Raw genomic sequence first — 72,089 nt, 5'->3', positions numbered from 1 at the left:
GTCAAGTGAGGTGTCATTTGAAACCTGAGACACACAGTAACTAGATCCAAGATAGTGCCGTCTGTATACGTTTCTGCAGGTTGTAATGGGGGAAATCACAGAAGACCATTGGAAGACGGGCACATCGCTCAGATCACTGAGAGACGTGATTGGTGAGTTGCCTCAATGTTGCATCAATTTTAAAAATGGTTCTTTGTCTGCTGTTGCCGTTTATTATGCCTCCTGTTGTGATTGTATCTTAAAATGCCTTGCATCAATTGATTCATGAGAATCTTAGCTTTCTAACGGCGTGTAACATGAGTATAAATGTGAACGTAGCGTTTGTGTCAATAGAAGGGAAAGTTCAGGGAAAAAACTACCCAGCAATCCATATTAGTCCAGTCTCACTGCTACTAGCCTGTTCAATGTTCAATTGTAGAAGCCAATGATGTTCATTCTTACTGAGCGGTAGCAGTAGCAGCATTGGTCATGTATGGGGCTCATTATTATTATTAACATTATTATAAACAACCTGATGATCCTACAGTTTATTTTTTTGTGTATTGATTATTGCATACAAATAAAACAAACACATTTTTTCCAGCACATTCTATTATTGGAAGCTTTTTTCTGAGCCTCAATTCAAAAAACCCTGTTACTCTCAACAGCAGTGAACAGTCTCATTTTATGTGCGTGGGACATGAACTGTAAATCAACGCTCCTTTGAATAAATCCGCCAAACAAAATAAAAGCTGAACATTGTGTCGTGCATGTCTAAATCTGTGTATTAATAGTGTAGTGTGTACTGCTCGCCCGGTCAGAGTATGTAATGCTTTAGTCACTGTGCAGGAGTTTCACATGAGAAAAATTCTGTTGCGGTATAATAAATGAAAATTTTACAGTTGCGTGTCTAAGTCCTTTTTATTGCATTATTATTAAAACACTTACAGCTAACATGATGCTCAGTTTTTAAGGCATTTGCTGCTCTGTTAACATAATTTTTAACATGTAGGTAGTCTGAGACCTCTATAGACAACCCGTTCTCTCTCCCAACGCGCTAAATGACGTAGCATAAAGAGTGAGAAAAGTCTGCATTTAGAGGAAGGCAGGCGGTTGGATGGGTCACAGGATTTTCATCCAGCACACTGGAGGTTGTGTCCCGTGTGAAAGTTTAAGCGAAGATTTATTTCTTTTGTAAGCAAACAACCATAACATATGTAAGATAAGGTATGTAAATAAGGTACGCAGACAACGTACACAAGCAACTTCTAGTAATGTCTGCATTTTAAGAAAAGCCATGACCTTTTCCTGAACCAGAATGTGTTGAACTGGTCCATCAGGGGCAGTCATACAGTGTATTTTTTATTTCTTGCAGATGGGAAACAGTTTGATTCACTTGTTGTTTCTCTCTGTCCTCAGACTTCACAGCAACACAGATGAGCTGCTTGCCCTGTACGTAGACTACGGTAAGAGACAGTAATTCAAATGCCTGCATCATGTATGATAAACACACACCACACACACACACCATGTCTGTGAGCTGTAAGAATATTTGCAAGCCTCGAGGCCCCTGTAGGAAAATGAGATCACGGTTGCAAAGGAAATGAGAGATGAGTTCACAGGGTCTGGTTATTGCAAATGTTTGCCCCAGCAATGAAAATAATGAAAATTAAGATGCTAAATAAATTCAACAGCTGACACAGCATGCCTAATATTGCACGCTCTAGGACCATTGTATATGTTACACGAGAGATTTCATCTGATTAACAGTTATCAAAACACAAAAACGCATTTCTCTGCCATGATTCGTTCCGTTGTTTGTCTCCGACAGGAAATGACCTGTTTCTTGCTAAGCGTGTGAATTTATTTAAGGATGAAATTACAATTCCCAGTTTGATGAACCACAAAATGGAAATCCATTAATTCGAACTGCATTTTTGCTTTTTTTTCCCTCATCTTTATCCTAAATTGGAAATTGCAACAAAATCAATGAGTCATTTCCTAACATTAAAGTCAATCTGAAATGTTCATTCTCTTCACTTTGTGAGCAATTCTGAACTATAATGATGCTCCAGCTGGTGTGAACCAGTTTGGGACATATTTCTGGAAACAGTCTGTGTGAGGACTCATCCCACGGCAGCAGACGCCTTTTCCTCTTTCCTCCAACACATATCATTGGTCATTTAGACCCTTTACAACATTTAGCAGCCTTTCCTAAGTTTCAGTTGAGCCTCAGCAGTTGGTGCGTTACCCTGTGACTGGAATCACAAAACAGGGTGGCGTTGGAGAATCCTGATTTGGGGTAATATTACGATACCAGAAAGAAAGGGAAAAAAACCTTAATGATTCTATTTTATTATAGTTTTGACCAGATAAGTATTCAAGTAAAAAAAAACAGAACAAGAACCAAGAATATAAATATGCACTTCTTTAGCAGAAATAGCAGAAATTTGCATTTCATTTGCTGTGCGTGATTTAGATTCATCCAGAATTCGTATGAAGCATTTAACTTCCTTCCAAAACTTTGCATTTAAAGACTCCTGTCATTAAGCATCACACAGGCCATTCACACTGCAGATGTGGGCGTTCTCAGCAGCCCCGTGATTCACTTTGCGTTATGCAACAGCAGCTCAGTCATGGCAAGAGTATCCTGTCTGTCCTCAAGGTCTGATGTACACTAATGTTTGTCTTCCCCAGGTGATTCAGACGTCTTTTAAGCAATCAAAACAAAATGCCATGTCCTTTACGCAAGAGCACTTTTCTTCCTCTTTTCTTTTAATCTGCGACTCCAAATTGTCCTTTGTCCACTCAGACTCAGTCACCACGTTGGTGCTCTGCATGATTGCCATTTAGGTGACGTGTGTCATCAGGAGCGATGGAAGAAACTGACGATAAGGAGGACGCATTCTGAAGCTCAAGTGTTGTTGGTGGAGATGATAGACGAGGCACTTAATAGAATGAATTGCAGCTCAGTACACTACCTCTCTGAAACTGTTCACATTTCAAGGTTTGGGAGATGCTGAAGTGAAAATCCGATGAAATTCACTGACAATGTGTTTATGCAGTCTCGTAATGACAGCTGCCCGATTAACGTACAAGTTGGATGTACAACTGTGTTTCATTCAGGTTTTTGCAAAGGATAAAATCTGTTTCAGTCAAATCTCCTGACTAAATCCTAAAGATTATATCTGGGTTTGAATAGTGATGTAATATGAGAACAAATCTAGCCTGAGCTTGCATAAATTGCTCTTTACTAATGCTGCCTTGTCACTCAGTATCTTGTGAGATTTTGCTCTTTTACGGTGCATTTTTTAATGTTTTCATGCCGTGAAGCTGAATCAGCCTCCTGAATTTTAATTAATCGTAACAAAAGCTCCCACGAGCTTCCACAGGGGCCACAGACGTCCACTGCGTAAAACTACTAACTTGTGGTGGTTGTTACTGAACAGCATCTGACGCAGACATGGCTGATTTGCTTGTGAACACAGAACAACTCTGCAAACATGGCGCAGACAGCTGCAAGTGAGCCAGCCTATCCTGGACGGTGTCGCACTCCAAAAGGCCTGCCTGCACGATGAGACGCTACAAAGCAACACAATGAATGTTATATTCTACACATGAGCTTTTTACCGAAAGGAACATGTTGAATAATTTGATTGTGTAACGCCTACAACGTCCCTGCATGAGGGATTCACAGGAAATGATGCTGCATCTAATCCAGAGACACTGTTTATCATTTTTTCTAATTGATGCTGGCCTCACTGTTTATTGTTCATTCTCCTGCAGCCGTTTTAGAGCTTTTCTATATTGCTGCTAATGAAAACCAAATATTTACTTGTGCTGCAAGTTCACATTGAAAAAATTCAACCGGTAACAAACTTCTCTCACTGTGTCGTGCTGCTCTGTGGGAAAGTACTTCCCAAGTGCAGCATTGAAATCAGATCGCAGTTGCAATTATTCCAAGTGGGTTTGTTTGACTTCGATGTGCTGTGATATTAAACAGCACCTGCTGTCACAATGGTCGCCTAATAACCCAGAAGTGAAATCTAAATGAGTATCACTTTAAAGGGATACTCCTATTAAAGTCTAGGTTTGAACATAAAAACTTTAAAGGGCTTTAAAGTTTGGAGCTCACTCCTTTACAGAGGATGCCATTTAGGATTCACATTATTCATAACTGATTCCAATGTTGACCCAGTTTGACTGAGAAAAACAGTAGCTAAATATTCATCAAATTGGCTCAAAACCTTCATCAGCATAATGCACCTCCACTGTCCTTCAGTATGCTCAGCATGTTCCACACCCACTCAGATGCCCTCCAATCTAGCAATATGTCCAATAGACTGTATAATATTACATGTTTTGCATGTCTAAGAGAGCAATGCAGCCACTTGGTTTGAGGGGAAATTATGCAGCAAGACAAGAAGAAACACATTTTTAGTACAAACTTCTTTACTGGGAGGTGTAACATTATTTTTCTGTCCGCTAGCAGTCAGAAACACAATGCAGCCTCAGTTCAGAATGCATGCGTTTGATCATACAGTGTATACAGATGGAGAGATTGCGTGCACGCACATGAGAACCAATACATGCAAAGGCCTATTCATTGAGGCGCACAGAAACACCATGAAATGTTGCTCCGTCATAAGATGGACTCCAGCTGTGCTTGGTAATAGTTATGCACAGCAACAATCAGTAGGTGTGTTGCTCTTTGTGCTCCCATCTGATTACAACGATCTTTTGTGTAGCATTCTATATGTGAGGCACTTGACAATAATTCCCACACTGTGCAGGTCCATACGGCTCCTTTGCCCTGCAGAAATGTGTCCTTCAGCCAGTCGAGACGTCTGCCACTCTGCCAAACACACACAAGCATTGTCGCTAAGCCACTACTGACGTAGGTAAGTACCATATAATTTGTGCTTTCAGCAGTCAGATGTTTATAAACTAATTTCACATGGAGGATCAGCACTGTTGTTGCATTTTAAGCAGTTTGCGTAATGTCTTTGCATAATCGGGACAAAGTGTTTGTTTCTGTGTGGGGTTCACAGTGTCTCTCGGCTACAAAGATATGTGTGCGTGTGTGTTTGTATTGTGCATTTTGTAATGTGTGCTAGAGAAAGAGAGGAGAGCGGTAGCAGGAGGAAGCGAGATGCTTCAGTGATGTCATTGGCTGGTAAAAAGTGTGTGAGTGAGCGAGGTAGTCAGTCAGTCGGTGAGAAAGTTGGTGAACGCACAAGTCACTGAGCGAGTGAGTACAAAATCCAGCAAGTCACCAAGTGACTGAACACATGTGAGCAAAAGTTGGAAAGTGAGTGAATGAGTTAGGAAGTCAACAAGCGAATGCATGAGTGAGAGAGTGGCTGAGTCAGTGAGTGAGGGAGGCTTTTACGAGTCGAGCGCCGACTCGCGGAGTGGACGCGGCCGATGCAAGAGGCCCGGCGAGGGAAGTGAAGGCACGATCTAACAGTCGAGAAGGGAAATTCAAGTGTGTTTATTTTGGTATGTGCTTGTGTCAGAGGCAGAGGCTGTGCTAGCTCTGCCAGCAAAGACGGATCGAACGCTCCGGACTCGCCGTGACTCATTGTGTCCCTCAGACTGGCAGCCAGAATTAAAGGCCTCTTTGCGACCGGCCTCCGTCAGTGCTACCGAGGCGTGCCATTGACAGACTCATGAAATTACTGTGATTAAATTAGAAAAGCGCGTTAATCTCCTTCCCTGGGCGGGCTGAAGAGAGTCCCCCACTGAGGGGTGACGCATGTTTCCTGGTGACAAAGTAGGAAAAGACTGGGAAGTAGAAGCCTGTTCTTCTCTCACATTCAGTCCTAATGGGAGAATATATTCCATGGTGTGTCACTGTAACAAGGTGTCACCTTATTTAATAAGGGGCTGTCTGTGTTAAATGTCAGGATTTCCTTAAGCTAGTGTCATCTTTTAACAAGGACTGAAGTCCATCTAATCAGAGTTCAACCAATCTTCCTTAAAAATGTCTGTTGTCTTTCTGTTCATGTTTGATGGAAATGACGCACGCAGGCATCTTTTCTCCTCATGTGACGGTTAATGATCCCACATGAGACTGGATGTGTGCAGGAGTCATGCCTTTGTCATTTCCCATCATCTGTTGCTGCAATCACGTGGCCGCCATCAGCTGTATCGATCCCCTCTGTTTACACACGGAGCTCAATCGCAGCTCGCCTCATTTGCGCCGTGAGGACGGGAGTGAGGGCGGCGGCCAGGAGAGAGCGTGCGGAGGGAAAGATGGAAAGAGGTCAGGAGGGGGGAGGAAGCAGAAAGGGGAGATTATGGGATGAATTAGCCCAGGCTTTTTGGAATGAGAGGGAGGATGGAGGGAACAGATGATGAGGAGGGGAGTCTGAGTGCTTCAAATGGATTAGGTCATAGGTGGTCCCACTACGTCTAAAGCCAAACTTGAATCACTTGCACTTGACCCCTCTTTTTTGTCTGGAATCAAAATCACAAGGCGTCTTTTAAGACATGCGGTAACTGGTTTTAACTGCCACTGAGACAGCAAAATAAGTTCAACACCCCACTGACATTGAATGTTATCACCTTGATTGACATGGCAAACACTTGCAAACAGTTGGCTTCTTCTACACACTGGCACTACATCAGATATTCTGTCTCCTTTTAGCTGTGCTTCTGGTCTCCACCAAGTCTTGTCTCTTTCACCAGATTTTTCCCTTCCTTTTGAATAAAGGCAGAACACCAGCGAATAGATAAATACAGTAAATACTCAGAGAAGGGAGCCAAAGAAGCAGTAACATTGTACAATATTCTGTCTAACAAAGAGAAATGAGCCGTGAGATGGCTAACACATAACTAAAGTGAGCAAAATCTAATCTAATTTACCCTACAATAACTATGATGCACAAAATGTTTGGTTGGGTTTATGGTGACATTCACCGTAAAGAGCGGTAGCGAAAATCTTTAATGAACTCTTTAGACTTTTATTATTATTTATGCATGAAGAGTGGCTGCGGAGGCTGACGTGCACATGCGCATGTGCTGTCTGCTTTGATTACCGTCCTTGTTAAAGGTCTTTTTTTTTCAATGGTCCATTCAGTAACTCTTTTGTCGTCTTTCTTGTCCGTTCATGCAGTTGTCATGAAGCTGTCACATGCGTATGTGCTCTCCGTCTGCAGTTTTATTGGAAGAGGTTCGAGAAAAAAATGATTAAACGAGCAGCACGTGCATCCACCTCCTGTCCGAAAAACAACAACATCCGTTACTACACATTGTAAGCTTGATCTGCTTAACCCAGTGACGTCCTTCCTCTTGGGTTACAAGAAACTCCTTAATACATGTACGCTATCAGTACATCTTGTTTGGCAAATATTACCCAGTCAGACATTACTGTAAGTTACTCATATGTGGGATCAGCTTGTTCTTGCATAAGTTAATCGGTGTAAATGAGATTGATCTTATTGATTTGACAGCCTGTGGTTGTAACAAATCAGTGGACGAGCTGGACAGTACCACATAGTGATGAGTTTGAGGATTTCACATTGTCGCCTGTGCTAATTCAGTTGAGCTGACGAAAGCAATAGGCAGGCGATACATAAACAAGGGGATGATCTCCATTGTTTCCTTTGATAAATTTGCTTTGCTTATCAGTTTCCTGTGCTGTGTTATCTGACTCCTCACTGTTGAGCTCTGTTGCACTGAAATGGCTAGCCAAGCATGATGGCAGTGGGAAAAGAGACGAGAGCTCGGATCAGTGTTCAGAACTGGTTGCAGATGGAAGGAAGGATGGATGATTGAAAGGGCTGGTGAATGGATGGATGATTGTTTACCGGGTAAATGGAGGGAGGGATAGGTGGATAGGTAGCTAAAAAATAGATTTATGATACTAAATTTTCATCATGAATGCAAAGACTGACTTCACCTTTAGTACACAGGTGCATTCTTTGCAGAGTGGGTATGTAGTCATGGTTATTTCTGTTCTAGGGGCAGAAATAACTTAAGAGCCAAAGAACTGCAATTTAATTTTGGGTATTAGACTGCAGCCTGTTGAAAAAGAAATATGTGGTGCAAAGGAGGAAGACCTCATAATATTATCACAGCTGTACTTGTTGCACATGCAGACACAGTTAGCATCTAGCTGATGCACATAGTGGAGCATTTGACAGCTAAAGAGCCAGATATTTCCTGTAGGGGTTGGTGGAGAGCAAGCCAGAATCATGACAGGCTTCAAATGAATGAATGTTGCTCTGTGGGCTGCCTGCTGGATGTGTGATTGAGCAGCACTGCTAACACACTGCTAGGAAGTTAAAAGGCGATTGTACGTCAATGTTGTATTCACAGCTTGTTTCCCCTGCCCCCAAGTGCCGAAAGAAATCAATTATTGCAGGTTTAGAAATGAAAAGTAAGTGAAGTACAGCTTGTTCGTCTTCTGTTCCGGTCAGAGATGTCTTCTGGATTAATATCGTCGTTCCCCTGTGTGCTGCTGGCTGTACAGTGGCTTTGTTCTTTGTAGGTGAACTCTTGACTACAATGTGACAGACCAACTCAAATTCATTCACGAAAGAAGACCAGCAGACACTCGTACAGGCAAATGAATGGGCCTAGAGAGCACACTGGACCTAATGGATCCTGTGATCATGAACGCTTCAGTCACGTCATCAGACTTTTGTGGTCTCGCCTCCTCTTTTAAAATGAATCCGTCACTTATTTTCTGGTCCTCTTTATCCACATTGTGAACTCAAATGATCATCAGTCAGAAGTAATTAAAGATAAATTCGTGTCTCATTTCATTCGTGGCACATTAGATGTATCACATGTTGAAAAACTGCAGGACGGGTGAGCTGATCAACTGTTCCAGTCCAGTCCAGTACACAACTGGTCTGCAGGTACACACGCGTGACAGAAATCAGACATGCAGAGCTTCCAGCCACTGTAGAACGAGCCTTTGCATATGAGGCAACAGCTGAATTGGTTCTGATTGACTCTGACTTATGGATGCCAGCCACCATCAAACTCGACAGAAGAAGGCGACAGCCTCTGTCGGCGGTCATTGATACAAATTTCTCGTCTACATGCATTTCTTGTCTGCATGCTTCGTCCAAAGGGTAAATACAAAGAATCCAGATTGTTACTCCAACATCAACAAGGTGGTGAAATTGTCTCTTACACCGCCTTTGAGCAGTGCAGTACATGAGAGGGGATGTAGTTTCATTTTCTTCTGTATAGCCGCACGTTAGTCCTCCTCATGCCCGCAAGCTCGGCCCCTCACAACATCCCTGTTTATAGCACTGGTTCCCAACCTTGTGTTTACTCACTAATCCTCTTCACGGCTTGTGCTCCGCTGATAAGATGCAAGCAGTTCTGACAAAGAATATGATATGTTCCCGGACAGTTGGTCTAAAATCAATAAATCAATTTGACTTTGATGTTGCAACAATATTATCTCTGAATTTAAAGCAGTATTAATTGATTTTTTTTAGCCTCTTGGCGGAAGCAGAGCAAGCTGCAAACACCGCACTGATATCCTTTTAAAGTTGATTTGGCTAATGTGTCAGCAGAGAGTTGCCTATTTAGACATCCAGCAGCTACAGAGCAACAGTAGCATTTGTGTTTCTGGCCACCTGATGAATGCAGATATAATGTCCACTCTCCTTTTTTGCTCTGTTTTGGTCTCCACCAAGCTCGAAATATCCAGCCGCTAAATGGCCCACTATGTTCACCAGCTAGCTGTTAGCTTTCTCTGCGTGCTGTTTCGTGCGCTTACAGTTTATTCAGGCTCTTTCAGGAACACCTGCATGCCGCAGCTGCAAAGTTGTGCGCAACGAAAGCAAAACAGTGAGCTGAAATAAGCGAAAAGCTGTGGGGAACTCCAGCATTGGGTAATTATTGTCTCAGGGTCTTCCACTTTGAGCTGCATCCTTCAACTCACACACAGACCCGTAGTTACTATGAAAATATTGATAAATGCAGCTGTAAAGAGCCTGTCGGAGCATGCAAATGCATGTCATAGCTGAAAGTACAGTGGAATGAATCACTTGTACCATGAGTGAAGTGCACAATAATTCCACACAACTCTTCTTATCATGATCGATATATATGATATATATGGGTGCATTAAATGCATTGCAACATTAAACTAAGCAAACTAAGTATAACGTTCAGTATGTCAGATGTTTTTTAAAGTCAGATTGTTTGACATGTTCTCACTGTTGACCCGGCATAACACAGCATGAAAATATCCGATTATAATATCGGCTGTGAGGGGCTCAACGCGTGTGAGAGCGCCTGTCAGCATGTGTACCGTATGAGTCTGGTGACCGGTTACCTTTCACTTCTCTCTCTCATTTGTGTTCATCACACAGCATGTGTGCTTTTGAATAACGTCACGCATATTTGTTATTTGTCTCTGATGATTCAGTGCTCTCGCTGGGGACAGAGGGATTGTGGGAAAGCAAACGCAGGGCCTTCCGCCGCTTGTTTTTTCCCTCTGCCTCTGCCCGGCTCTGGTAAACAGGAGAGGAAGCTGGAGGAAATGATGCTGCCGAGCACCTGTTTTTATGGACAGTATTTACCTGCGTGCATGTGTGCTTGTGTGTGTTGATTTTTCTACACCGAGGGCCGACTTGCCTCATAAGAGCAGAAAGAGATCGCTTGTCGTGTGCACCTTTTTTTCTTTTATTTTATTCTTTTGTTTTATTCAATTAATTCTGCTCCAATCAAAGGTTTATTCAGACCTACAATGAAGAAAATATATAAGAAGCATCTGTGACATCCTTCATCCATCTCTGAATCCTGGAGTTGACTGCTAACTGCTGTATTTGCTAGTTATTGGAGGCAGAGAGAATAGGTGGTTTAAATGTATAACCCATTACTTTGCTACTGTGTCAGAAAGGAAGAACATTTGTTTACAGTGCAGCCAAACAAATGCACCTTGTTTTACGAAAGAAGTCAGTCAGTAATTGGCCTTTGTCAGCCATGTCATGATAAACCATAATCTGAGTGCAAGTTTTCCACACAACAGCTGTGAACACTTGGCAACTGTTGTATTTACCAGACACTTTTTGTGAACCTCTGTGACAAACACATGGGTTTTTCCATAGCCTCTTCACAATAAAAGCCCCCATTTTGCCATTTGGATGCTTTTAAAGCAAAGCAGTAGAATTTGTTTGCATGAAGAGCAACTTCATACAGCTCTGAAACAGCTGCAGGAAAGTGAACTGTGAACAGTGAGACTGACATCACTGACTTAAAACAGAAAGGAAAAAATACATGCATCCTTTCTGGAAACCATAGATAAGCCAAAATCTGAAGGATTCTAACTACTGACTCAGGTCTTGAGAAACACCAAGCAGCCAAATACACAAGAGACCAAAACAAAGTATTAGTCGTTCCTCTGCACATTTCTACGATTAATCAGAAACAGTATATTGATTTAGGAGCATGAGGACAGACTGATAGCACTTATCCTTGTGTGTGTTAAAGGAAATCACTACTCTCCAAGCTGACAGCCCTCCAGTCTCAAAGCAACTTCATGAGTTTTTCAGTGCAGAGAAAGGTGCACATGAGAGATCAACACTTCTTCTTCTGATCTGTCTCGTCCTCCCCTCCGCTTATTTAATCCTCCTTTGTCTTTTTCAGCAATATGATGGATGTTGTATTGATCGCCCAGGTGTCATTTCTTCAGTCTTGACCTATCACACGACCTCTATCACCCCAGTGCTGCTTGTACAGAGAAGTCACATGTCAGGAGCATGTGCAGAACAGGAACTATGCAGCTGTAAAGCTGGGCATACACTGTACGAGTCTGATGGTCTGAGTGCTCACACTGCACAGCCCGTCGCACCCTGTTCCCAGTCTGGCTATTGACAATTGTCAATAAAGATAATCTGTGTGATTCTGTGCATCACACAGGCATGTATGCTGTCGCCACAGCTCGACCAACCTGGCCTCCATATGTTGTGTCCGCACGCATTGTGTTGCTGTGGCGATTTCAGATGCTCTGTTTGCCACCTCGGGCAGGCACAGCGAGAAAGAAGGCACTGATCTTTGGGAATCGATTCGAAGCAAACGTCCGAAGGCCAGTCAGGAGGAGTTGATCGTTCCTCATTCGCGCGACAAACGACGCCGACGAAGCTGAAGTTCGACATGACTCTAAAATGAGTCGTGCAGCTCAAAAATCGGATGAAAACAGGCTCAAATCGTACAGTGTATGCCCAGCTTAAAGGAGTCTCTGTCGTTGATCATGTTTGTTTGGAAGCACAAACACATAAAACAGCAGAACTACAGAACTACATTGAAACATGCATCTTGTTCGTCTATGTGTGTGAGAGAGAAAGAGAGCAAGATTGGCTCGGCTTGGGCTTGATGGTCTTAGTTTCTTGTCATTCCTACAATAATCTTCACATAGAAACAGCATCAAAAATGCAGGTACTCGTTTGTAGAGTGTGAGTGATGCATACAGCTCCTGCTGCTGCATGATCCACATCACCTACTTTGTCAAATGTCACAGTTATGATGGTCTTTCTTTTACCTGTCTCTTACCGGTACAGTAGTTATTATGTCCAGTGGAGATGTAGAGATGGAGGAAAGAGCCAAGAGTTGAATTTAAAGCTTGACACCACTTTCATATTGATTTGCTAGCTGTGTAGTTGCAGGAGCCGGTTAGTTTAGCTCAGCATAAAGACTGGAAGCAGGGGGAAAATAACTAGCTTGGCAAAGCCTGACCACTGGCAGCTTTGATGCTCATTATTATATTTCATCTTGTTAGTTTAATCCTTACAGATGCTGAAGTGTGAGAACCACATGATGAGGTTTTATTCTGGGTTTGAAGATGGACCAGTTGCCAGGCAGGCAGGCAGCAGGGACTGCATTAAGTCACTTCTCCCAGCCAAGAACTAGTCATACATAAGCTCTGGTAAAACAGCAGACTGTCATTTTTTGCACTTTGCTGGTTGTGCTGATTTAACAAACTCCTGTGTCTCCTCTTTATGCTAAGATAGGCAAACCGGCTGTTGCCCCCAGCTTTTAGTGTTTGTTTATTATTGAGACATGAGAGCAGTATTCAAGTAAATTTTCCAAAATGTGAAACTATCCCTTGAAGTATTATATGAAATGGTCCACTGAAATATTTTACCTTCTTTTACTCACCCAGAACTCAGTGGGTGAAAGACAAGGATCTGACACAGCAGATCAGTTATGCTAAAATTACAGAGAGATGTAAAATATAATGACCAAAAAGGCGACTTTAAATGTGCAATAACTGTTTTTTTTAAAGGGCAGCGGCAACACGCTCTCTCAAAACAACTTTTAATCTGGTGCAGCCAGCTTCATTCATTTGGAAATGTGGTTTTGCCACCTGGCAAATGTAAGTCCAATATTCACTCTGTTCTAGCTCTGTTTTGGTCTCCACCAGCTCCTGAGGGAAATACAGTGTCTGTATCTTTAGCTGTATAGAGGAAGTTTATTCAACAGCCAGTTGCTCTCTGTGTCTGTCTGAACAATGGATCACAAATAGTTTCGTGATCCATTGTCAAGGTAACAGGTATGTAAGTTATATTTATACTCTCTGCAGTGACTATTTCCTCCTATATCCTTCACATTTTCACAATATCTGTTTGCTCTTAGCATGTACTGTAATCTTAATGACCGTCGTTACAGTGACCCTGAGAGCTTGTGGGTTTTACACAACCCTGGCAGGTTCAAACAGACCAGACAGGTCAAGGGTGAAGAGGCAGGCAATTGGCCGTGGCATTATCTACCCCACCCTGAAAAATAGTGTAAGCAATAGAAACTAATTTCTAAACTCATTTAGAGAACAGCCCATGTCAATACAAAGAGCCTGAACACAATAATAGCTGAAAAAAAAACAGTCTCTTCACAAACTTTGAGTGACTCTGGTGAGTTTTTTGTGGGAAACAATGAGGATTATGCAAAGGATAAAACATGGCTTTTTGTTGTATTATTTATTTATTTCTGTTTCAGTGTATATTACTCATGCAGTTTGCATCTGGGGGTGGCAGGAGTTTAAGCAGCAGGAGAAAGTGAAGAAGATGTAGTAGAACTGAAGGAGCACGAAGGAAGGAAGTATGGAGGAGAGAGTCTCAATTACTGCCATAATCTTCACCTGCTGGCTGCATGTCATGCCTGCTTTATTCGACATGATGAAGTTCTCAGCTCAGACACCTTGCAGGATGATGAACGGACAGTATACTCAGTCAGGGAGCTGCGAGGCTTTAGGCGCTCGCTCTGTTTCTCCCTCCACATGGGGTGTCTTCTACTTAACTGATTGACTCCAAACAAACCGCAGGGGGTGGAGGATGAGAGGGGAGGAGAGGAGAGGACGACTAAAAGGAAGCAAGAGAATGGATGGAAAACAGAAAAACAAGACAGGGAAGGACTAGAGGAGAAAAAATAATACAGGAAATGAGAATGGTGAAAGAGGAAAAAGCTGGTATGATGGAGGAAAAGGATGAACACATCAAAATAGACGAGTGGAAATAGGAATGAAGAGGGAAGGTAAACAGAAGAAGAAGAGAACAGAGAAAAAAGAGTGTTCTACTGAGATGGAAGTAAATAGAAAATTGAGAACAGTAAAAAGAATGAGAAATGAGGCTGGAAAAAAAACAACAGAGAACAGAGAGAACAAAGGAGTCAAGGACAGAAAAGTAGGGAACAGGAAGAAAAAGAGGAGAAGAGAAAATGAAGGAGGAGAAGACAAGACTAAATAAAGAAAGGAGTGAGGATGGAAAGGAAGAGAACAGGAAGAACAAACGAAACGGGATGAGGAAAGAGGAGAAAATAGAAAAGAGGGGCAAAGAAACAAGGAGGGAGAGAGAACAGAAACTGTACAAATAGATGCAGAAAAGACAGGGAGATATTTTTAGATGTTTGTTTTTTAGCTTGTCATGGATGAAAATACAAAAAAAAACCTCACAGTTCTTGCAGTATTTATTTACACTACACCACAGATTGAGCATTTAGTTTTGATTTTATGCTCACAAATTTAACGACTGAAAAGATGTATCTTAAATATAATAAATATATAATTCAAGTCTTTCCAGCCAGCAGGTGTCGCTGTAGAGCAACAGACTATTAATTTAGAGCAAAGAAGAAAAGTAACGCAGGAAGAAATGGAGCCCTGCAGGTTTTCACGGGTAGCAGCTGGTCCAAAAATTAAAGAATCAGGTCTTTTCTGAGCGACAATAGGGACTGCTTGTGTGAGGTGCCAATCGCATACTTAAATCCAGCGCAGGGAAGTTATGAACTACATTTCCCAGAATGCACTGAAAGGGGTTACGGGTCATTAGGACATGTGTGTTTCTCCACAGCAACTGCACCTTTCTGCCCCCGAAGACTAACAACCTTTGCACTCAACATTGTGCATATTTCGTCATCTCCCGCACACATAGATACGTGTCTGACAGCGGTCACTGCATGTGTATGAGCGACAGCGACACAGCCGCTGCTCACAACAATAATCCTGCGGGAAATCAGCATCCTGCGCTGCTGGACTGCTGCGGAGGACTCAACAACGTCGATTACTCCAAGGTAAAACCGAAACTGTTGAATACGAAGCGCTTCTGCGTGTGTAGCTTTGACATGAGTCGGCGTAACTGCTCAGCGAAAGTCCCGGTTTGACCGAACGGACGCGTGGGCTTCGTAGCTGCGCTGCTGACGGCCGAGAAACATCCGGCGGAGTCGCCTCTTCAAAATAAAAGCATAGTTTCCTGCAAGCCCACAGCACACAAACGTTGACTCCACGCAAACTTTGAACTTGGTTAAACTACCATTGGTTTTGTAGCTTGTAAAGAGAGAGAGAGAGAGAAAACATAGCATGTGCCACCTATTTTTCAAACCATTTCCTGCTTATTCTCATGTCTTTAAACTGTATATCTGATGATGTCATGTTTTTTGACACTAAGACTGATCATTGAGAGCCACCTCTCCTGGCCTGCAGCATCACAATGTGTCAGTTACGCAGTTCATTTTCCAGTGATTGCATTCTGTTTTGTTGTTTCCCTGCTTTTTTGGAATTGCGTCGTACGTGTGGCTGTAACCTTTGTGGCCACAGCACTGTGATATAAAACACGTAACAGACTCAAAACAAACTCAGGGCATTGGCCTAAAAGGCCTGCTTTGTTGCTCTTTATCTCTGGTGCCAACAGGCATGAGCTTGAAAACCACACAGAGCGCCCCAGTGTGTGACAGAGGAGGAATGAGTCCATGCTGATCCACCTCACATCAGCTATTCAGATACATTTTTATGCAATGTACCATGCTTGACTTTTAGAAAGCCCAAGTTTTTTTGTTCACAATGAAAATATTGTATGACAGCCTGTTACTGTGATTTGATACAGCAGTACAAGAGCTGTTGTATCATGCAGTAATTGGTCAATCCAGACATTTAGTCAAGAACATGGTCAAATCATAGTAAATGTTACTTAGGAGCAACGTGTAGTCTGTGTTTTGAAGATTAAAAATTATTTTGAAAAATCAAAATGATTAAGAACACGCAGCAGCTCTCTATCCTTCAACATCCAACTAAAATGTGTCTGTAAGCCACATGGGAAATAATAACAATAATAATTGTACAAAAGGCTTCTCCAGACCAGTTGAGTAAGTCTGAGTCCAGACTCAGGTCTTACAGCCTGTATGCAATCTGTAGGTGTAGGTGCATTTCCATCCACATTTTTCATGTATATTTTCTATCTGTGCACAAAAGGAAAATGCACAACCAAAAACATCCACTTGTTCTTCAAATTGATGAAACAAACATAAACGATATATTTCCATAATTTTTTCTGAATGGTTTTCCACAGTTTTAAGGTTTGACTCTTAATTACGTTATCTCATTGCGTCCTCGTCTTCTGCAAATGTTTAATGGCTTATTAATAAATAATTAATATGCATTTTCTTTTGCAGGCTTTCTGAATATTCATTTCGAATTTGTGCAAAATTTGGATGGAAACCTGACTAGTTTCCATTCCTGTGCAGACCTCTGATGATATTTAACACCTTTTTAGAACTAGTAATGGAAGACGGTATTAAAAGCCACATATAACCATTCAGCTGTCAATTAAATTCACTTTTTAAAGTGCCATAAATTGTCGGCTGTTTCTTTCAGATGGACTTGACTCCAATGGAAGAACTCCTGAAACACATCAACTTTCGTGACTCCAGCTTTTGTATTGCTGTGATCGCCATCATTTTCAACCCTTTCTTCTGGAATTTGGTAAGAACTGCTGTCGATCATATGTATTGTAGCTACTAAGACATCTTGAATAGCCACATGTATACTTAATCCAAAACTTTGTCAGCTCTTGTTCTCTGATTGGGTTTTGATTGGATACAAGCAAATTTAAGTATACTGTTTGAAACTGTATAGGCAGCTGAGCATGTCCTCACCCTTTTCTTGCCAGCTTGGGGGCTCATTTGTCACCAGACTTCTGTGAGTTTCTTGAGACAGTCTAACTGTGCAGTATTTTCAATTCAATTTCATTTTTTTTGGCTGGAACAAACAATAGCAAAACTCTGACTATTGTTCATGGCTGTGAGTAATCAGCAGTTATCACAACAAGCTCATCAGTGAATCAATGTTTGTGTTTATCAACTGACAGCATGCATTCTTGGCAGTGGTGCTTTGGCCTTGGCCAAGTGCCCACAGCTGATTCATTGATGATCCTGCGATACCGAATTGGACATTGTGTGCGACTCAGCTGGATAGCCAGACTGGGCAGAAATTCAATTGCTTCTCTTAAAACAGAAATTGAGCAACAAAGGCCAAAATGAGCTAAAATCCGAATCAGTATTGTTAATATTAATGTGGGTCCTCCAGTCTGTCAGTCAGTTGTACCATCATGGCTAATCCCAGAACCGGAAGATGATCTGTGTATACTCAATAGAAACAAAGGAAAGAAATCAGGAGATATAGATGAGGAAGTTAAGTCTCATCTGCAACAAGAACTGAGTTTGTATCCACATTTATACAGATGGATCAAAGGATCCTGAGGGTGGGACAATGAATTAAGAATTAAAAACGGACATAGAATTTCGGCTCAAATGCCAGTGTTCACAGCAGAGATGCTGGCAATATTATTGGCACTGTGGTGGGTAGAGAACAATAAACCAACCATCTTGGTCATGTGAAGTGATTCATCAGCTTTAATTAAGACAAGAGAAATCAAGTCCAAGTCCAGACCCGATGTACTGAAAGAGATTTATCGAACAGAAGAGGACAGAATTCACAAAGCAGTATATGAGGTGACTTTTATTTGTGTACCAGAACACGTGGAGGGAAAACGAGGAAGCAGATTACTTGGCTAAGAACAGCACTCATGAGGATAAGGTAAAAATTGCCCGACACTATGGACTGTCAGAATACACTTCAATCATAAGCAAGTCAGTCAAAGAAATGTGGCAGAATATGAAAAAGAAAGGAAGGGGAAGTCTTACTGGACAGTACTGAAAACAGAAAAGATTCAGTCATACAGTCCAAGTTACGTCTTCCTTAGTGATGTGGTGTGCTGAGTGAATCATGCCAGCACTTCAGTCCAATTATTCTTGGAGCTTTACATAATATAGCAATTAAGATGAAGTAGCTGCGTAAGAAAAATCCTCTCTACCTGTGTTTCTCGCCCACTTTCTTTATGCAGTACTTCTGTCGTACATGGCCGGAGTTTGAGATTGATTGTAATGTAGTTGGTCATAATTAAGAGTGTACAATTTAAAGTGTTTTAAGCACTAACGAGACAAAGAAAAATAGTGAATTAAATAACAAAATGTAAAAATTAACATGAGGTTTAACAGATATACTACAATTTAGCAATTCTCATGTGCTCTATCAGTGTCCTTTTACTTATGAAGTTAACTACATGTTATAATGACTGGATTTCAAAAGGCTGGAGGACTATTGGCCAAAATTGGTGTAATTTACTCGCTGCTTCTGGAATTATTCTCACTGCTTCAAAGGTGGATGTTTCATTTCCAGAATGCCATTTAACCAACCTTTACTCGTGTGACCAGTGACTCATCTACTGTCACACTGGTACAGCCCAGCAGGATGCATCCTCATCGCACAGTTGCTCTCTCCTTACAAAAAGAGAAGCCAATTATTTACACTTAAGTCAATGCTGCTGAGGTGCTCTCGGCCCTGCACATGATTCCAAATCACCCTTTTTGTGCATGTTGCTTTTGGCTGTAAGTGGCTGTAATGGGGGTTGTTCTGGCGAACAGCATTAGGACTGATGGAACTTACTTAGAGAATAAAATATCTTTTCATCCCGTCTGTTTAAGCTACAGTGTTGTGTTTCTACAAGGTGGGAATGTTGGGCATAGTATTTCATTTGATTTGATATACCTACCATATTTTAAAAGGTAAAGAAATAGAAACACATATGTGATGGATGCCTGTATGCTAGAAATAAACGGCGTTCCATTCCATCTATTGCTGATGTTTCTGATCACGTGTCTGTCGCCTGGGCTCAGAGAGCTGCTGATGGGATTTTGAGAAGACGTGTATCTCATTTGAGAGCTAACTTGCACCTTTGTGTCTGTGCACCTAGTCCAAAAAACATGTTCATTTATGCCGACGACACTTCGATGAAACGTAGTGGTAAAGTATGCTTCATTCGCTTGTTTCACGGGACATCTATGTGCTGCAGTGCTACGCTGGTGCCTTGCTGCTCAAAGTGTTAAGGTTGAGCTGAGTTTGATGAGCACAAGAAGTTTTGACTTGAATCGAATAATCACCTTTGCCCCTTTAGCTGCTAAATGTTTCTTGTTTATCAGAGCTTTTCTACCAAAAACAGCTGCCTGCTGAGTCTGGGAATAATGCTGATGAAAGGGATGAGACTGAACCAAAATAGCAAAGCTGCAGAGCCTTAAAATACCAAAGCAGTCGGCTAAGAACTGCAAAAACGCTCTGCAGACTCAGGTAATAATTCTGTTTGGGCTTGTCACTATAAACGACACCTTTCACACAGTCCTTTGACACGTTGTTCATAAAGGAATAAAAACCAGCAAACTGATTTTTGGTCTCTGGGGAGCGACAAGCTGCAAGTTGGTACGCTTTTAAGTTGCTATAATAAACCTGTTAGCAAACAGTTGCTCATGTCGGCATCCAGCATAAGCAAAGCGACATTAGCATTCATTTGGAGTCATTTGTTTTGTGCATGCAAGTCAGATATTCACTCTCCTTTTTTGCTCTGTTTTGGTCGCCACCGACTCCTGAGGGAAATACCTGGCTCTGCAGCTAAAAGCAGAAGCTAGTGGCTACCTGCTGGCTGGTAGTGCACAGAGAGTTTATCAGTGCTTTTTACGAAAACCGTCTGCCTGCTGAAACAAAATATTCAAGTTGTGGGCTTTAAAAACAAAACAATAAGATAAAATGCAATCTGAAAAATAATGATCAGATTAATCAGTAATGAAAATAACCGCTACTTGCAGAAATCAACACTTTTACACCGGAGGGACAGTGTATCCCAGAAACCTGAGAATCACTGAGCTGTGTCTGGTGAGGATCGTGCTTTATTTAAAACGCTCCTGTCGACACACATTCAGACTTCCTCAAGGCTGCCTAGATGGCTCTTTGAATGAGGAAGTGTAATGTCTTTCTCCACCTTTTTCCACCTGTGCTCCCGTCCCTTCACAGATCATCTGGCGAGTGAAGAGGAAGCTTCATTTCTTTTGCAGGTAGCAGTGTGGGGTGCACGTGGCCCTGTTAGTCATGTACTTGTGATAAAAGATGGGTTGATAAGAACGTGGAAGCTCCCGAGAGTCTGAATGAGAGTTGCTTCGCGGTATGAAACAACCCAGCAGTCTCACCCAGTAATTAAGTTGTGGTATAACATGTATGCAGCCCTGCTAAGAGGCAGCCTGTGTGTTAGGTCATGTTGTGTTTTTGGGTGGTTTTAGTACACTCTAAAAGATAAGTACTTTTTTCTGGTGCTCATTCACAGGGAGCTTCGAGGTCAGGGTCAGACTGAAGTGGTGGAAATTTGATGACTTGCTTCCATCAGTCTTTCCCAACCTTTTTTGGCCTGAGACTCAGATTTGACCCCAAATAATTTCTTTGCACTTGCATTCTTTTCTAATGACTAATAGGATTTTTTGAGATTAGTTAGTAAGAAATCTGCAAGCGCCCACGATGCTGCTTGAGGGTCTGAAAGCACAATATGTTGTCACTGATGCTCACTTGAACTCACCTTCTTCTTGAAGTCAGAGGGAGTAGTCGCGAGCGCACGTCTCAACTTATCTGTCAAGTCTGTCCTGAGACTTTGACAGCTCAAACTAAATGCTTGCAAAGGGAACCATACATTTTCTGGTCAGCTGCCAGATCCGTGGTGGTCACATCACAGCTGAATGGGTCAACCACCCAGTCAAACCCATCTCACCTCCTTCCAGTACAGTACAACTTTGCTATTTACCAAGTTGTGTCAGAGTGCAGTCTTGTGAAGGTAAAGACTGGTGCATCATGCTGTAATTCAGTTTCTTTTTAGCAAGTTTTTCTTTTGAAAAAATCTAACTTAATTGAGAGTTAGTTTGATTTAAATGAATTTTATATTTACTAAAATCAGGCAAACCCACATAGTGCTCCAACCTCAAGGCTGGGGAAACATCTATGTACTGATGTATGGATCTTTTTTTTTATATTTAGACATTTAATATCAGTGAATAGACTGGCTTTTAATACAAAAAAGCTTCAGGTTATGAATCTCAGTCTGGAGGCACCAGTCTGAAGGAGGCATGCTGTTGAATACTGTGTACGAGTACATGATGTGAACTCTCAAAGAACATCTCATAACTGCTGGAACAGCTGGAACCAATGAGAAAGTCTCTTCCTGCTTAATATCCTAGTTTTGTGTATAGGGTCTACATTACTCCAATTTCTGGTTGTTAAACCTTGCAACGTTGTTGTTACGGGGCCACAGTCCATGGTGTCGTGCTGCTCCTCTACTCAAGCCGACCCCAAATCCAGTTGCACAAGCACTGCACCCGCTGACAGCGTATGTGTCGCAGCAGTGGCTCATAGAAACCATGGCTCGCACTGCCCAGTGCCATCGCAGACTGCCCATGTTTTCCCAAAATGTCCCTTAGGCCAGACTGCACATGCATTCAGCTCAGGCTGAACCGTACCGTGAGGTACCGTGGCTGGTGTGCCCCGCAAAGCTTGCTTCTGTTGTCCCTGTCGCAAGTTTGGCACAAATACTGACAGAAATTTAGTTTTTAACAAGCAAGATTTTAGTATTTGGAAGCCTGCAGTTAAAAAGACAAGCATGCATCTAGTCAGTGCCCTTTGAGGAGTACTATACCCTGGTTGCAAGTAAAGCAAATGTAGGTAACTAGGGAGACCATAGCAAGCCTCCAAGGGTCCACCTTAATGGTACTTACTTACTAATAACTTTGGAAAAGTAGTGAAGGTCCTTGCAGTTAATGAGCTTCCACTTTGTGGCAGTCTGGAGAGCTGGAGGTGGATTTCTCTGCCGGCCTGAAGGATGAAATTTGAATGAAATTAATAGTCGTATTACTCAAAATGCAAAATATACATCCAGACAGATACAAAGAAAAATAATAGTCACACTGGCTAATTCTTTACTTGAGGTCTAAGGTGAATATAACAACACAGAAGCTGAAGCTTACAGGTAGTGGATGCTGTGACAGACTGAAATTCTTGTTGCAAAAGATGTTCACCTTTCCACCATTTGCAAGCCTTTCCTGAGCTCCATCGTCTCTTAGTAACCTCCCTTGTGAGTGGAGTGTCATCTGCAGCATGCAAGAGCTCTTTCTCCACTTTCTCTTGTGTCCTTACCTCCTTCTGCCGCGCTATGTTACATGACAAAACAAGAACTTTGGTGACACTTGCTGGATTTGGATGAGTTTGTTAGGTTTGTTGCACACAGAAACAGAACAGTGATGCTGTAATAGGTTGCTGATAGACGAAGCCATGTTTTGTGTGAGATGAAAAAGGTTTTGAGTCACAGACCTCTAAAAAAAACAACGGCCTAAAAAAGCTGCTGTAAGATAATATGAGCAAACACTCTGGAAGACAATAACAAATCATCATGTTCATGTAATAATAGATAATGTACATGAGGTACATAGAGTTGTAATTTATAAAGATTATCTTCTTGAACATTACCTACATAAGTGAGTTTATTTTCTGGTTCAGTCAAGGATAAGACCCCATTAGACTTTTGCCAGTGGAACCATGGTAAAGGGTTGACCTAGAAAAACACTTCATCACCGGGACACTCTGCAGCGTTCGATGACCAATCGTCATGTCTTACCGCTCCCTCAATCGAAGCGGTCTAATACCGGACCTGCTGTAGGTGGCCTACATGGTGACTCATCTCCAGACTAGAGTTGAATCTCTGAAAGCCACTGGAAGAGCAAGATGTACTTTGCCACACAGATCCGCCTGTCAGCCGGCACGGCGCTGTCATTAAGCTCTGATTCAGGTTGCAGACTGCTGCACCTGCTGATGCTAATCGCACCTGTGCACTGATTTCAGGGGTGTCATCAGGTGCTGATGATGTAATTACCTCCCACTATGTGCGCTGGTGACGAGTTGTGCGTCAAGCCCTATTCTTGCTTTTATGTGTGCGTCCCATCGTATTTATTTATATTAACACCTCTGACAGTCCAAATACAGCGCCAACAGTCTCTACAGGATACTTCCAGTTCGTGACTGCTGTGTGACAATGGGTATAATTAGTGTCAGGGTTGCTATTGATTATGGTCACTGATCATTTAAGTTCTTACATCCTGGGAGCAAAATTAGTACAAATCCAACAGAATTCCAATGAGGAAAATAAATGAGTCACTGCACAAGAAGAGGCATCTAAATGTTGGGTCAGTCATTTGGAGTTGAATTGAATGGGCTGAATTATTCTTCATTATTTATTCTTTAGAGTTCATTGCTGTGTTTTTTGTAGGAAAAAAAATCAATGATTCATGAGATAGGATTTAACTGTGAATATAGAAAAACCTTGTAAAGTCATATAAAGAAATGCTTTGTAGTATTGTCAATGCACTAACCCGACTTAAAATCATGTTTTGTGATATCAATATCAATATATGTCACGTTTCTGTGATATACGTTATGATAGACAGTGTTGTATTTGCATGTAAGCACTGTGCCTGACTGCCTTATCTCTGATTGATGCTCTGTTGCACAGAGATTACGTGAACATGCAGAGATGCTGACCAGTGCTCACAGTATTTCTCTCAGGCTGCATGCAGCCACAAAATCCTCCACCAATAAGGTGCACCTAACCTGAGAGGCAAAATAAAGTCGGCACATGCTGCTGCTTTTAGGCTTATTGCTCGGAGCACAATGAAGCAACTGAACGCGGCGCAGAACATATCAGTGTGCACGCTTCTTTTTCCTGGTCTGGATCTGGCCAGCTGAACAGTGAGAAAACACTGATTTTGAAAAAAGGGAGACGGACATGATTCGCTTGAACAATATACGGTTATACCAAGCCGTACGAGAGAGGAGAGGAAATATAATAGAAACTTAAGATAAAGGTAAGGTTGTTGACATGACAGAGTCGGCTGAGAACTCGTCCGTTGGCTGCTCCTAACCGAACACTCGACACGCAGCTACTACCATCCCGCAGGTGGTGTAATTCTCTTGTCATGTTTTCCTAATACATAACACTTCCCGTGTGCCAAAAATATCCCCATCACTGGTTATGCACAGCCACACGGGTAGACAGAATAGGCAGTCACACGCGGCACTGAAGGCCACTTCCACCAAAAGGCTGAAAATAAGTTAATGTGTTCTCATACAAATGGTTCATAGTATTCGTAACAGCTGTCCGGTCATCTTCCCTGTGCACCTCCTCCTCTGCAGCTCTTCATCTCATTTGTTTTTCTCACTTCACTTCTGCACCATTTTTCTGACTTGCCCCCCCCCCCACTGGTTTCTCCCTTCAGTTTTTTCCTGCAGCTCTCACCTACAATGGTTTTGTCACAGGGAGGCTTAGTGAATCACACAGTGGTAATTTTCTCTTTTTCTCATATCGCTAGGCCTCCATCTGCCCTCTGGCCGCTTCCCGATGATCTCCAATTCTTTTCTTTCCTGTCATGTCATCGTTAGCCTCTCTCCATCCTTGCTGACTGACCTGGTCCTCCGCCATCGTTGTGTCACAATCTGTATGTGTATTAAAAATGACTGTTTTGTTAGTCTTTATGAGGTGTAATTAAAACCAAATTTGTTGAAGCATGTGTAAGGCTGGACCTCTTTTCTAGCAAACATCCTCTGATCCACAGGAAGAGCTGTGTTACGTTAATGTCAACACTGACCCTTACCCAAAGTTAAACACCAAAGCAAAGCTCTGGAACTGAGTATGGAACCTCAGCGCTTTTTGAGTACTGACCGAAATGTGTTGGTAGAACAGCAAGTTAATCAGAGCAGCATCACGCTCAGTCAGCCAATCAGCAGCCGGACAGAAATGCAAATCTGTTATAAATGGACATGGTTACTCTCTGTTTTAATGTCAAAGTTTTGAAAATCTCAATTTCTGGCTCAGTGGACTCGGCCTGCAGCCACATGGCCCTTTATGAAAGAATTTAGAGTCTGTGTCTCTGCTGCAATGACAAGTCAGAATGTCTGCTGTGAAGGTCTGTAAGTCCACACAGTCTAGAAATAGGTCAGCACTGTCAAGAGTATTTTTTTTATTAATGCCAATGTGGCTGGGCCTTTGTGTACTCACTCTTTGATAATAAGTTTGCTCATTTTAAACTGTTTTGTTGAGACAAAACTCTTATACTACTGCTTGTGCTGCGACACCGTTAAACACGTGCATTTGCCTGATTTTGTTAAAACAAGAGCCAAAAAACGATTTTGCAGAAATAATTGTTTTGGTATTGATGATCCACACCCTACGTATTGCCAAAGGTGTTGCCAAAATCAAGACTAGCAAGGAGCAGCTAGGTAGATCACTCTGTGCTGCATGACATTGTTTTTGTGACGTAATTATGCTCTCTATCTGACTTTATTATGCAAGACAGCCGCATGGTTTGTTTATCAGGGAGCATGTTTTCATTTTGCTTTTGTAACTGATGTTGTTTTCAGTCTTTATCTCAATGATTTCTTGTAGCGGTCTCTGTAAATGATCAGCTGCTTACAAAGGGCTGCCTGTGCGCAGAGGATAGCACTGAGAAGCTTCACCTCTAACCCCTAGCTTGTACTTACTGAGCTCATGCTGCACCTTTGCTTTATTTTTAAGAGTCGGCCTGTCCCGTGTCCTTAAAAGTTCAATAAATAATGAATCATTCCAAATGGGGCGTTGTACGTGTCAACACTGATCTGCATTAGGTTCACTTTATCAGCTAAAACGAGGAATGAGGTTTTCTCACACTAAATTGTCAGGAGGTTTTCAGCAGCTTCTGCACCGTAACCTTTAGGTACCGGAAAGAGGAGCACTCAGTGCATACATTTTGGCCTCAAGGATGTACACATTGTTTTTTGGTGAGGAACAGTGAATGTACCTTTAACCTTTGTCAGCCAGTCATACCGCAGCCCCAGTTTTCAGCTGGGAGCCATCTGTCAACCTTTATTCTGAAAAAACATCAATAACCAAGCAGGAATTAATAATACGTTTTTAAGATATAATAATGCAGCCATGGAAATGTGACACAATTCAACACATTAGGCATTTTCCATTTGCATTTTTACTGCACCCTCCAGAAGTCTTCACTCTCTAATTGAGAGGAACCTTAGTGCACTCAGGCAGAGAGGAAACATTGCTAGCTCAGATAATTTAAAAGCTTTTTTTTTTCTTTCATTTCCTTTGCATCTTCCATCGTTCAGACCCTTGTGAATAATTGCTCAGGCAACTGGAATGTACAGTATTCCTGTGCTCAGTGATTGGACGGGTGGCAGTGATGGATGTGGTAAGAAAAATGAAATGAAAACTGGGTCATGAGCTACTTTGATTGTATTTGTACTATTGTTTAGGATGAAGCCTCGCTCAGATTGCATCCTTTCTTCGGATGGCAGCAGGTTGCCGCTCTCCGAGCCTCGTAAGATATCTGAAACTATTTCAAAGTCAAATCTGCTCCCGACATAAATGCGATTAGATCGGGTCTGGGGCTGCAGGACATAGATGTCAGGCTGACACTGAGGCGCTGGGAGAAAAGTGGTCATCCTGTTCCGTCTTGCTTTATCTCACCACCTTAGGCTGACATCTCAGCTAAAATCACGTGGACATGACATCCACATCCATGAGGCTGTAGATACTGTAACTAAATGTGGGAATTGACTGTGCACCAACAACAGGAAGATGGCCACCCTCAAAGTAACGCTCCTGTCCAGCAGGCTTGGTTAATATGTTGAAAAAGTTTTATTTGAAACCAATGAAAAGCCTTGTTAGAGGGTGTTTGACTCTCCATCAACTCCTGTGGGAAATCTGTGGCTCTTTAGCTGCTGAACAGTTCACCAGCTAGCCACGTAGCCACTTTAAAGTGTTGTGTGGCTAAAAGTACTGCACAAATGACAGGAACATTCAGCTTCTGCCGTTCAAGTTGTAGTCAAATCAATTCAAATGAATATTTTTGGAGCACGACAGGTGTTGTAGATGAAGGCGGACCTTATCTGACAGGGCTGTGGAGGTAAATCAGACAGAAAAGTTGGGAACCAATCATTTAGAGAGCGTCAAGAGCTTCTTGGGTGAGATAAACTGCACCCCCACTGATCGTAGAACTGTGTGTAATCTCAATCGACCTTTATCGCTCTGCTTTCAAGCCCTAATCACAGCTGAGACTATAGCCAAACGTTTGCAATTACAGAACTAAACTCAAAGGCAGCGCCCCATGAAATTGCACGAGGAGAGTCGGCAGATTAGACGCTGACTTACACACACACACAAAAGTGAGCGCGCATAGCCTCAATGATGTAAGGCTCCCATGTTGTGCTCCGTCTTGCAGGAGTCTGAACTGGTGCCCGTGGGATGCTGATACAGCCTTTGGCAGCGTAACGTCTGAATGAGTCATCAGTATTTAGATGGGCAGGAGGAAGGATTTGATACAGTGAGGCAGAAAAGGGGAAGGGATAGGTGTTTCATTTAATCAGGAAAGAGAAGATGAAACGGAATAATAATTAAAAAAAACAAACTCCAAAGCCTAAGTAAATACAAAAAGCAAGCAGTGGGAAAAATGCAGTGTGATGTCAACGTGACCTCAAGCATACAGCAAAAAAATAAAGCAGCAGAAATGGAAAAAAAAAAGGCTGAAGAAAGACAGGGACGGGAACAAACCTATGTGAATTGAGTTGAATAGGAAGCGAATATATATATATATGAAAACATGAAAATGAGAGAGAAAGGTGTTGTGAGTCACAGGATGTGTCAGGGTTGATCATTAGCCTTGTGCCTCTCCACTTTGAAATTCTAATAAAAAGTCATGTCTGGAAGGTCATTATTGTAAGTGATGTATATGTCAATTTTTTTTTTTGCTTGTAGTTGAATGAGTTTGTACCAAGACAACAGAAAACTGTCACGTACTCTCAGACAGTAAATGGCTATCAAAGATACCTCGAGATATTAAGGGTCATCTTGAGACTCACATTTCTGACCATGTTTACATGCATGAATTATGTGCATGCTGTAGATTTGATTTGGTAATGCATCCATGTTGTCATGACAGCGTCTGACAGAATGATCAGAGGACTTTTATGGTCTGACACACAAGTGTTGTGCACACAGGAGCAGAACAGCAGAAAGTATGTGTGTGTGTGTGTGTGTGTGTGTGTCTCATTTGCTCTGTGCCTTTAAAAGCAAAGCTAGGTTGCTACTGTAGGAAGTCAGCAGGGCGTGCTAGCATTTGTAGCTTATGTTAGAGCAGATAAGCACTGGGCTGTATTTCAGGTTGGTGCAGAGCGCTGAGCACGGTGTTCCACTGACAAACTGGTATTTTGGGACGCACTGAGAAGATTTCCTCAGCTGTACAGGCTTGGTGTCTCTGTGACTCGCTGTGTGGCTCAAAGGGAGGAGATGCGCTGTAGATGGTGTGGCAATACCAAGAATGGAGAAAAAGTTTGCTCTGAGCAGGTCTGCAGCTCAGGACACTCCTGTGATATTTTGGTCACTTTCTTTGGTGAAGGCACACCCACATACAGTAAACCTCTCTAAAGTCACACAAACTCTTTGTTCATCTTTCTGGCTTTATTGTGTGTTTTTCATCCAGCTGATGTGAAAAGAAAAATATTCTAAGTTCTAATTTATATGCAAATTGTGAAAAGATCCAGACATTTGATTGAGAAAATGAATGTTCTATTGTAGGGTAAAAAAAGCAGCACCACTGCAGCAGCTGCACTGAATACACTGCATGACGGACAGGGGTCTTTGCATGAGGAGCATCTGTTGGAGTGTGATATATTTAAGTCTCTCCGGTCATAATGTCCAGTGAAAATAATTCCTGAGTTTAATGTGAAAATAGTCTGGCTCTACAAGTGGTTTTTGTTGCTTCTCTGATGTGGAAAGTTGAACCAGGAAGGTTTTTTGTTTTGTTTTGTTTTGGTTTTGTCAGGTTTGAATGAAGTGTGTTTTTCAATGATACAATTACTGTTTTTGTGAATGGAGTCTGGTGGCTTTGGCAAGAGAGCTGTTTGTGGTTGAACAAAGTGGATCTTACTCTTTAACACGCATCCTAAATGTCTCTCTGTAGGGATCCTTTCCATAATGTTGCCCGACACTTATTCTAACAATCTGAGCCCAGTTGCAAAAACACCTTTAGTGGACAAACATTGACGGTTGCATCACATTTTATGGCTGCTGGCTCCTACACAATACTGGAAAAACTTAAAAAACTGTTGTCTCCATTAGTCACTTGGACGAAACATGGGGAAATGGGCTCTATAATCAGATAATATTTGACCGGAATTCTTCCTGTTTGTCTGGGACATTGATATCTTCCAGGACACGTGGACCGGCACCAACTGGAAACTCTGCACACAACATCACTTTCATTGATCGAAGATGAAATGTAGGTCGAGCTGAAATGAACAAATACTTTAACAACACGGCATAGGACATGATTTTATTTAATATGCAGATGTGTAGATCTTTTAAAATACATGTTGAAATGCTTGAAACTGAATCCAGCCTATGTGTGTGTGTTTGTTTTTAGAAGGAATAATCGAAAATCGTTTTTGGGTCAATTTTGACAACTCTAAGTAGAGATTTCAGATTTCAGCATTAATGCCAGCCAAACATAATAGTTTATGAGTGATTCTTAGCAGCTATTTAATCTGTGACAGTTGGTTGTTTATACTGATGTTGCAAAATAACTACAGAAACCTGTGCTTATGTGCATGTGTGCACTGTGCATCATGACGTGGAGAGGCGATGAAAGGAGTGATTGTGATTGGTCATGATTGCTGCAGACTCTTAAACGCTCACCTCTAATGTCTGACAAGGTATTCTTTCTGATCCGGCCCTGTATCCAAGTACTCAACAGGTACACCAGATGAGCATCCCCATCAAAATACCAAAAATGCACTTGGCATGCCCCTGGTGCTCAGGACCGGGTGCACTTTACAGCTATCCTTACACTTTTACTCCTGTGTCTTTACTTTTGGAAAAGCAGTGATTCTTGTTTCTTTTTTTTCTACTTTTTATGAGCGATTTCACAAACTAACTCTCCCCTCTCACCGTACCCTCACAAGCACAGGCCAGCCTGAGTTGAGCAAATAGATGCCACCCGGTGCATGTGTTTTAAACCTGCCCCTGTGTGGCGATGAAGCTGATGGAGCGAACGGCATATTAAACGTCATCCGATCTTCTCCTTGCATATGGAGTTGGTCCCAGTCATCAGGTCTGCGCTGCCCAGTGACCTACATCTGTGGGAACAAAGTGCTCATCAGCTCATGCTGTCCGCGCCGGCTGCTACTCACGCAGCTGAAGATGTCTGTCAGACAGCGGAAGTCTGGAGAAGATAGCAAGAGCTCGTTGAGCCAGACAAAGCGAATGACAGGCAGGCAGTTTAAAAGATGCTTCCAGTACTTTTTGATTCCATTTTCTTTCCTGCTTGAAGACATTTAGATGATTACATTGACATTGGATTAGAATTCTTTTTTGGTGCACCTGTTTAAAATGCATGTCAAGATCACATTAACGTGCAACACATTAACACATTAAGTTGTTGAAGTCTTTAAAGGTTCTCAGCATGACAGTCGACAATGTCTTAAACTTTTCGCCATTAACCCCTTAACGCTGATTGTCATGAATTCGCATCATACCGCTTTAATCCACATTGCAGCTGAATCGCACATGCATTCCTCTAATGCCGGTTTGTGCATATTCAACACACACCTAGGAACCTTTTGCAAGCACTGGTTTCCCGTCGGACCGGTCAAAGTGAAAACAACATGCGTTGTGTTGCACATATGATGCACATTTATGAATTTAAAAAAATATATATATGCAAATTAGCGACAACAGGCGTTAATGCTTAAATGCAAGGATTAATGCCATCATACCAAAATTTGTATCTATTCTATGTGCTACAGAAAACTTAACAAACTCCTCTTAATTTAGGATCAATTTGAAAGCAAAAACACAAAGAATTATTTTTTTTAATATAATTCTAAATAAATTCAAGCGTCAAGGGGTTAAAGGAAAACTATGACTTATTACAAGTTCATGTTTGCCAGGGATTGGATCTCAGGACACGGCAACAATGCACTGTGTCTGCTTGATGTACATGTAGGAAATCCTTCGCTAACAAGATAAACTTGTTAAAGTATATCAAAGCTTATTGTTGTTTGTTTTTGTCTTTCCGCCTTGTGTAATCCAGCTTGACCTCAGATGACTGAGGATCATCAGCAGCTGATCTGAATCTGTGGAACACTGCTGTATTATACATGCTGTATGTATTTGGTTCAGGAAAGAGATATTCATGACTTCAGTGAAGAACCAAAGATTCAGTTCATTGTTTTCGTGTTTTTATTCATTGGACTCAATTACCCTGATTGCCTGGGTGACTTGACCTCAGATGTAACCATGGGGTGTAGGCTAAAGCTTGTGTGTTAGTGAGTCACAGTGGTGGGCACCGGAGGGCAAGTCGCGATAGCTGTTTATTGTTCACGGCCATATTTCAGAAATCTGTTTTCTGGGAGTTCAAGCTGAAGGACACAGGTGGAGGTGGAGGCAGTGATTTGTGTGGCATGAAGTGGGTGGAAAGACATGACATCATATTTTGGAAAAGTCTCTGTCCATCCCCTCAGGTTCAAGGCTTCCATGCTTCCCAAAAACAACAGATACCTGTCCTTCCAACCACGGTGCCACAGATAGGTGAATGTTCTGCATGTCCACGGCAGTGATTATAGTCACATAACTCCATGACAAACAAGCCACAGTCTGAGAATGTCAACCCCTGTGGTTTCTTCATTTTCAGCTTTAACGTAGCCAACACTGAGTTCCTTCACTGTATTTTTATCTACGTCCAGTTCATTCTAATGTCACAGTAAAAGCGATGCAGATGGAGAGCATTTGGATCCGTAATCCTGACGTCTGCGGGTATTAATTTGCGATTTTGCGCCCTGTAAGCATTTCAACTGAATCATCCTTGATGATATAATCAGGGTGATATAATAGGTTTGACCTCCTGCCTCTGCCAGGAGGTGGAATGGGTGCAGCCGTAACAGAGGTCACAATCTCATTCGGATTCAAGTAACATGAGATAGAGGCAGAAATAAAAAAGAATGGTGAGAGCAAAATGACAGTCCAGTAAAATGATCAGTTTCATTCTTTCATCTGCTCATTGAAAGGTAGCAAAGGCATACAGTGAAGCTGTATCTGTAGCTCCTGAGAGCTATTGTGAATGTGCCACTGAGCGATGCAACTGACTGATCCCTAGTTAACCTGAGAGTGGCAATAGATAAAAGGCCATGGGGTCAAGGGCCAAGGGGGTTTACCTTTATGATCATAAACAAATTTCCTGGAAATCTGGCTGTAGATAATGAGCAGATCACGAGAACTCTAATGTGCAAAGTTGACATCATTTCTAAGGGGAGCCTGAACAGACTCAAGTGGATTGAGCAGAGCATGGTTTGTTTTTATTGTAAAATTTCTATGTTTTGTTTGACAAGAAATTTCAAGAGGTTGCAGAAACATCAGGTTTGATCCACTCAGGACCATGAATATTCACAGTAAATACATGCTGATGTTTAGCAGGTGTATAGCATGCTAACATTTGCTCATTACGGATGTCTGAAATGCATGAATGTATGAAACTTCATAGCATGGAAGAGTAGTTGGGACATTTCCCTCAAAGCTGCAAATATTAACTTCATGGTAGTGCTAGAGGAGAAGTTAATGGATCTATCAGCCTCATGACCCATGTTAATCTAAATGTATTTTTGTAGAAGAGCATGTGCTGACCAGTATTTTCTGCACTGCAGCTGACAAAATGTCCATAATCCCCCAGATATTTAAATATTCAACCATTATTTTCTGAATTGAGGAGGAGGATTTAATCAGGGTGTCGCAGGTGTGCATGTGATCCTCCTATGTTCTTGTTCTCCTTTTCCCCAGGACAGCACACTTCCTCGCATTAATACGCCTGACCGTGCGTGTGTGTGCATTTGTGCACACAGTGCAGCTTGTCCTCCATTAAACACAGCTGTGCATCGATACGATGGACCAACCACCAGCTGTCGATCAGGCTGATCAAATCACAGTCCAGGCTGGAGACTTTCTCCCTGGTGGTACTCCAAGTTTTCACACTGTAGTATTACATAAGATATCCTTTACGTTATGTTTTCCATGTGTGTATTCTGGGTGTGTGTAGCAAATGTGATTAGGTGAAGTTAAATTGGAGGGTGCTGTTGGCTGTATTTCCCCATTTGCTCCTTTGATTTTGTTCGATGATGATCATTAGATGGAAGCAGTCCCTCCCCCTCAGATTTCTTCCTAATGGCCAGAGTTCGTGCCCATTCAAGTACCTGCATCTCAGATTTTAATGGGGCCGCACGAGGAGCCTGTTACCTAAGCCGTGATTGAATTTGTCTTGGAGAGCTGCGCCACTCTCTGTACTCTTCTGATCCCTGCCTGGTGTCATTACCATGGCTTGATTGATGATTTGATAACAGCATCAGTCGTCCGTCTGCAGAACACCTGAGTATTTTTAGCGTGCTCCGTCACCCAGCGGAGGGTTGTAAATCATGTTGGACGGTGGCGGGAGGGCCCGCAGTCCCATCGCTGCTTCGGACCAGAGCGTACTGGTCGAAATGGCCTTCTGATGGGGACGGTGGAGGGTGCTTGACATGTTTGCCGCAGGGTAATAAAATGTTCTTGGGTTTCAATTAACCATGTGTTTTTCTCGAAATTATCCTCTTGTAGGAGATGAAAGAAAGAGACATGTGTTACTGGAAACAGCAAGTGCAAAGTGTCAGTTTTTAGGTTAGAGACTAAGGAACATGGAGAGGGAGAATAAAAATATTAAGCATGAAGCCCTATCACAGCTAAAAGGCTGCTTAGTGACTAGCGCTCTGCTGTCAGTATATTATGAAAGAAAAGGACTGTTCATGCTAAGCCTTTCCCATAGAGCTCAAAAAACAGAAAGGCTGCCCTTTGAGTCGGTGTAGTTCAGCAGTCGCTAAAGCCCCGAGTTTCTTTTCTCACCATATAAAGTTTGTTTCCTCTCACCTATATTCAATTTCCTTCTCTGTTTCTATCTTTCCTCTCCAGGCTATAGAAAAGGCGTTTCCATGGCAACATTTGTGTCCTTTTACTCTTCTGCATTTTCTACCCGTCTACGCACTTCCTCAGCCCAAGGTCCATCAACAGCCCTTTCAGTCAGCAATGCCACAGACAAGCCGTTTCACCATATGGACAGGCGGGTTAAATGCTTTTCATGTTGGATAACTGACAGGATTTGAATGGTTTCTATTTTAAACGAGGTGCAATCTCAGGACGAGCAACCGAGACCTCTTAGATAAGATCTTTTACTGCCAGAATATGCATGGTGCAACTTCGCTGAAAACTCGAAATAAACATCAATTAGTAGCTCCAGCGAGAGAATACAGCTGCCTGTTAATGCACCAGCTGTCTCAGACATGTCAGAACAATATGAACAGTGAGGTTCATTCGAAATCATTTTTCATCTGTTCTGACCATTTTTTCTGTGCAGTGCAGGATGTGCTGTACGTGTTTTTTTTATCTCAAGATCCAGCAGTAAGATCTGTTGTCTTGGGTTTTTTGAAACTGTGAGGTGAAGCTAGGGACCGTCACAAAAGTGCATGCAAGTGGAAAGTAAGCTTTTTAGATTTTTTTATGAATAGCTTTACAGTTTTTTTTAAAGACATTTAAAACCAACTTTTTTTTTATCTCCGCCCCCTACAATTACAACCTCCAGTTTATAAACACAAATCATATATATTTTATTTATTCAGGCAGGTTCATGCTTTATTATTTGATTAATTATTGATGAAAATATTCTGTTTTTCTATTTTTGTGACAACAAGTATGAGGAAACTGTCGCGATGACAGCTACTGGTCAGACCCAGCTCACTTCCAGTATTAATGTGTCTACCTAATCTGTAATACAGATATTTTTGTGAAATAAACAGATTACAGCTGCTCTGCTTCACACTCCTACAAAAAAATGCCATATGAGAAAGTTCTGTACACATTTCCGCGATTCCACGATTCCACTCAGTGACTTTTAAGTGATTACGTTGTGCAAATACACAAATCCAATCACTTCATGTGCCGTTTTAAGATCAGATTTGAAAAGCAAATGAGGGGAATGAATCACATCACGTCTTGAGAAGGGCAGATCTATCAACATCCTCGCATGAAACATTCATCAGCTAAAAATCATGCAAACACCTTGCAATCAAGCGCTCAGAGCGAATGGCCTTGACAGGGCCCTTATGTTCATAAAACGCATGGGTCATGATGGAAAACATGTTTGTCCGGAGCTTGTTTCGTGATGGAGTCCTACACTTTTCAGAATGTTTTTTTTCAGGAAAAAAAAAGACAGAACACCCAGTTGTACTTTCTGAACACAGCCAGCTTTTGCATCCACTAGAGCAGACTCTCAGTCGGCCACTTTGTAAACTCCTGAATGGATTCAAGGCTGTCTGTCATGGGGTCAGACATGAATGTATATCAACTATGTCGTGAGAGGCATCTCATCGTGTTTGTCAGCATTTTAATCAATGCCGACACTTATGAAACAGCAATTCTGAAAATGATGAACACGTCAGTTCACGGTGAACGGTAACTTTTCCCTGAAAGCTGAAGGGAGGGGTGGAGCGGTTGATGACAGGCTTGAGGTGGGGAGGCGAGAAAGAGCGCTTTGACGATGTTGTGAAGTGCCGTAATACATTGTTTCTGACATTTTCAAATCGTAGGAAAGAAACAACAATTAATCCCTGAATCACACACTCCTCCGCCATTGTGAGGAAAAAAATGAACATTTGAAAAATCGAGAACCATCTGTGGGCCAAAGTTTAAAATTAATAGGTAAGGCACTTTTAGTCAAAGCATCAGAACAGCCATCTTTTGCAGATAAGTCAATTTAAAGAGAAATGGAAGCAGTAAATTCGTAGCTTAATGGCAAAAGTCTTGTATAATAACAATGGATCAAAAGACTATGTGTGTTTGAAAGAGTTTTCTCTGAGTAACAAACCTACAGATAATTATCAGCCCAGTTTCCCACCGTTACATGGCGTTTTGTCATCCTTCAGCTCGTTGTTTTGGTTTTACAGTCAACAACATTGCTGTGGTGGTTCAGTTTTTAGTAGCTGAAGGGGCAGATATTTCCATCAGGAGTCGGAATACAAGCAAAGGGTTTTGGATGGAGCGCAGAGCAGGTTTTTAAAAACGCTCCAGCACGGCCTCATCTGCTCCATGAGAGGTTCGAGAGAGGGTCTGAGACTGAGAGAAGCCTTAAAGAGACACATGAGTCAGAGAGGGAAACTATTTTGTTCGTCAAAAGGAAGGTTTTCAGTTAATAACTGGTTGGACTGTTTTTATTAGCTTAAAAAAGAAACATGAACTTTAAGTGGAGGTGAGTTTGGGTTGTGTTTTTTTTTTAATGAAATGGAATTGTGTGTTTAAGGTAGCCTGGAAAGTAACCAGACAAACATCTTAGCTCGTGGTTTATTTGTTTATTAGCCTGGCTCGTGTTTAAGCTAGAATTAAAATACAGCACAGCTTTTTTCGAGGCAATGAACATCTTGGCGAGGGAGAAGCAACGTCTCACGTGCTCTGTCAGGAGATGGTGGAGACCAGATCAGAGCTAAAAGAGAAAGCAGCGGGCGTCCATCCCACAGGTTGATATGAACACAACTCCAAATAAATGTGCAGCTCAGTATCTGCTGGTTCTTGACGACTACTTGGTCGGATTTTCAAGGGAAGCTCCTTCATCTCATGTCCTCTTCCCGCTGTCCACCTCTTTGTCATTTGTCAGGTGGCGAGATGGGAGCATCGCACTCGGAGACTCTCCAGGCTCTGTGGTAGCCCCTACCTGGCCTGTTACTGCCTGGGCTTCGTCATCATTCTGCTCAACGTGTACCGCAGCCACAGGTGAACACACGCTTCTCTCCTTTCTTTCCTTTTACTTATCTGTGTTCCAAGAGTTCTGTGCTTGCAGGGTCCGATGTTCCCAGAAGTTCTCCGCAATGTTTTGTCCCCCGGTCAGATTTCCCAGGGTCAGTGTGTCGAAATCACCCACACCCTCAAATTTGCGGGCGAGACTCGAAGCACTGATCTCCATTGATCTCCACAGTAGCCAGATGCATTCTGACCATTCAAAACTTCATTGTCTAAATTTGATGTTTAAGTTCTTTCTTGCTTACGAGACATAGGACCCCAGGGGACAATGCAATGTGTCCTCTTGGTGACCAGTAAGTGAGAAAGCTTTGGATTTCTTAGCTCTGCAAGAACAGCTCCCCTTTCTGTTTGTTTCTGTAAAGCAATTCAGCAGACTGTCTGCCCACTCTAACCCACTGGCTCACCATGAAAACACAGAACGAAAGCCTGTTTTTTTATACCTTTTTTCTCAATTACCCCGTTTCTACTTTCTTGTTGATGCTAAATGCAAATTCCAGCTGAGCTACTTTGTTAAACCTTTGGTCATTCTGTTCAGTTTCTAGCATGTGGTGCTCTTTTTTTTTTTTCCTTTCGCCCTGTTTCTCAGCTGCCCTTCTTCTTCCTCTTCGTCTTTCTTCCACCTCTGCGTCCTCTTTTCTTTCTTCCGCCCATTCTAATCTGCGCCCACGGTTGTGTATGTGCCAGTGTCACCCCACGCTTGCTATCACACAGTGGATGTACATGCTCCTACACCTCCCACTATGGATCAAAACGGTGACAAAGCGCCCTCAAAAAAAAAAATAACACCACACAGATACAGTATGCCAGTGCGAGAAGATTTCTTTTCCTCTCTCAATGGATGTCTGTGATGTCTGTTGCTGGGCAACTGCGCTTTCGGAACAAGCTGCTCAAAGTGATAAATTGGCATTCCAGTTTTCACTTGTGCTTCTGAGGAGAGTGTTTATCAACACATAGTGCAATGTGAGAAGCTAAAAATAGTGGTGGTAGATTACAATTCACTGTCTCAGCCGTGCTCGGAATGGAAGATGTGAATGAAGTGAATAATAGCTAGAATGTTCAGATGTTCCACCTGGAATCACATCAAAGTCACTCCAAATAACACGTACAGACATTCGACATGCTTGTAGTTGCACTATTGCACTGTAATGACCAAGAAAATGTAGAATGCTTTTCATCGTATTGCTTGTTTGCTGGCACATGCCACTAATTCTCTGTAGTATTAATGGTCAGCTTTTAATAGTCATGGGATGTCCTGCACTGCCTGGTTTGTAACGCCTTCTTTGCTCTGTCAAGTCAAATCTCATCTTGGAGTTGAGACTACAAATATACAACAAAGTAAAGCGAGGGTGTGGAGTTTGAAAAACATGGCCAGATACCAGGTTTGTTTGTTTCTTTGGTAATTTATTTTGTAAGAAAGCAGCATCAATGTATATGCACAAGGGAAATCAGGGATAACACAGGAAGGTCACAGTACTTATTGCCATTCTACAGTTAGATGTTGTGGAGGTTTGTAATTGTGCGTGTGTACTTGCATGTGGAGATAGTGGAGTACGCCTTTTGTGGCATATAAAAGCACAAAAAATGGTAGAGAGAAAATATTCACATTGGACATTAACAGGCATTATTCTGACAGGCAGAAGAACACATTTGCTATTATACAAGAAGTGGTCCATGAAACAAGCTCCATACAACCCTACATACACTGTCTTTAGAGGCTTGTGTTATATAAAAGCCAGTGTTTGGCTTTGTAGTCTCTTTTACGCTATTATGAACCTTATTCCAATACAGGGAACCCGACTATGTCAAAGAACTTTTCCCCATCTGGCTACTGATTCTTACCACTGTCAGATTTCCTACATTAAACCTGATGTTGTGCCTCTCTGACCTGCAGGAAGAAGTTTAATAAGTCATTAGTCACAACTGTGTAACTCCACAGGGAGTCAGTTTAACTGCATGAACTGGTTCGTCCCTGTGTGGACAGAGACCAAAGGCCAGACATGTCCAGGAACGCTGACTTTCTGGCAAAGAGAAAGGAGAGTGTATTATCAGGGAGCCATGCTGATGTGAGTAGCTGTCCACTAAACCTTTCAGGTTCAACAAAAAGGCAAACAAAAATTCTTGGAAATCCAGGTGGTGCAATTCACATCCTGCTGCCAGTCTCCAACTCTTCAGCTGATGCTCTGATATCAAAACATAACTGGTGACAGTCAGTGTCAGGCAGCATCCCTTCAAAATAAGTTCCTGTTCAATTTGACGCTTTTTCCCTCAACTTTCTGTCGCCTCTACCAGCGCCTCCAGCAGCTCTTTTCACAGTATCGAGGGTAAGTAATACGAGCAGCTGGGTGCCACTGTAATTACGAGATTCATTTCACATTACACTAACACCTGTAACTCAGCCACATTTCTTCCTGATCATTTAAGAGCAGACACTTTCTTTATATTTGTGCTGCTGTGTGGGCAGGCTTCATTCAGTAATGAGCCTCAGGTCTGCTGACGTCACTCTCAACCTTCTTTCTACACTTTTGTTCTCTAAAGAGTAAAAAGCACAGTAGATCAAGGAAAATTTACTTTTGTTTCTTTGTTCAGACAAATGAAGAAATCATTATTTATGATCTTTTCAAATGACCCTTGACTGATAAAAAGTTGATAAGAGCAAAGAGACAAAGATCTCAAACGCCAAAGAGCACAAAACGCCTTTTCATATATATATATATATTCACACTGAAGGTGTATTCATAACTTGAGAATGTGATGGAGAACATGAAGATAATGCATCCAGTGATGTAATAAAGGGAAAAGTTAGCAAAATAAGCCAGGGATCATTATGAACCAACAGGCTGTTGCTGCTGCCTTTTGAAATTGCACAGAGACCATTTGGGTCTTTCTGAGCAGCACTTTCCAGAGTGAGTCATGCAGGAGTCATGTAGTCATATCGTACTGTATTCATTCATTTTTTTTCTTTCTGGTATTTGACACAGATGGCTCACACACGTTCACATTTGTGTTATGAATTCCATATGATGTGTGATTGAAGACTAATAGCAGACAGACATCATCTTTTTCATGTGCTGCCTGTGTCATCAAGCACACATAACATGTAATAGCCACAATTATTTTCAAATGGACACACAGCAGTGTCATACAGGCAGATGAATTATAGCTGAAGCACAGTGGTGGATCGTACTCTTAATGGCTGCTCGTCTGGATATGTCATCAGTGATTAGAAAGGTAACTGCATGGTCACATTGTCCACTCTGCTGCCCAGTGGTGGTTTGATTAGAAATCAGACAATGAGCTCCTGCTGCTTTACTCAGTGTGATGGAGAGAAACATGCAGATATTGTGTATGCATTTTGATTTCCATACCTGCTTAGGAAGCAGGTTAAAGAATGTCATTCCTATGGGAAAAATATTAGTCAGTATTAAATAAAATTGAATCAGCATGGTTTATCTTTTGAAAGAGTGCAATACATAATGCCTTGACAACACAAAAAGACTAATTTTCCATTTCCAATCCAACGTCTCTACATGCTGACGTCAACAGCTTTCAAAATTCACTTTATGGGTCATTCATTGTTTGGAAAGAAAAGCTTCTCAATTTCATGAAATGAAACTACTATTACTACAGACGTCGCCTCAACCTTCATGTTACAGCTTTTTTTCTAGTTTTCAAAAAGCCTTCCAGGATATTCAGCAGCCCTGATTTCACATTGGCAGTGGAGGACACAAATGTAAAACAGAATGTGATGATTAGCTCATCATTTTCTGACTTCAATTAAAAACAGTACACAGACAATTTATTTAATGTTTGATTTTTGTAAATATCTGCTTATTCTGAATTTGACAACGCATTGCAAACAAGTTGGGACAGGAGCAACAAAAGACTGGGAAAGTTGTGGAACGCTCCAAAAACACCTGTTTGGATCATTCCACAGGTAAACAGGTTGATTGGTAACAGGTGATAGTATCATGATTGGGTATGAAAGGAGCAGCCTGGAAAGACTCAGTCGCTCACAAGCAAGGATGGAGCGAGGCTCACCACTTTCTGAAGACATGATTGGTTAAAGGATGTTACTACCTTGGCTCAGGAACACTTTATGAAAGCATTGTCAGTAAACAAGGTTTATTTGCAAATGATTGTATTCTGTTCTTATTTATGTTTTACACAGCATCCCAACTACTGTGCTGTATTGTCTTCTTCTGATCTTCTTAGCAGTTAGCGGTTAGCATTAGCATTAGCATTAGCTAAATGGTAGCATCGGTACTGCCCACTACCTGGAGCATCTCTGGGTCAGTTGAACGTGGCAGTGCTGTTTGGATTGTGTAGGAGCAGTGTGAACTGGCACTAGGGGGGTGACTCTGGGACGCCGGAGTTCACGCCTAGCCTCCTGGAGGTGTAGTGGGACTAAGTAGGCGAAACACTGTTGAAGGGAGGTTTCCACCTGATGACCCCCAGAGACGTGTTTGGAATCACTGCTCTTTGGCAGGTATAGAGACAGATTAGGGGTCCAAGGTTCTTCACTGAGAATGAATCCTCTTTTTGAGCACAAGTATCTTGTGTTTAAATTAACTTACACAGCATCCCAACAAATTTGGAATCAAGGTTGACATGAAATACACTTTATTTTAAATCTAAAAGTTCTGAAAAGAAAGGTGAATAACACTGTCAATGAAGATGGATACTTGCGCTGAGCTGTGAAAATGGTTTTCCACAGCATGACGAGGTAAAAGGAGTTGTTTACCTTGAGGATGTGATGGAGTCGTGCTTGATTGCACAGCAACAGTTGGAGCCTTTATTCTGCATCTCTTCAACAGCTTTCATGCTGTGTTTTACCCTTCCTCATTAAGCTATGTCGAGCGCCTCTGGTTACAGAAGTAAAGGTTCCTTTCATTTTCCACATAGACACTGTTACATGGGTAGCAGTTAGTGTTCTTCAATGGCTTTGATGGCCTCAAAACTTCCCCAGTTAAATCATCAATACAAGAGATTAACAACTGTGTTTGAAAATGTCTTGTTCCTTGATAAAAAGTTGAAAGTAGTGGTGGTCACAAGGTTAGAGAAGGGGGCTTGTACTATCCTGCTGGTCTGGAGATAGGCAGGATACTGTAAATCTGGGTAGAAAAAGTGAATAGCTCCATCCCACCTCCATCTTGAATGAAGTGTTGCACGCAGCGGAACTGAGGGTAAACAGTGCTGAGGCGATTCAGTTGGCACCAAAGACGTCGGGCCTACGAGGGGTTAGGATTAGGAGTTGGGGTTGTATGACACTGCAGAACGGACAGAATTGAGACTACTGAGAGGTCAGTGGAGGCCATATCCTAGCCAAAGCCAGCTACTGATCTGGCCAATGATAAGTGGTAACTGAGAGACTGGCGGTGGCAAATGAGAAGCCGACTATTCATTCGAACAGTGTGGTAACTCATGCGTCTAACCTCACAATCCACTCGAGCGGCTTCTGGCTTGGCTGGTCATTAGTTCCCGAGGCTGGCCACTAGCACACCAGCGTTGACAACCCACTAGATCGGCTATTGGCATGGCCAGTAACCAGCGTGCCAATGCTGGTCACTAACATGGTAAGGCTAACAACCCACTGAATCAACTACTGGCTTGGTTGGTCATTTGCCTCTGAGGCTTGGATGTTATGTAGCATACCTCATAAGATTGCGTCCAGAAGACATTATAACTAGTTCATCACATTTTTTTTTTTTTCCGAACCTGACGATGGAAGTAGCTAACTAGCAAGCATTTGCTCGCTGTTGGCACCACCTGTCATTTATGTACAAGCTGAGCCCATCCCTTTCCTATTTAGTAGTATTGAGGATGTTGCTGGGAAAAAAGACCCTTCCCACTTTGCAACTCTACAACACCGCAAACAAAACATTGCTAATCTGGGTGACAAATACATTGCATTTCATGTAGCATCTGTACAATACAAGTCTCCCACTTGTTCAATGGTAGAACATCTTTAAAGTGAAGCAGGAGCAGAAAATACATTTAGCATTACCAGTAAATTAGCTCAAAAACAACTCCAGTACAACTATAATAAAGCTTCATGTCAGCAGTGAGGCTGATATCGCTTGCAGACTAAGAATGTGCTGAGAGATGAAAACAGCAATACTGACCGCTACTCAGTTTAGCAAAAGCCATGTTTGCTGAGGAGGGAGGCTATGACAGTGTGGCTGCCATTAGCCCTGCTGTCATGCAGGACCACAGTAGCAAATCACAGTGGAAACTGTCATTTTGACTCTGCTGGACCCCTCTGCAAATCCCAATTAACAGACAGGCCGACCAATTGAGCAGCAGAACAATTACCTCACAGCTTCATTGTTGTGCTGCTTGTTTGTTGGTCTAATTGACTTGCTAATACACTGGCCTAAGAATTGGCTGATTGACAGCCATTTATTTGTACAGCTCCACAGATTTATAGGCCAGACATGCAGAGGATTTAGGGTGTGTATTTTTATCTGTTAAGTACACAGCAGTGATGCTCTCCGCTGGTTATGTTCGGTGATAAAGCTTCGGAAAGACTCCATTAAAGCGTGTGTTTAATTGACGCTCTTGCTCTTCACAGGAAGCCTAATGAGAAGGGAGGATTGGGATTCACACGTTTACAAGTATTGAATGTAAAAATGCTACAGTTGCACTCCCTCTGTGTTTACGCTCAGGAATAATTAAAAGCTAAAAAACAAACGTACAAAACCCAATTTTAGAAATACGATGATGATGAAGTTTGGACACAGGACAAATATAAAGGAGGAACCTCCTCCCTTCCATTTTTTAGTCAACAGTGGGGTAGTGTGGGGGGTAGTTATTGCATACAGTTCTTCAGATATTTACATTAAATAGATTTGACCTGTTTAGCTGCCATACCTGTTCCTTCTCATCAACAGTAAAAAATTGTCTTGTTAGATATTTTGGAGAACCACTTGGTGGTACATTGTTTTTAATATGCTAAAACATAATAACCACAATTGGACAATATGAAAATCCAAACAACTCCCCGACCCTCGCTCCCGCAGTTGGTGGACGCGAGGTGCAAAGCACTTCAGTACAGCTCTGGACTCTGCACTCTCTTCACTGTTGTTTTTTTTATATGCCCTGAACTGAACTAGCTGCCTTTGGAGTAAACAAGCGGTCCCCCTGGAAACCGGTCACCAGGCAGGATATAATGAAGTCATGGGGCCCTTCATGAAATTCAGTAACATACGCAAGAGCAGAACATCAGGGGGGATCTTGTGTGTGATCTTTGCCATCAGATCTCACCAGTAAAATGGCAAATCACACATTTGGTTAAAGTTAAATCAAAGTCTGGGCATAACTGATGAGATCTATATCTCTCTGCTATTTATAGAGTAGATGTCTTTTCTAAGACATTTTGTGAAACTTTATTCAGAAATTGCCTGTTGCCAGGTCCAGGTGAACATGGTTTTTATGAGAGCTCTGAATGGATGAACAGGAGTTGAACCTGATGTCTTGGTCAGTCTGCCATGTTTACCACAGCAGCGGTCACCCGCCGGAACAACCTTGAGTCTGAAATAATTTAAAGTTGCAGGGAAATAGTGCAGTTACTAAACGCGACCTTATAAACAAGCAAACAAGAGCATTCAAGAATCCAAGACCACCTGTGAGAGAGAACCTGTGGATAACAGCACAGAAAAAGCAACGCTAACCAAACGTTCCAGGCTAATGCATTTAAAAAACAAATATATAAAGAACACCCTTCATCAAAATCAACTCTGGATCATGTGAAACAACTTCAACACAAAGGAACCACAAGCTTTATCCATCCAACATGGTGACATCTGGAGAGCACATATTGAAAATCTGCACAAAGAAATACTAATAAATCGAATAAATCCAGATCAATGTATTACAAAATAAAACTCCAACCCCCAATTTTTCTCACATCCAGGGAGTCATTAACTGAAACGCACCCGCTAATAAAACAAGAACAAGAACTAAAAGACGAATGTGAGAGGGATGGAGTACCTGCCCAGAAAGGTAAAGTATCTCAACAAATGGGAGGAGGCGTACCCGTATTTAACGAAAAGCAACGCTGCTCAGAGTCATGCTTCTTCTCGAGTATGCCACATGGATTTTAGTGGAGCCTTGTCTGAGTGTAAGAGGTGTGTAGACAGTGGTAAGGGTGGCAGGGTGGCCCGAGCAGGGCGCTGGGAAATTTCTCGTGTTTTTAAATCCCTGTGCTGCCAGTTTTGCTCCTGTACTTCCTCTGACAATGTAAAACATTCATTGACTTTAATATATTCGACCCCGGCATCTCAGATGTCACAGAGATAGACGACCTCTCAAAGGGAAAACTGCTGTGAGGAGACTTTGCCCAGTAGATATCAACCCGAGGGACAGTGAGTGACCGAGGCACAGACATAGCACACACATACATTCACACAAACACACACACACACGAACTCCATTCATTTTTTAACTGCAGGTCTGCATTTTTTCTATATTATTTTAATTGTTAATTTTTTTTTTTTTACTTATCTGTTAACTTATCTGTTAAGATTTTCAGAACACTAAAATCACAATTCTTCTTCTTTATGTAGATTTTTCCCTGTTTTTATTTCACACTTGCTTTGACAGTGTAAACATGTCTTTCCCATGCCAATGAAGCTCCTCATCGAGCTGAATTGAACTGAGTTGGAGAAACAAGTCCAGAGTTGAAGGCTGAACCGTGGTTATTTGGTATCACCGGCCTTGCTCCGAGTGCTCTTGCTTTTCTAAAGCAGCACATTGTGAAAGGTCTCACTCCCACACTGAACCCTCATATACTTCCTCCTCCTCCTCTTCATCATGCTGTCTCTCTCTGCGATCACACTTTCCATGTCATATTCAGAAAGGTGCAAAGAAGGCAGATGTATGACTCTGACAGGAAGGGGTCTTTAATTCCCTACTATCTGATGCAATCATCATCTGTTGAATTAACACGCGCAGAAACCACCGTCACAAATAATTCATAAAAAATTCTGTTACACTGTAAAACGGTGAAGGGTAAATGAACGGTTCAGTAGTTTCTGAAGCTTCTAGAAGCTACGGCGTGTGCTACGTCAGCGGTGCCTCGTCATCAGTTGTAACACTACATCCAGCGGTCAGTCCCTCATACCCACTAACCCCCAACCCACATCTCCATTCCCCAAGCCCCCTTTCCCATTTCTTTTCCAATCCAAATCCCAGCGGTACGCCTCGCACCTTAACAGACAGCCCAGCAGTCGCTCTTTGTGTCTGACATGGCAGAACAACACACCACATCACATTACACTTCCTGCTTCGTTTGACAAAGGGAGAATGCCATAAGACTCACCGCACAGACCCTGTAACCCAGTTTTCTCTGATTAACCCCAAACCTAGTTATGATTTTGGACCATTTTTGGACAGAGCACCACATTCAGACTGCATCCCACAGGTGTGCTGCTGCACACTGGAGCACACAAAGCTGCATCCGCCCGAGGACCTGTGTTCGTCCCATTATAATTTGCAATATTGGAAACTCTTCCAACTCTGTGGCCTGGTGACATTCAGCAGCTGTGGGCACGGCGCCCCAACAACATAAAGGGGGCTAACAAACAGGCAGTAACAAGCATTATTAGTGTTAAAACTGCACTTTGCCGATTGTGCCGATTTGCCGATTCTTCACAGTTAGTCAGACCGACACATTATTTTTGTTGGAGCTACACTACATTAAACAGGTGAATTTTTCCATGAATGAGCTTGCATTCTTGCATATTTTAGTTCGTATTAACTAAATGTTTAGGTCTGAAGTTCTTCGTGGAATGCCTAAAATGTACTTTAACACAGTGACTGTTTTCTATTTATCCTCGTTCCTTTTGTCAAATATTTAGCATTTTACGCTGTTGTCACCTCTGCACCTCGATGGAAAATTTACTTTGCAATATTTACCATTGAGAGGCAAAACTAGAAAAAAGGTGGATTTAGCATTTGAGATGTTTTGCATTTGAAATTAAGAAGCCTGGATGTGAGACCACCGCTCACTGCCATCGTTTCATTGACCGAAACCAGAAAATCCAAATTTGGTCAAAAGAAAGGGAGCCCGAGTTGAGCTGGAGCTCTTCCAGTGGAGGTTGTGCTGTTACGGCAGCACTGTGAGCAACTGTTAGGTAAAATCTTTTGAAATCTATTTTAGTGGAAAGACAACCCTGCCTTTTGCCTGGTGCGGCACTGAGAGAAAATTGTGAGAAAGTGGAGGAGTGTAGTTGTTTTTGGTCAGGCTTCTTGCAAACTTTGACACCCACAATTCATTGCAGATCACACTTGCAAATCGAGCTGGGGGTTTTTTCATAGTGGTAGTAGATGGAGGCCAACCTGACACTAGAAAGCAAACCATAATTGTCCCTGTATCTTGTTCTGGCTCTCATTGTGGATTGAGCCACGGGTGCAAGTCTAGCTCACCTGTTTCCTTTCTTGCACAATACAACCAGTGAATAAGGAGACTTTTTTTTTTTTTTTTAATTCACTTTATTGATCCCAAACTGGGAAATTCTTCTCAGCATTTCACCCATCACTGTTTTTGAAACACACACATGCAACATGCAACATGTGTGTGTGCTACACACAGGAGCAGCGGGCTGCCGCATCAGACGCCCGGGGAGCATATAGGGGGGTTAAGTGCCTTGCTCAAGGGCACATCAGCCAGAGGGGAAGGGGATACTCCACCACAACCAAATTTTTCTGCCAGTCCGGTGGGCATGTTTGCTTGTAGGTGCATACGATGAAACTCGGGAAAAGGGAACTTTGAGACAAGCTGTTACATTGGTGTCACAACATCAATGGCAACATACTCTCCTCCTCATCACATTTCTCTGTCCCTGATGTGGCCAGCATCGATCGACAGAAACTTTTGCTCGAGGTGTGGACAGTCAATTATCAAATCAATTATTTAAGTCACGTCTCAAGCAAAAATGCCAAATAATCTCTGGTTTTGGCTTCTCAGATGTGAGGATTTGCTGCTTTTCTGTGTGCCATTGTAAACTGAATATCTTTGCGTATTGGAGCATTTTAGGACATCACTTTGGGCTCTTAGACACATTTTTCACTCTTTTCCAGCATATAACACATTTGATATTATGGAAATATCAAAAAATAATCCTTGATGAAAATAAGTGTCAGCTGTGAGCAACATATATTGTATAAATGTAGCGACCTGGCAGCTGAAGCATTATGATGATGCATTAATGGGTGTGTTAAAAACTAGTTATAGTCACATTAATTCTACAACAGCAGTCCGGATTTTTCTTCACATTTTGCCACTGCTTGCCGTCTAGTGTCCATCTCAGTTCATCAGTAGGGACAGCAGTTTGTGTGTAGCTGTAGCTTTTGCAGTGTCTCCACTTCATTCTATAACTTCAAACTATATGGCACCATCACATTTCAAGTAGTGCATTAAAGCCAAACTGAACACTTTTAAAAGCAGACACTCACCCTTTCAGAACTGTTCATCCAAACATCGTAAGATAACACAGTGGATACAAAATGAAAATGCTTTTACAAGTCATCAAATCATCCGTCAGGGCAGGCGGCTGTCGAGTGTGACGTCAGAGCAAGTTGAAAGCACTCCCCAGTATATTTTCTCTCGATCACACAGACACACACACACACAGTTGATGAATTAGAAGAGACTGTGGGAGAGTTGGCAAGAGAAGAGACAACTGGTTTTCAGCAGCATAATGTCACCAGTCATTGAGGCTTCTGTGGGCTAGTTTGATGCATTTGTGCAGTGTACATTGGTCCTGTCAAAACAAAACAAAGGTGGACCAGTATGTAGCTAGATGGAAAGATATTGAAATTTCTATTCATAAAAAAACAATTCAAACAACTATAGGGGAAACTGAATCTTCTACTTACATAAGAGGGGAACATAGCTTAAACCCAGTGATATCTTTTACTTTAGATATATGGTATTCCACAGTGAAACAATTAAAAATCGGTAAAGAAATCGTATTATTAAAATGGGTTGCTTATGAAATTTGCACCGAGTAAATTTGATGAGACATTTAAACAATGGGCAAAAAAGAGAATTACAGCTATATGCACAACTTTAAAAAAAATGAAAAGTTTTCAAGACCTAAAAAATGAACACAATCTAACTAATCAGGATTTATTTAGATACCTGCAATTAAGGGATTATTATATAAAACATATCAAAATAAATGAGGATAAAATTCATCCTATCGTTAAATTACTGGTTAAGGCATATAGTCATCCTATCCCAAAAGCAGTGTCTGTTTTATATGGCTGCTTAATGAAATGTAAAATGGAGTCGACATTATATGTTAAAACTAAGTGGGAACAAGAGCTGGGTGGGGAGATTCCAGAAGGGACATGGTGCAATCTATGGAAAGCACATCAAACTACTACTCAGTCACTGAGATGGAGAGAATTTAATTGGAAAAATTGAATTCGATATTTTGTTACACCTAGAATCAAAAGCAAACAGTTGAATACTCACCAGCCATGCTGGAGACTGTGTAATGATATAGATTCAGTCACACACACATTTTTTGGAATTGCACAAATATTCAGCCCTTCTGGGGGAATGTTCACTCAGTTCTCTGCAATGTGCTGGGATATATGATTCCTAAATCTTGCCTTGTTTTGTACTTTGGACATTTGGATGGATCGGTGCATAAAGGAGACCAATATCTGATTAAGATTCTCTTGGTGGCTGGGAAGAAGGCCATTACTAAAAACTGGCTCAAGACTGAACCCCTTGGTAACAAACAATGGATGTCAATCATAGACGACATATTGGTGATGGAACATCTCACATACAAGTTGAAAGTGAAAGAACACTTGTTTGTTAAAAGATGGAGGAAATGGTTTTTATATAAGGAGAGACTAGATCTTACATAATTGTATACAGGCTCTGCTCTTAATGATTGTATTTTCTGTTTGTTTGGTTGATTTTGTTGTTGTTGTTTGTTATTTGATTTTTTCATTCTCCATTATCTAGTGGAGATTGTATTGGAATGTATTGTCAACAAAAACAAATAAATAAAAATTGTTAAAAAAAACAAACAAAAAAAACAAAACAAAGGTGGACCCAATGAGTGAGTCAACAAATGAGTGAAATGCTCTTGGTGACCTTCGTGAACAGAAAAAATGTGATTCCACTCTCATGGCCCTTCACTGGTGCTTATGGATTTCAGTGTGTCACACTGAGGGAAAGTTGACGGATCTGCCAACCCTTGCTTTTGTATCTTTCTCTTTTTGTCACAATTTATCTCCTGCTCACGCCTTCTCCACCCCTTGAATCCACAGTAAAGGTCTTCTGCATGCTTAGGTCTTTGTGGTTTGCACCAATAATCTAAACTAGGGCATGTACAGCGAGACACTGTTAAAATAAAGGTTTCCCCGATTTGTTTTTCTGTAGTATGACGGTTGCGATGAAGGCCCAGGCCAGGTGGGAGGTGATGGACAGGACGGACGTCTTCTACACAGGCGTAGCGCTCATGGTGCTGGGCACTCTGCTGGTGGTCAGCAGCTTCCTGGCTCTGGGATTCACTGGAACCTTCCTCGGTAGGTATCAAACACCCCAGTGTCATCGAGGCTTGACCCATGCTTGGGCCTTGAACAATATCTCCGCCTCTCCCTGAATACTAAACCAGCAGAATGCTTTTCCAGAGACCTTGAGAGCGTATGTTCTCAATCAGCTTTGTACTGAGAAGGATTGGATGTTACATGAGCCAATATTTTGAGAAGTCAGAGCTTTTTTGGTTATTTGATGTAAAAGATTTCTCTTTTGCAGTCAGTGCTGCTTTCACTGGTTTAAAGTAGAACCACTTACAGTGTGTTATATATACTGTGCACTATTTAACATATCTATTTGTGTTATTATTCAGTATGGTGGCTTACATCTAGCTAGTCATTCAGTGTCACTAACCCTCTGACACCAAAACATCCACTGACTGGCCAGTTATCATCCTATAATGCACCGTTTTTAACTTGTACACACACACTCTACATTTCATTGTATAGGTTGTTTATTGTCTCATCATTCTTTGTTTATATTGTTTTTTTTTTCCAGTATTGTTCAGTGTTTTGTTTTTTTGTCTTTTTGTCCTCGTTTAGCTGTGTGTCTTTTTTCCTTTGCAGTAAGTACACTGAGTGCAGTGTTTGAACCAGAGTCAAATTCCTTGTGTGTGCACTCATACTTGGCCAATAAAGCCAATTGTGATTCTCATTCTGATTCTGATACGTACAGTAAGCAGCTCACCAAATTAGGCTTCATTTGTGACTTGGGGGAAAACAGGAGGAAAGACATACACACATACTGTGTCTTAAAGAGGGCATATAAGTGCACTTGCATGAGGAAAGACACGTGAACTCAGACACATTTGTGCCAGTGCATACAGCCTGGCTCATTTCGATGCGCGCAAACCCTCTGTGCTTGCATATGGGACACACAAATGTCTTCGCATCTGCCCCTGAGACGACGTGGTTGTTTTCCTTTCCTTTGCCCAGGCATTAATTCAAATGAACACGAGCTCGGCATCACCATTATGACTATTTGGCAAGCTCTGGTTTCTAGTTTCTAGGTCAGTCGTTTCAGTGAGTCATCTCCAAGATCCAGACTTTGAGTCTCAATTGTGCACCATCTTCGTCCATAATTGTGCTGAAATGCCCTCAGTCCATCAATCTGTCTCCACTAATCCCCGACTGTGATGATGGAGGAGAGGCAGCAGGAGCTGCAGCTGGTGGCAGGAGTGTGGTTGTGTGTGTGAGTGAAGAGAAGCATCAAGACCACGCCCAGCCGATATCAGGGAATGGACGAGTTTCCTGGCACATGTGGACACAGACAGGGGCCAGTGGTTCACTGTCTTATCTGTGTCTTCTGCAGAGACAAGCCTTGATCACTTCGTTATGCAGCAAGCAGCACCAAGGGGTAAAAAGTACAAGTGGATTGCACTAAAGCAGCAGAGGAGGAAGAGCAGACGAAGAACCTCGTGGCCTCATTTACTCCACTCACAAACTTCTTCTTGTTCCCTGCAACTCAGCTGTCCATGTGTGGCAAATGTCTTCCAGGTCCACTCCTAGTCAAGCAAGTGAAAGTGTTGGCAAGGAGCAGGCAGCTATCTCTGTGCATGTAGCTGTGGTGTGTAAAGTTTAGGAATATGTTCAAGTTTGGCATGTTTAAGCATGTTGAAGTTTCTGGATCTTATTGGACCTGGTATTTCAAAGGGCTGCAGTGGATCCCATGTCATTTTTGCTGCTGGATGAAAACGTCATTACTGAGTTATTTTTTATTCATTGTTTGTGATGACATGAGTTGCTGGCTATCTTCCCTTTTGCAAAGATAGCACTGTTTGTTTCCCGTCATTGCTTTTGTTGCAGATCGCTGTGTGTGCTTGGATATCGCAGTGATGGCCGCAGGTCACACATTGCTTGCACACTTTGTTGGGATGAATGTGGCTTGATTGTGTAGGCTAAATGACTGCATGGCTTCTCGGGCATCCAGCATCACTGAATGTGCCAGTTGTTCTGAAATAGCCAGCAGTTGTGCTGCCTATATATCAGCGGCTGCGGTTCAATGACGATTCACTGTCCATGGTTCTGTAATAGCATGTTTCATTGTAGTCCGCCCTTCCGTCTCCATCAGTTTCCCCTTGGATCTGTCTATAAGCTGCATAAGGGCCCACTACGGGTCCTGACCACCTCTACAATGAGCCATCAGTCTGCCTCACCATCCTGTGAGCCACTGTTGGATTTTAGAAGTGCCTGCATTTGGGTCCTATCTCTCATTTTCCTGTTCCTGCTTGCACAAGTGCGACAGTACGAACTGGCCATAATATCTATAATATCTCTGGGAAGTCTGGGCATCCCAGCTTAGACTGCTGCCCTCGCGACCCGGCCCCAGATAAGCAGAAGAAGATGGTATGGTGTGGTATCCCAGACCATTGGGTGGCCATCTCTGCCGGCCCACAGCCAGACCTCACAAATGCTGATCTAGGAGTTATTATGCATATTTATTTATTTATTCATTTTGCTTTTAACAAATCTGGAGTATTTATGGGCTTTGTGTTTGGGGGATTTTTATGCCTCACCGTGAGCCACCTGCACCATGTGTCCTTTCCAATTCCTCCTATCAGAAACATATACACACACACACTAGACGATATAGCCTGTGGGTGTGTGTTGTGATTTGATGTGTCTTATTTGCTCTATATTAAGTTCCTTGAGTCACTGTGACCTGGTGATCCAAACTGATGGCACAGGAGGCAGAAACAAAGATCCGAACACAATCAAATTACACGCAGAGTAAAAACGTATTGCCTCGCTGGCCGGGGAGCCAAACTCTGATCACGGACTCACTTCTCTAACCTCTAACCTACCACAGTGCTACCGCAAATCCAGGTTGCCCATTTCCATAACCACAATGAATCAGTGATGTATGAGCACACAGAAAACGTTACACTTGGCTTTTAAAGCTGAATTGGTTGACAGTCGTCACTTTGGGGTCAAAAACGAGGTTAGCATATTGTTCTGAAGGCCAATTGCAGCTGATTCTCTATTCAAAATCCAACACATTTGTTTATATAATCTCCCTTTTACCCTGCCCTACTTCTGGTGTTTAAATGATCATACATAATGAAAATTGTTATATAACTTGGCATTAACAGCCTCTCTTTGACAGAAAACAGGGCCAGCAGCACCACATGTGTAATTCAGCAGGTCAGTTTCACCTACTGTGTGTCTGTGTGGGGGTGGGTAGACGAGGAAGGCATAAGGAAGTTGTTTGAACGTTTGTGTGCGCACAGTGTCGAAGGGACTTATTAGATGGCAAACAGTAGGTATAATAAGCAGGTAATAAGTGCTCAGGTTGCAGCGAGCGGTGTCCTGCAGTTGTTCAGCTGCCCCCAAAGACAGCCACTGCACAAGCAACCAGACACACACTTGTTTAGCATCCATCTCTTCTTTATCACAAGCCCCCAGTGCCAAAGAAACATGCCAAAATGACTTCTGCTTAAAAGCTGAAATGAAATTCAAATGATCATTTGCTAAGACACTTGTACCTAGGTTGCCAAAATTTAACTGACAGTGTTGGGCTGAAATATGAAACTTTAATTCCAACAACCGCACAGAAAGTGAGCCAGCTGGGGAGCTGGCGTTGTTAGCCGTTGCTTCGTGCGACGTGTGATAAATGCTCGCTCTGTGTTATTCTTTGACCCTGTACGTTACTCTGTCATCAGATGACAGGGTGCATATCGCTGAAGTCACAGGACTGCTCATCACTGTGAGACAGCCGGGTCAGTCGCCATCACCACAACTGGACCCACGAAATGCCAGCTGGACCCCCCTCCTTTAAATAACGTGGGACAAACACACTCTGCAGACGATTGAAAGCAGCACTCAGTCGGCGTTGAAATGACATGAAGGAAAAGTCACATCAAGTGTGAAAACGAGCTAACGTTAGCCAGCTCAGCTGTGTGTTATCCTCTTCCAGAGTGCATGCCAGTTAACCTAGCCTGCAGTAGCACACCACATAAGTCGACGGAGGAAACACTTGCTGAGCAACACCGACCAAGAGGCTCATTTCTTTCCACAAGTTTTCACATGAGGTCATATCCATGCGGTCGTACTGTTGACATCAGTAACAGCCAGGTGACGGAGGGGCGGGTAGACAGTGCAGCATTAACAAGGCCTTGCGCTGCCAAAGTCGTGTCCCCTGGCAGAGCATCTTCAGTCTGACTTCACTGCTGCTGTTTGTCAGAAACATGTGAAAGATGATTGTGCCCTGACAAGCAGACCAAAGTCTGACTTTGATGCAAGGCATCACGGTTGATGACATAACAAAAACCATGGCAACACTGTGAAACAGACCACCAGATTTGGCACTGAATCCCTGTCCACCTGAACTGGTTGATAAACTAGGGCCTGGTGACAAATTTGGAACCATAACACCCCCCTGCTAATGGCTTAGTGCATGCTGGGCTGGGCCCCTGCATCACTGAACAGGAAAAATAGATGTAAAAATTGACTTGACTTAAGTTATGAAATGCAGTATTTGCACCAAATGGAGCAATAATTCTCTCACCTGTTACAGCATTAACCCACCATGTGTGTGTGTCTTTGTGTGTGTGTGTCTTTGTATTGGTTTCCCAGGTGATTACTTTGGCATCCTGATGGATGAGAAGGTGACAGTCTTTCCCTTCAACATCATAGAGAACCCGATGTACTGGGGCAGCACTGCCAACTACCTCGGCCTGGCACTCATGTAAGTGATTTTGTGTGTTTATGTGTGTGTGTGTGTGTGTGTGTGTGTGTGTGTGTGTGTGTGTGTGTGTGTGTGTGTGTGTGTGTGACTGCGGTCAACAGCCAAATGTAATTTCAATCGAATGTGTCTGCAAAGGTCTGTAGCTGAGATCGGCTCAGTAATTCATAGCAACAAGTTATTTTCACCACGTTTAACCATTTTTTGGCAATTAACACTTAAGTATAATGAAGTAAATTGACATGCTGCCAGGCATGGCAACGTGCTGATGTTCTAAATAAAGTGAGGGCATGCAGAGGCGACATGGGAAATAAGCTGCCACCTGCAAATGGAAAATGTTGTTTTCTCCAAGTTGCAAATCACTTCCCCCTTGAAAAAGGTGGTGAGGTAAAAACTTTTACGTGTGCCTCGTCTCTATGACAACTGTGACCACATCTCTCAGAGCCCGGCGTGCATAGTTGCTAGGCAGGCGTTCCTGGGTTGACGAGCCAGACGCCAATAAAAGCTATTAGCCCCCATTCTTGCTCACACAGAGTCTGTAGTCCCTTTGTTGTGACTAATTGTGCCCCATTTTGCCGCAGCTTTGAATTTAATTCACTTTCATTTTCATTTCTGCACTGCTTTAAGTGATCAAACCAGTGATCACCTCATTTGACGGCCACCTCCTCCCTCTATTTTTCTCTCTCACCTTTGTCATATCTCCATCTTTCTCTCTCCCCCTAATGCTCAACTGAGATACAGAAGCAGCCTCCGCCTCAACCTGCTCTGCTGTCTTCAGTCTTCATCCCTTTGTCCCTGTCTGTTGTTGTCAGGATCTTCAGTAACACAAAGTAAAGCTCTGAAAATAGGCCTGTGGTTTAACCCTTCACGTGTGTGTGTCCACTGCACTCAGATTTCTATGGTGTCTGATGATGAAAAATATCCCAAATGGCATTTGTGTAGTTTAGATGAATGTAATATGTGAATCCTTCAAGCCTTAAGAGTTTTTAATGCATTCCAGACCAAAGCACTTTTTTTAATTTTAATTTTAACAAAACAGTGTCAACTCAAGATGCACTTACCTGCATGTTCCTGAGCTTTGGATCGTATCACAGGGTCTTGAAGGATTCTTTTGCCATTCTTGTGCTGTCAGCTTGCATTCATCATCTCCTTATAGACGTTACCAATGAATACAGTCACTATTTACACTAATAGATATCACCATGAAACTTCCACAGTTGATTACTTACATTCCTGTGAATATTCTCATTCATCCAGGTCATTGTAAGCTTTAGGGCATTCAATCGTTCGCATCTGGACCTCGTCAGTTTGTCTTAGAAGACGTTTCGCCTCTCATCCGAGCAGGCTTCATCAGTTCGTACGCAACCAGACTAGATAGGACAGCTCTAGTCCAATGCAATGATGTTAGGTTCAAGCATTTATCCCCTGAGTGAGGCCAACCCCCAAAATCAAGAATGGTATCACTCTATTGATACCTTAATGGGGGGATCGTTTGCCTCACAATAGAGTGATACCATTCTTGATTTTGGGGGTTGGCCTCACTCAGGGGATAAATACTTGAACCTAACACCATTGCATTGGATTAGAGCTGTCCTATCTAGTCCTACAAGTTTTCTGAAATGTTATTTTTCAGTCTCATTATCTAATTAAATATTCACTGTTTTCATATATTCTCAAAACAGAAATCTGAACTAAAATTAACACCGAAAAGTGTATTTTGGATTTTCTTTCCACTGGTCTGAAAGAACTTGTGCTCGTGCACTGCATGCATGTTTTTATGTGCGTGCATGTTGAGCGCGAGATAGAAACTATACAGGTACTTCCTCATCAAAATACTGCTCAACAGTGCCACCAGTGGTTAAATGCTCCATAGGGTGCCTTTAATTGATATACTCTGCATATACTATCAAAATCTCATTTGTCTTGGTTTCTGTCATTTGTTATAGAAATGTACGATACATATGTTGCTAACTGAGACTTAAAAGCTATAAAACCTTTAGGACGTTCTTCACTTTGACTGAAAGTAATTCAGCGATCCTGAAGGGCCCCTGACACGTCCTGAGAGACACACAAAAATTCTTCCAGCTACCATGGAAGAACATCAGCAGGGAAAGTCTCCACACACACACACACACACACACACACACACACACACACACACAGTTCAAAAGCCCCTCACTGTGCTAGACAGTCTCTCCCACACATTAGACCACTTACTTGCCTCTCTGTGTGACCTGAACAGCAGATTAGCTGACACACATTAGCAGATGCACTTAGACTAATACGTCATCACGAGCTGGACTCGTGTTGCTAAGATGGCACCTAAAGTTGCTTTTTTATGCTTACATATCATGTCATGTTGATGGAGCACTGCTCCAGAAAAAGGGCTGTAGAACAAAAGTGGGGCAGTGGTCTTAAAGTACTCTGCTTTTTCCTCTGTCTGTAACTTATTTTGTTGAGTGCAGAATCATATTGTTCTTGACGGCTTAGTTTAGAGTCAGTTACCTCAAAAACTATTGGATGGATCTCCATTAAATTTAGTACAGGCTGTCATGTTCCGCTGAGCATGAACTGTAATCACTTTGGTGGCCACTTGATTTTTCATCTAACACTAACATCAGGTCAAAATTGAAATTTCCCCAATACTTTGGTTTGGTTTGAAAAGTGACATTTCCAGCAGCCTCAGCTGGTGTTGCTAATTAGTAAATGTTGGCATGCATTCACACCAAATCATGAAAATCATGAAACATGACAAATATGCAAAAAAAAAAAAAAAAAAGAGAGAGAGAGAGAAATCCAGTGAGAGTGTATTTTCTTCTGTTCTTTGCACATCATTACAGTGATTGTGTTTTGGGTTTTGTATCTGGTGAACAGGTCCTGAATGCATCTTGTGTAGATGTTTATTGAGGACTGAATCTTCAGCACTACTGACATTAGCAGCCTACTGTATGTAGACATGGTGTTAAGCCTTCTTAATGTCTTGATACACTTAAATGTTACCGGCAGTCATGGCAAGTCTGATAATGCAGGCTCCAGTTCCTAATAACACACGTAGCGTCATGCATGCAGGAGCCACAACTATCTCTTAACATCACACCCAAACAAGAAAAATGCATCATTTCCTGTGAATCCCTTGTGGGTGGGTTTAATATACAGTATAAACAATTACAGAATCAACTGCAGTTTATTGAATGGTTGCCTGTGAATATCAAAACTTTGATTCTAACTTCAAGCAGCAGTGGAGCAAATGCATAAATAAGCTATTGAGCTGTTTGCCCCAACATACCTTTTTCACACTTTAAGAAAAACCCCTCCAGCTCACTCCACAATGACACAGTTTATTTGTTTTATCACCCCAGCATTACCACGGCGATTAACAGTGTGGTGAAGTTACATCAGGGAGCATTATCATGTGTTGTGCGTGTGGGTAGGAGCGATATCTCTGGGCAAGACAGAACAATGACGCTCTGACTTTCGAAAGGTCACTCTTTGCTTCAGGAGAATCTACTCTCTCCTCTCTCCTCTACCCTGGCTGAAACTATAGTGTGTGTGTATATCCAGAGGACAGCGGCGAGAGAGGTCAGTCATAAAACTGTAAAATGCATCACAGAACATAGCTCCAGCATCACACCTCCCGTGTTAGAAGAAGAAGAAAACACAGATGTATGTTTTGTTTTATGCTATGATTATATAACACCAGTAGATCTGTGGTTTTAACTTGTGTTACATTTCAGGCATTCTCCCCGCACAGCTCAGGTCATGTGCTGCAAGCTCTCTGATCGCTTCAACAGGAAAATCCAGCGTTGTGGAAGCAGCTGCTGGAGTACTGCTGAAAGTGTGTTTGTATTGTAATATCTGTTCTTAACATCTTAAATCTTGCCCATGACAAATAACCACGATTTGCATATATAAACAAACGTAACACTGAAACTGATAATAACTAAACTAAAACAGAACATTTTTAAACAATAAAACTAAAATGAAATGAGCAGATACAGTCTGGAAACTAAACTAACTAAAATTTAAAACAAAATTAAATTAAAAACTAGTAAAATTGTAAACTATAATAACTGTAGTATACATGCATGTGTATATCTTTATGGTGTTCTTTGCTTTTCTGTACACACTGTATTTCCCATTATCATTCAGTGTAGCTTGCTTGTACTTGTACTGCAAGTTGTAACTCAATAAGACGAAACATATTCCGCCAAGCTACTTTGAAAAGGTTGTTTTTTAGTAATTTAACCGCTTTCCTGGTGCAAAATGTAAATTTATGTTTTTCAGCACTGATTTGGCTCAAATCATATTTCCAGGATAGGAACTTGTGTCCATTGATAATCATAAATCTGAAACAACAAAAATCAGATGTGGAGTTCATCAAGGATCCATTCTCGGGCCTCCTCTTTTCAACACAACTACATGCGCCCCTTGCTCGGATTGTGGATTATTAAAAGATCTCCTTCCACACTTTGGCATATGACAACTCTTTACACCAGCTTCACCACATGAATACAGTCTGTTACATTTGTTATCAAATAAGTTGTTAATGTGGGATTTTCCCTACTGCCGGCTATACAGTACCACATAACCATTCATAAATATTCAGACTGATTAGATGTGTAATCCAAAACGGGATAAAATGATTATGTGGCTTGGGGATATGGCTAAAAATAGACAACTAATTGACACTGCATGCAATTATCCTATTTTCTTCCTCCCCTTGAATGAGACTGCTTGGCACTACCCAGAGATTAGCATGTTGCTATTCTGTCCCATCTGACTCGCTAATTAACAACTCGTCAATCACATATCTGAGGTGACGCCTTGCGAGGAGCGGTATTTGATATTTGGGGCTTCTGTATTTGTGACGAAACAGTTTCCTTTGTTTTTTTCTTCTCTTCTGTTTTTGCTTTTATTTCCTGTTTTCCTTTGTATGGACTCATTCATAATTCCAAACAGTGTTACTACCCTTTTTTGAAATTCATTTTTCCTGGAATCCATTCGAAGCTCTGACACCTCAGAGTACCCTCAGTCTTAGTATCCTTCTCTACCACCTGCACATTTCCTTCTCTAACCTTCTGTCTGACTGCATGGCGTCACTCTACATATACTGTATACTGAGTCACAGGTAGGATAATTGCACCACTTGTGAATGCTGTTTAGTCAAGTGGAGACATTTGTGCGGATTTATCTGGCATTAAGACTCACTGAGTGAATCACACTGTAGCAGGAGTTGTCCTGACCTCCCCCTCTAACGCATATTTAAACCAGTAGTGTTTTTATAATAAATTGGAAGCAGCCGTCATGCCCCAGCTATACGACATACCACAGTGAAAAAAAATCAATGTACTTTCCATGGGCCTCATTTGTTCAAAGGTTATTCCAATTACTATTTGAATTAATTATGCAAACTTCTAGCCCAAGTTCAAATATCTTGCAAAACATGACACGTGATGTTTATATTATCCTCTAATTAGACTGGGAAGTACATAAGCAAATGGTTAAAGTGACAAATTTTGCAGCCAGCTAGATTTAACCTTCTTTTTGTTTCGTTTTTTAATGAACATCTTGTTAAGTATTCAGATCTTTTACACAACAGCATGGTGGTGACTCGTGTTGGTTTCCATTGCTTCCAATTCATCACCTCCACCCTTTACCCCATGATGCTTGTATTCTTTTGAAGGTGAACAATCACAACAGAGGGGACAGACGCACTTGCTTGTTCGGAGATCTCAAAATGTGAGCACCTGTTGAGTTAACAACAGGCTAACAGTGTTATTTATCGACACTTATTAACCCCTGTGGTGTCACAGTCACTGGTGAAGGGTCATTAAATAACGTCACATCCCTCCCAAGGTCTCAAGGCTCTAGGTTGTGATGGATGTCGGGGGAATCACAGGAAGGACTTTTGTCCGGTGGGTTGACATTAACAAAACTGCTGCCATGGTGGTGTTTAGGGCAGTAGAATCATTACCAGGGAGGAAGGAATGCCTTAAACACTATTGCCAGTGAACGAAAATCTCCTATATGCATTAGTTTCACCAAAATATCCACAGAAGTACAATTAGCGTTAAATACTGCAATTATACTATGTTGTAATAATAACGCTTTCTACTATAGCCTTAGCATAACCTGGTCTCTATGGCAACGTTAGCTGACCTTACGATTGATTATGAATCTGTGTAGCTGTCTGTACTGGCTCCGTTCTCGCAGGCGTAACCGCAACCTGAAGCATTTATTTACACTTCAAGTCTATTTTCTCAGCAATATGGACATAAACGCAAGATTGATCCTCAATTAAAAAGCACTGAATTAATATATTTATCTGTCTTTTGCAACCTAAGTGGAGCACTTTGAGCTGCTCTCTGGACAGAACTAGCCACACACACACACACACACACTCCTCTTTTGCACAAGCTTTGCCTAAAGCTGAAGCCATAGCAATACATTTTTCCATCACATCATGCTAGACCAGCCATGTCCAAACTATTCCATAAAGGGCCGTGTGGCTGCAGGTTTTCGTTCCAACCAAGGAGGAGCACACCAGGCTGGACTCATTTAATCAGCTGATCTCCCTTTTCAGCTGATAACTAAGGGATCCCTTGATGTTGATTGGTTGGCCTGGTGTGCTCCTCCTTGGTTGGAACGAAAACCTGCAGCCACACGGCCCTTTATGGAATAGTTTGGACATGCCTGTGCTAGACCAAGCATTTTGTGAAGTTTGCTGTTTTATATTCAAAAATGCAGTGTGATTAATTTTAATTAGTAAACTGCTTGCATATTGTAATCTCTAGAAGTGTATGTAAAATTCTTAGAGGTTTTGTGTGTAAAACTGTCATATGCAATGTGAATAAAGCTGTCAAATAATGTAAAGGAATAAAAAGTACATCTTTTCCCTCTGTAATGTAGTTCAGTAGAAATATGAAATACACAGTGACCTTGAGGGTCAAAACACAACAATATTTCATAAAACAGCATTTTAGAAACCACACCGATATTTTAAAGAACACAACATTTGAGAAAACCCAACATCTCAGATTACAGAAAATGTGGGACAACACTTCTTATTTGTGATTGGACAGAACCCAAGGCCATGGCAGCAGTTTAATGTCATTTCCTGTTTACATTGTGCACTACTCTCAGCAGTGTCTTTGCACACAATTTAAAATCACAAGGGGATATTTTGACATAGGACAGTCAAAATGAACAAAATGTCCCGTGGAACCCTGACAGCATGCTTAAATGAATTAGGACTGTGGAGACAGGGTCGCTACTCTTCAACAGGTGACATCAGGGGGGCCGTCTCATCAGAGCTGGTTAAGAAGACATGCTCAGGCATACGTCGAGCATCATCAGTTGCCTGAAAGCCAAACAGCCAATCTCAGCAGTGCAGAGTTTAGAGCGTCCCTCTATCTGATCCAGTCTAGCACCAACCAACCTCAACACGTCCATTGAATAAACTCTGACCAGTCACAAACAAGAAACATTGTCCCACCCTTTCCGCAATCTGAAATGTGTTTTGTGAAATGTTGTGTTTTGACTGTCAGGGCCACCATAAAGGATCTTAAAATAAAATTGTTTAAATGGAGTACAAGTAGTCGTAACTTAAATCTCACAAATGCTGGAAATCAGAAACCGTGTGACGTATGCTTGTCAGGTTTCCATCAGGCTGCTGTTTCCTTCACCACAGTTATCTCTCTGGATCTACATTCTCTATGTAATCTTCTATCCTACTTTCAATCAATACAAATGTGTGTGTGTGCATCATTTTTCCCAGTTGGTCAAGTGTTATCTGTGTCTCGTTTGGAGGAAAACAGCCAAATGTGAATCACAGCACACACGGCACATTTTGCACTATGCTGTTGTCCACATTAATGACTTCAAGCAGATTGCACGATTCCACAAAGATGATGGATGACCATTCATGTCATATGACCCACATATTCCTGCAGACCACACATTAAAGGTCTCGCCTCCCGTGGTTGTGCTCAGTCTTCCTGTTCGATCTGTGTGGACTTTTCATATCCACAGACACAGATTTCCACGCAGCTTTAGACGTGAGCATGCAGACTTGCAGATGTGCGATGCACAGACTGGAAAATGACAACGCTGTTGTAATATCAGAATTCATTTATTCCGACGCTCATTTACTCGCACCAGACCAACCGCTGTTTTATCTGTGGATCATCAACTGACCACAGCATGTGGACGAAAAGAATAATATCAACATTTGTTTCATGAATCTGTGTAAAAAGAATGCTCCAATTCTTTTTCCAATAGTTGACAAAGTCGAGGACAACTTTAATCTGGAGGAGACACGAGAAAACTGTCACTCAGCTCCAGTTCAGGGAGGCGCTGTGTTACCAATGATTAGTGATAAGTGATTTTCCACTTTGGCGTTTACAAACAGCCAATTGTCCGATTGCTTGCAATATGGGTCAGGAGTAAATGGAGATTACCCCACAAGGTCTACTGACTCATCCTTGTGTCAAATCTATTTGTCACAGTCAGTGTCTCACTGATGCAGGGTTGTGTGTCAGATTTGTGCTGATGAAAGCTGTGAATCGAATGTAATTGCAGCTATTACAGAACTGGCACAGAAATCTGAAAAGTCACGAGAGAACTGCTCAACTCGACAGTCTTGTCCCCATATTCCTGCCGTCGTACGATCTGAAGGTCAAACGTTCTATTTAAGTGTTGTATAGGGGTGAAATGTAGAACGTGCCCGAATAAGAAATCCCTGAAAATATGTCACGGGCCCCGAAAACAAGTAGTAAATGTCAGGTGTGGTGTCAGAATTTGTTAACTTCAGCTCCAGAAATAAGTCTGTGCTTTTTTATTCCAGTAACAACTCCTACCACCTCCGATTTGAAGTGAACAGAAAGGTGCCAGTGTGTAGCCCATGCTGCACGCCTATTTCCTGTGCCTTCTGCGATCTTCCAAAAGGTCAAAGGCAGTTAAATGAATTGAAAGAAGTCATTCTGGTAAACCACAGGGAGGTCCAAGCCTTGCATCACTTCACATGTCTTGACCTGGTTTATGGTTCTTCAGGGGGTACAGCATTCCAACTCGAAACATAAAGCAATATAGTTCATCTCCTCATACTATATGTATACATATATTTATATATAAACCCTATAGTGATATCTGGACTACTTTCTTAGGCATGCTAGCAGTGTGGTCCTCTTGTCTGTCTCTTGCCATGAAATTCTGGACGAGGATGATGTTTGATACACGATTTACAAAATATACAAGACTTCTGTGCGTCCAACACTTTGTTTAAGACCAAATACCTCCCAAGCCAATGACAATCCCACCAGCCTCGGCTACAGGCTACTGTGTGTTTAGAGTTAATTAAGTATTTCGTTCCCACACTGAAGTGTGCTCAAACAGCACATCTTTATCTGCATCACATGATTAATTTAAGCATCTGCCACGCTATCGGCTCTCTTTGTGATCTGAGATCTTATATAACCTGCGTGTTCAACACTGTTCAAGTTCATCCTGAGGGGGGACGAATGTGAGTGTGACATTTCCTGGGAATCCATGTGATGCTTGTCGAGACATTTTAATAAAAAAACAAGACTGTCCACCTCATCAGTGCGCCTTAGCTCCAGTGGCAGGGCAGCATCATCAAAATCAGTAGGGGGACCAAATCTCTGGTGACCATGAATTTCTGTTTCTGGACTTATACGGCAGTCTATCGAATAACTGTTGAGATATTTCAGTCTGCACCAAAGGGATGGACGGCAGACCTAGCGACCAACTCTGCTGCCCGTCGAGTCACGCTACTAGCAAGCTAAAAAGCTTTTTTCAAGGCACCGTTCAAAGCATCCACTTTGTGCTGTTCCAGAGTTCAGGGTTGGAATAACTCACTTCAAAATCCTTTGTGGTAATTCTGCCCTCTTCCTTTTTTCAAACTGCCTTTAAAAAGCCCAGAAAAGCTGAATTTACCTCGGCTTTTTTCTCTGTATCCTGCTGTCTGCATTACTGCCTGCTTAAGTAGGTCATGAGTGGACAGTTTTGTAAGCCTCATCAGCGAGTCAGCTTCAGATGGCCCCACAGTGTGCTGTTGTTCTGATTGATGTGATCATGGCTCTTTTTTTTTTTTTTTTTTTGCTTTTTTTTTGCTTTAATGACAAGGTTGGCGATGGGATGCTTCAGCAGGTGGCGCGGCAAGAAATTAAAGCATTTCTGTGGAATGTTTAATGGCCGTCCAGGTCGCACGGTGTATATTCCAAAACATGCGGGAGGTGCCGACTGCAATTTTGTAACTCGCACTGCTGTTCCACACAAGGCTGCTTTTAGTGACTTGCAGGGTTTTACTTAATTGTCCTCTTTCCATTAGCTCTCTGGGTGTGCTCCTGTATCAAAGTGTGCCTACATGTTTTCTGAATGTTTGTGTTTTGTCCTTAATAAAATATATCTGTGTCACTGTGCCACAGTGATCAGGTATATGTAGGTCAGTGTGCTGTGCTTCTTTTTCCTCCTTTTTCCTTTTTTAAACTCACTTTCAAAATTGGTCTTCTGGCGTTTTTTCAAATGATTTATTGTCTTAAAATGTCTTTGCTTCAGTCCGGCTTTGAGAGACACAGCCAATTGTTTTTGTATGCAGAATATAACCTAACCCATCGGTCTCTTTTTCTCTCCTGCTATGTCTTTATAGTGGTGCCAGTCCTGCTGGCCTGGTCCTGACTGCCATAGTAGCCGTGGTTTACAAGGTGGCAATAAGGTTTGAGGGGTAAGTCTTTCATTTTCTCATGTCCTGTTCATGTGTGTCAATAAAATGCATTTGGTTTGTCACTTGTGCGCAGGGGGGGAGTACACCACGATATGCTCTGAGGACACAGTGAGTCTGATGATTCAGGCCACAGTCAGACATGGTCCTGGACGCATAGTGTGAAGGCAAAGATGCCTCAAAACCATCTGTTAATTTAGACCATTTAGATTTCTAAAGCATTAACATACAATTAACAGCAGGGGACCCCAAAACCTTCCCTGTGGAACTCCTCTATAGAAACAGCTCTCTGGTTTAGCTCTGCACATCTATGTCTTCACAAGTTAGCAGTCCTAACGGGTACTCCAAGTTCCTCAAAACCAAGACTCAACCCAGGACCCAAGATGGGCCGGGGCCAAATTCTATTCAGCCTGGTGCTGAGGAGGGTGTGTCTCATCCAGAAATCATGTGTCTCAGCTGCCATATCACAACTGCAGTGCACCCGACCCTGTTTGGCAACTGCCAAAAACACCGGGGGGTGTTATTTACAACTGGAATCAGTTAACAGGACCAGTTAGCTGGCTACAAGTATCCCAAAACTAACGCAAACACATGGATGAACTAAGAGTGAGACGGCAGTTTTATCATCTGCACTGGCTCTCATTCATGCCGCCACCCATGCAGATCAGTCAGTGGTTGCACTGATCTGGGATCAGATGAATGCTGCAACAGCTCTATGTGCACTGAAATCACCGGAGCCATTTTTACCGTCTCTTTAATGAAACAGAGAGAGTGACGGCTGATTTCAGTGTAAATGCAACAGAGGCACATCCTGGAGAGGCTTCGTCCACATACTGCTTACTGATGTGATTACACTCAGGAGTAAAGTTTACATATATAATATATGTTATAGTATATGATTACAATGCTTCATAGATCCATTTACAACCCTGATTCCAAAAAGTTAGGCTGCTGTGTAAAACATAAATAAAACAGAATGTGATCATTTGCTGATCCACTTTAACATCTAATTATAATTGAAAACAGTACAAGGAAAATATATTTAATGTTTTAGCCCATCAGCTTCATTGATTTTTGGAAATAAACACCTGTTTTGATCATTCCACAGGTAAACAGGTTCACGTTCACCACTTTGTGAACACACAATTGCACAACATGGACTCAAGAACACTTTTACACAGTGTCACAACTTATTTGAAGTCAGGGCTGTATTTTGCTTTTTTGATATCTGATAGCGATCTGATCAGCTCAGGCGTTAGTTGTTCTGTTGTGGCCGACACAGCTGGCATGTAGGTCATAGCCACAAGTAAATGGGGCCACTCAGCCACAAGTTAACTCTTTTTGGACTTTGTCGGACTTAGCGGCTCATTACAACCCTGATTTTGCAGACAAAGCCGCCTACTCCCACCTCTCTTCCTCCTCTCTTGTGTTTTCTCCTCAAATGTCATCTCCATTTATTGAGCACAGCATTCATTAGTTGTGCAAAAAGCTGAGATGGACAAAAAGGAAGCATTTAAAGAGGTGGGCATATCTTTTTTCTTCCCCCCTCGCATCCTCTTCCTCCTGCGCGTCCATGGCGATCACAAGATAAGACCTAAAAAATGGTTATGAGTGACCTACTTCTGGACATCTGTCCACACAAACACCTGTGCAGAAACACACACACCCACGAACACACAGAAATACACAAACATGCTGCGACTGCATAAGCCAGTCACAGATGAGGAAGAGCTCGGCATGGAAGCAGCTGGGATGTGCACTTGTTCATTAAGCCTTCTGTTTGCGCGTGTGTGTGTGTGTGTGTGTGTGTGTGTGTGTGTGTGTGTGTGTGTGTGTGTGTGTGCGTGCATGCCTGTCTGTGTGATGCCCTCTCATCTTTACATGTTTGTGCCGTACATGTTTTAACTGTGCAGCTGCCCTTTGCGTTACATGTGAGGGGAACCTGACACATAACCGGCTTATCAGTCAAGTTACTGCATAACAGCTTCTGATTCAAATATGCACAACGGTAGTACACAGATCAACATGGCTGCACATAAACACATCATACTTTGTCACAACTTGCTATCCTGTGGAGCCCATAATAAGGACACAAACCAAAGGTTCTCCTGGGTAGTAGCAGCAAGATAAATGATGGAAAATGGCAGATTGACTCGGTCACAACCGACTGACCTACATTAATCACACGCATAAAGCTTAGTGCAGGCACACACAGTCAGCATAACACGCAGTCAGAGGCAAAATTAGTGTTGACCAGTTCAAATAGTAATCAGCCAATTACATCTAATGAGCCCTCTTTGTCCATTTTAGCCCCTGAAGGTTTCATTCACCTCGCCCTTCTCATGTTTCTGCTGCTACATAAATCACCTTTGTTCCACGCCTCAATCACCGGTGAAATGAAAAGTCATGTTAGCCCTGGAAAGGAAAAGAGAGGTTCGCCTCGGCAGCGTCGGAAGTACGCTTTTCTGAAAATGTCACATGTTTAAGCACCCGCCGCGAATAAGAGCGCAGGTGTATACGCCGCTGTGGCAATTTCCGGCAGCGCTGATCCACAATTGTGTCTTTTAGCCCGAAAACCGTGAATGGAGGGAAAGACTGGTGCCAGATTTTACCACACACTGTGACTGGGATGAGATTCATGTGCTATATTTATCTATTGCTTCTGGCATAGATTCTGAATGATCTCATTTAGTAAACTGCGATGGTGGCAAGGCGTCCGGGTGGATATAACCACACGCGGTGACTTGAATGGGTAAAGGCACAAGTGGGATAGATGCAGGAGTCCAGTGCGTTTAGACAATGCCTCGCAGCTTTTTTAGCTCACAGCTGCTTGCGAGACAAAGTGAGATGCTGTGGTGAAGGCTGACTTTTAATTTCCTGCCCATCTATTATGAAATCCCTCGTAGAAAGTTAAAGGCAGCAAACATTTTGGCGCGCTGGGCTTGATTTCCTCTACTGCCCTTGTGAGGACTGATCTATTCGTAGCCAAATCGTTTGATCCTATTTAATTCAACTTCGCTTCCGTCTTGTCCCTGTTATTAGTCTAACCCCGGCTTTAATAGAGGTGATAGATGGCACATAAGAAACCCTCTCAGGATAATGTCAGAATGCTGGAGAGTCGTTTGCACTGCTGTGACTCGTTTGCACTGCTGTGATGGAGACCGAGCGAACACCTGACTTTCGCTCTTGGATGTGGACGTCCCTGAGCAAACAGCCTTCCAGCTACAGCAGCTCTTCAGCTGCTTTTTTTGGCCGTGTGAGAATTTCCACAAAATTTCCATCATAGCAAATCATCATCATACGGATGGAGAACACAGAACACACTTGCATTCATACACTCAGATCAGGATGCTCTCGAGCTGCAAACGCTGTCATTTTCCCCAATTCCTTGAGTGACACACAAGGAACAGGGCTGCTGTCCTCTGGTGCAGCTGTAATGTCTGATGTGGGGGTCAGTGGTCCAGCAGTGTGTGTGTGTGTGTGTGTGTGTGTGTGCGCACACAACAAGGCATGTTCCTATCAATGACACACGTACGCGCGTTCGCTCACGGTTCAGCACACGCGTGGTCCTGGCACAGAGTGGTACGGCGTTCCAGCCTCTGATTTATTGTCCCATTATATGTTTGTTCTGCTGTATTTACAGACCATTCACTGAACAGATCTATCAGGAGAGGAGTCAGCGGCGCAAGCATGAATAATCCCCACCCTCCCAGACGCCTCCTGCTCCTGGTTTGGCTGAGGATTCCCATCCTGTCACGAGGACTTACCAGCAGCCAGGACCATAAATCCACCTCCAGCATGGATTGAACGGCTACAGGGAGCCGTTGTTCTAATGTTGGGCCCACATGGTTGTGGTTATTTAATTGGGCTAATAACAGCAAATTCAAGTAATAGTTCAGTAATCTGAGAAACAAGGTTATTTGCATTCTTGTTGAGAATTAGATGAGAAGATTGATACCACTCTGTGAAGCTGGAGCCAGAAGATGGTTATCTTAGCTTAGCCATGCAGCCACCATAAAGCTGTGACAACTGCCAATGATGCTGCACAGAGCTACACAGAGCTACTGGGCAGAACATCATTCATCAAGATGAACGTCTTTATGCTAAGCTAGGGTCACCTCCTCCTGGCTTGAGCTCCAGACCCTGAGCCATACTTTATGCTAAGCTAAGTTAAATCACCTGCTTTTCAAATGCACGTCAGGTGAGAGCAAACTTTCCGGACAAAGTTGGACGCTGATGGCTGAACCTCTTAACCGCCTCCACCTCAGCAGATGACAGGAAGAGCACCAGCACCCTGCAACGACACACCTGAAAGGGATGAAGTCACATGTGTTCAACTTTACAAGTGTGTTTGACAACTCAAACTGTCTGCTGTGGAAAAAGTATTGATGACCCAGTGAACATTCAGCATTATTCACTGCGTGACTCACGTTTCTTTGCTCATGTATTACCTTGTCAACACAAACAGCATCCTAACCTACAGCCACTGCGTTGTTCTTGACTTAAAATAGTGCAAATGGCTCCATTTTCAAGATACTAGCGAAAAATGAGAACACAGGAAAAAACGTCAAATGTTTGTTTCACTCGTTCGTCACCGCCAAGTTCTCTGCTACAATCTGTATAAAAAACCTGACGTAATGGAAGTGCTGTGCTTGACGGTGTGTAATTGTTCGTCTGTGGAGTGGCATCATCCTGGATCGACAGGTGTGAGAAATCTTCATGGTGCGGCGATGGATTCATGTAACACACAGTTTTTGATGTTAAATGAAGTGTGAACATTTTCAGTAATCAGCCGATGAAGGCTTTGTACTACATCTATGCAAACCATTCCAAACTGAACAATACACACTGCCTGGTGATGTACTCTACGTTAATGGGATATTTATTATGTAATAAAAGAGTGACTCAGGGTTCAGAGCGCTGGTCTCTTTGTGTCTGAAGAAATCAAGACTGCTAATGGATGCACTTAAGGCAGTACTTTTGCATATCTACCTCTTGTGGGCAGATGTGGGGGAAGCAAAGTGCTACTCACCTTTCTGATTGCAGCTGGGAGCGCTAATGCAGCGCCTGCGATAAATGGTGCATTTAGTGTGTAATTAAGTATCTGTTAAATACGTAACGGCTGCTGTGTGTATGTGCACAGCGTATCCCGCATTCTGACATTGACGTTATAACCCAAAGAAAACTGGTCTGCTACCTTGACATTCATTTCGGCCTCACACTTAGGGTTTCAGGTGAGGCCCCGCAGACTGAGAGCACTACTCTGACACACTGCGTACACTTTCTGATGGAGACCGAATGTGACTGTGTTTTCTGACGGCAGTGGCATACACAGATCACTGAAAATACTGTAAAATACCAACAAAGAAATTAAATGATGTTTCTTCGGTATGGTACAATGTGTTTTCCCCGTCATCCTGCACCTGTTTCATTAAGAGTTTTACCCTTAGGTGACATAAGCTGTAGGAGGTAGTAATATTTAGTAGTAGTAGTAGTAGCAGTGGGCATCCTTAGTTCCTTGTTGCAATTGTAATAATTCTACTAAATACTGTATGTCCACTAATTAGAATAGCTGCAT

General features: G+C 42.2%; 1 protein-coding gene across 1 annotated transcript; it reads left to right on the top strand.

Annotated features, from left to right (window-relative positions):
* Positions 1–15,091: 15,091 nt before the first annotated feature.
* Positions 15,092–71,532, top strand: pemt (phosphatidylethanolamine N-methyltransferase). The gene is made up of 7 exons (XM_041962896.1): positions 15,092–15,510; positions 17,087–17,194; positions 37,387–37,502; positions 50,935–51,080; positions 55,665–55,776; positions 66,440–66,514; positions 70,155–71,532. The coding sequence occupies exons 1-7, from the start codon at positions 15,397–15,399 to the stop codon at positions 70,207–70,209; spliced, it is 726 nt and encodes a 241-aa protein (XP_041818830.1). The 5' UTR covers positions 15,092–15,396; the 3' UTR covers positions 70,210–71,532.
* Positions 71,533–72,089: the final 557 nt, after the last annotated feature.

This window comes from Chelmon rostratus, chromosome 21 (genome assembly GCF_017976325.1).
Source record: "Chelmon rostratus isolate fCheRos1 chromosome 21, fCheRos1.pri, whole genome shotgun sequence".
Lineage (NCBI taxonomy): Eukaryota > Metazoa > Chordata > Actinopteri > Chaetodontiformes > Chaetodontidae > Chelmon > Chelmon rostratus.
Note: the sequence above shows the minus strand (reverse complement) of the source record. Positions and strands in the feature narration are given on the sequence as shown.

Excerpts from the sequence above, each read along its gene's own strand:
- pemt (XM_041962896.1), top strand. The coding sequence starts at position 15,397 with ATGTGTATGAGCGACAGCGACACAGCCGCTGCTCACAACAATAATCCT. Across the intron at positions 37,503-50,934 it reads AACGTGTACCGCAGCCACAG|TATGACGGTTGCGATGAAGG; the intron begins GTGAACACACGC and ends GTTTTTCTGTAG. Across the intron at positions 66,515-70,154 it reads GTGGCAATAAGGTTTGAGGG|ACCATTCACTGAACAGATCT; the intron begins GTAAGTCTTTCA and ends CTGTATTTACAG.